This window comes from Marmota monax, unplaced genomic scaffold (genome assembly GCF_021218885.2).
Source record: "Marmota monax isolate L192 unplaced genomic scaffold, Marmota_monax_Labrador192_F-V1.1 WCK01_AAM20220418_F8-fsc00051, whole genome shotgun sequence".
In the NCBI taxonomy this organism is placed as follows: Eukaryota; Metazoa; Chordata; class Mammalia; order Rodentia; family Sciuridae; genus Marmota; species Marmota monax.
In genome coordinates this window covers 13,898,935-13,967,615 of record NW_026695202.1, presented here as the reverse complement: position 1 = coordinate 13,967,615, position 68,681 = coordinate 13,898,935, and the positions used below count along the sequence as shown (strand labels likewise).

At 53.5% G+C, this 68,681-nt stretch overlaps 2 protein-coding genes and 3 long non-coding RNA genes across 23 annotated transcripts in view; 2 read left to right on the top strand and 3 right to left on the bottom strand.

The window, feature by feature from the left end:
- Positions 1-18,932: 18,932 nt before the first annotated feature.
- On the top strand, positions 18,933-43,199 carry A4galt (alpha 1,4-galactosyltransferase (P blood group)). 18 transcript variants are annotated; one of them, XM_046429368.2, is made up of 6 exons: positions 19,017-19,034; positions 19,154-19,250; positions 34,702-34,802; positions 35,664-37,149; positions 40,083-40,222; positions 41,469-43,199. In XM_046429368.2, the coding sequence occupies exons 4-6, from the start codon at positions 36,870-36,872 to the stop codon at positions 42,573-42,575; spliced, it is 1,527 nt and encodes a 508-aa protein (XP_046285324.1). In that variant the 5' UTR covers positions 19,017-19,034; positions 19,154-19,250; positions 34,702-34,802; positions 35,664-36,869; the 3' UTR covers positions 42,576-43,199. The 18 variants fall into 18 exon arrangements, 17 of the variants coding, with proteins under 17 accessions (XP_046285329.1, XP_046285323.1, XP_046285336.1 ...); XM_058574202.1 differs by lacking the exon at positions 19,017-19,034 and adding an exon at positions 23,818-23,981 and having other exon boundaries at positions 19,155-19,250; positions 37,043-37,149; XR_009225389.1 differs by lacking the exons at positions 19,017-19,034; positions 19,154-19,250; positions 35,664-37,149 and adding exons at positions 21,299-22,109; positions 23,818-23,981 and having other exon boundaries at positions 41,469-42,978; positions 43,133-43,199.
- LOC124082875 (uncharacterized) lies at positions 34,688-38,228 on the bottom strand. Its single transcript, XR_006848530.2, has 2 exons — positions 38,020-38,228; positions 34,688-37,405 (listed from the first exon to the last, which is right to left on the bottom strand). It is a non-coding gene; the product is annotated as an uncharacterized LOC124082875 (long non-coding RNA).
- A 1,139-nt stretch (positions 43,200-44,338) lies between the features above and the next one.
- LOC131423618 (uncharacterized) lies at positions 44,339-53,527 on the top strand. The gene is made up of 2 exons (XM_058574206.1): positions 44,339-45,334; positions 45,492-53,527. Exon 2 carries the CDS (start codon positions 50,191-50,193, stop codon positions 51,097-51,099), a length of 909 nt encoding a protein of 302 aa, XP_058430189.1. The 5' UTR covers positions 44,339-45,334; positions 45,492-50,190; the 3' UTR covers positions 51,100-53,527.
- A 2,504-nt stretch (positions 53,528-56,031) lies between these two features.
- Positions 56,032-57,809, bottom strand: LOC124083138 (uncharacterized). Its single transcript, XR_009225405.1, has 3 exons — positions 57,361-57,809; positions 56,442-56,571; positions 56,032-56,234 (listed from the first exon to the last, which is right to left on the bottom strand). It is a non-coding gene; the product is annotated as an uncharacterized LOC124083138 (long non-coding RNA).
- Positions 57,810-68,397: 10,588 nt separating this feature from the next.
- LOC124082920 (uncharacterized) overlaps positions 68,398-68,681 on the bottom strand; it is a 3,456-nt gene continuing 3,172 nt past the window's right edge. The window contains exon 2 of one of the 2 annotated variants that reach the window (XR_009225422.1): positions 68,398-68,681. This exon is cut by the window's right edge and continues 116 nt beyond it. This is a non-coding gene — a long non-coding RNA (uncharacterized LOC124082920). The other variant, XR_006848539.2, reaches the window with a different exon arrangement.

Here is a 68,681-nt window from a genome sequence, read left to right as displayed (position 1 = left end):
GAGGAGGCCAGTCTCTAGCCACAGTGATTCCCTTGCAAGAAGATGACCAGATTGGGCAGAAAGAGCGTGGGGGCGTTGGAGGCCCAGGTTTGGTTTGGAACCTTCCAAATTCCACAAGACAATCAGAGAATGCAAATGGGGTTTCTGAGGCTTGCCACCAATTCAGTGCTCAAGGACACTCCCGTGCCTGCTCTCAAGGTACATTACTAAAACTGGACCAGTACGGAGAGGGCCATTAAGTAAAAGATGTGGCTTACTGACTTAGGACAGGCACCTAGTGCACGTCTGGAATCCCAAGAGGATCACAGGTTCACGGGCAGCCTCAGTAACTCAGCGAGACTCTAAGCAATTTAGCAAGACTGTTTTCAGAATCAAAAGTAAAAAGGATTGGCTCAGTAGAAAGCACCACTGGGTTCAGTCCCCAGGCTAAAAAAGAAAAAAAATGACTTAAAACAAACAACACTAGCAATTGCCTCCCCCCCCCCTCTGGCCCCTTGTCCCTCCCCCCCCTCTGGCCCCTTGTTCCTCCCCCCCCCTCTGGCCCCTTGTCCCTCCCCCCCCCCTTTCTCTTGCTAACTTCTCAGAAGTGTGGCCTGTGTGCTGTCCCCCATTCCTCACGGAGTCTCTCCTTGCTGCCCACTGAAACTGCCCCCTCGAGGACACCCAAAGAGCTGGAGGGGATGGAACCCAGGGGTGATTTAGCAGGGGCCACATCCCAGCCCTTTTTATTTATTTTTTGAGGATATATAAATATTTGATCTGATTTAAACATTATACAGCATACACATTTTATAAGACATCACATGGGACCCCCTGTACAATCTGTTGTGTGTGTGTGAGTGTGTGTGTGTGAGTGTGTGTGTGTGTGTGTGTGTGGTGCTGGGGGATGGGACCCAGGGCCTCGCACAAGCTAGGCAAGTGCTCTATCACTGAGCCACATCCCCAGCCCCTACTATGTACAATTTTGATGTTTTTATGTATCAGTTAAAAATAAATTTAGGGCTGGGGGTGTGGCTCAAGTGGTAGCGTGCTCACCTGGCACGTGTGAAGCACTGGGTTCGATTCTCAGCACCACATAAAAATAAAAGATATTGTGTCTACCTAAAACTAAAAAAATAAGTATTTAAAAATAAATAAATAAATTCAACTCAAAAAAGTACTTGTAAATGGTCAAACTGATTCTGTGGAGCAGATTTATTTTTTATTTAGAGACAGGGTCTTGCTAAGTTGCTTAGGGCCTTGCTATTTTGATGAGGTCGGCCTCGAGCTTGTGATCCTCCTGCCTCAGCCTCTGGAGTTGCTGAGATTTCAGCCTCCACCTTCCTACACCTTGGCAGTATCTGATGCTGTTTTCCCCACCCCACCCCCCTGTCCTGGCCTCTCCCCTCCTCCCTCCTAGGACAGTCACATCCACCCAAGTCCTAGCCACTTGCCCAGCCTCCCCAAGGCCCTCCAGGTCCCCCAGGAGTCAGCTGTATTGGCACCCCAATACAAACCAAGCTCACTGTTCACCGAACATCTGCTTGTCCCCTCCGCCCCTTGTGCCCGTCAGCCCCAGCTGGCCACAGACCAACATCTGCCCTGCAGAGCCGCCTCACCCTCCAGAACCTGATCGATTTCAGCCCAGAGAGGGAGGCCCAAGGGGGAGGGGCGCCACCGGGAACCACTGCCCGTGTCCTCACCTGTGGGCAGAGACTGTCCCCCGACTCACCTGTGTCTCATGTTGACCCAAGGCTTCGTCATTTCACACAGTGGCCTAGGCGGGTGGGCTCCTCTTTCTTTGAGACCATGAAAGACCTAAGCAATCTCAATCTACTTGGGACCTCATTTCGTTCTGAAACTTAACCTCTGACCTACTGCAGTCCTAAAGGAAAATACTACAGAAAAGCTCTGTGGAAACCGCAGATGGTGATCACCTAAGATCGGCCAAGATACTGAGATATCTGAAATTCCAGATGGCCCCCACCTAGGTGTGGTGACCCGTATCTAAACTAGAAGCCTGCAGTTTGGCACGTACCCCCTTGCGACATCCTCACGATTTAAACCAATCAATTTTAAGTGCGTCAACCCCTTGAACTAACCAATAATTCTTTCCAGATTCTTTCCCGCCACTTGATACGCTAGTCACATTTTAGTTGTTATTTGATTTTCCCGCGGTGTGTGATGACTTGCTAAGAGATGCTATGATGTATGTGGGGTCCCTGCTTCCCCAAAGAGTGTATAAAACTGCCCCAAACCCTGGGCTCAGGGCCTCTGGGCGTCACCAGTTGCTGTGTGTGCGGGAGGACCCAGCTAGCTTGCAATAAATGCCTCTTTGCTGCTTACGTCGATCCTGGTCTCTGGTGGTCTTTTGGGGGTCCCGAATTCGAGCATAACAACCAGACAGGGATAAGATTCAGACAGGCACCTGTGAGGCCCTTCTGGGGACATCTCCTCCACCCTTCCTTCCCGCACACGGAGGACCTAGTGTCTCCCAGGCCCTGGGCCTGAACTGAACGTAGACTACACTCAGGAGCCCCTCTGGTCACTGGGGCCAGAGAGGACAAAGCTGGCTGTGCCTGGATCATGTGACCAAGTCCTTTCGGAGGGTGGGAAGGGGGAGACAGGGCGGAGCCCAGACCAAACCCAAGTTTCAGCCTCCTACTCCAGCGCCCCCCTGGGCCAGCCTCTGACTTCTGCTTACCTTCTGGGGACAGAAGTGTTCTTGGCTGAGAAGGCTCAGGAGCCTGGGGCCCTTGGGGCCGAGGACAGAATAGGCGTCAGGCCTGGGGTCTCCATTCTTGGGGTGGGATCCTCCACCAGGCAGCAGCCAGGATGGGGTGAGCCCTCTCCTGATCCCCACTCACAATGAGCCAGCAGGAAGCCAGAAGCCTCTGTGCCCTTTTCCAGTTTTCCTGGTCCAGGAGCCGAGGGTGGGGTTATGATGAGGTCGAAGCCCAGCTGTGCCCAGTGCCCGCTGCTGGCCCGGGGCAAACCAGAAAGCCCTACCCACTGGCTCTCAAAGTGGGTCCTGGACCAGCTGTATTGGCACCCCCTGGGCCTGTGGGGAATGCAGGTTCTCAGGTCCACCCGACCTGCTGAGCCACACGCTCTTCGGGGCCCAGCTGCCTGGTCTCCACAGAGCAGGTCCTCGGGAGTCCAGAGCCTCCCGCCAGGAGAGCGGAGGACCATTCAGGAAGACAGATGCCGCTGTGGGCTGGGGGTATGGCTCAGTGGCAGAGCACTTGCCTGGCACATGCGAGGCCCTGGGTTCGATCCTCAGCACCACATACAAATAAATAAACAAAATAAAGGAATTGTGTCCATCTACAACTAAAAATAAATAAATACCAGGCCCTCTGTCCCCAAGCCTGGGATCTAACCAAAGTCTCTGCAGCAGCCAGAACTGCCACCCCACCCCACCCCCAACAGCAGTGCTTGGCAGGTGGCAAAGTCCCTCCTCTGACCTGCTGTTACGGCCTCAGCCTCTCCCAGGGGCTCCTGCAGGGCCAGCAGCTTGCAGTTTTGCTGGGGGGTCAACTACCGAGTCGTAACCAAGACCTGCTGAGAGAAGGGGCAGCAGGTGGACTTAGTGGTGTGTCCCACGTCTGCTGGGCTGACCTTGAGGAGGTCAGCAAACTCTCTGACTCTTCTGTAAAGTGGGACCCTAATCCCTCTCACACGGCTGGTGGGGAGATGGAGATTGTGTGTTGAACCACCTCCTCCTCTTTCCCCCTAAACCCTGACAAAAAGACACGAGAGGGATGCTCTATAAAGGACAAATCCTAAAAGAAAGAAAGAACAAACAGGAGAGGAAGACATTTTAGAAGTTGGGCTGCAACTGGAAAAGAGGACACTCACCAAAGCCCATCCAGGGAGGATGACGCCCGGCCAGCGAGGGCACAGCCTGGCCAACGCGGGCACAGCCCGGCCAGCGCGGGCACAGCCCCGGAGCTGCAGCGCTCAGAGAGGCCCAGGCACCTTGGAAGACTAGATGGTGGCCCAGCGTCTGCTGGAAGCGCACTGGACCCAGATGGAGGAGTTGGCAAAGCATCCAGATCCCACGGCTGGAGCGGCCAGACTGCACGCCAAGTCAAAGCGGAGCAAACCCAAACCAGAGCCATCTGCCCGAAGCCATCCCAGGCCATCCCAGGCTGCCGCTGAAGTGCCCAACCAGGGGACATGATCTTGGAGGAGGGCCACCTCTGGAGCAGATTGTCCCTCAGGCCATTGCTCTCTTGAAACCAGGGCAAGAACCGGGCACAGGGACAAATGACCTACCTGGGCAGAGGGCTGCCACTGAGAAGCAGAGAAGCTTTGTGACCTAGACCTTGAGATGCCAGGGCGGGGTCCCAGCCAGAGGGGAGGGAACCGGCTGGGGCTCCGTGGTGAGAGCTCGCCTGGCACCAGTGAGGCCCTGGCCTCAGTCCTCAGCACCACTGAAAACCAAATAAGTAAAATAAAGGTCAAATTCTTTAAAAAAAAATACCATGCATTAAAAAAAAAGGGAAGGACCAAGAATCGAGCTGTCCCTGTTTCTTAAATGTTTGCAGAATTTAAAAAAATTCTTTAATATTTTTCTTTTCGAATAAGTTTTACCTTTTACTCGTTCTTTTTAATTATAAATGACAGTAGCGTGTATTTTTTAATATTTATTTTTTAATTGTAGTTGGACACGATACCTTTATCTTACTTATCATTTTTAGGTGGTGCTGAGGATAGAACCAGGGCCTCACAGGTGCTAGGCGAGCGCCCTCCCGCTGAGCCCCAGCCCCCCCCAGCATCATGAATTTTGACGTCTCACCCATACACGGAGTATGACTGTCCATTCTTGTGATGGCACACGACGTGGAGTTACACTGGCAGTGTGGTCACACACCAACACGGGAAAGTGACGTCCAGTTCATTCTACTGTCTTTCCCTCTCCCATCTCCCTCCCTTCCCACCACTCCCCCTGTCCAATCTGGTGAACCCCGACTCCTCCCTGCCCCCAGGTTTGCAGAATTCCGAAGACACACAGGATAAAAGGCCAGGAGACCAGCAGCACCTCTAAGGAGCAGAGAGGAGACTTGGGTCCTAGAGGAATGGAAACTGGGTGGTGGGGGGAGGAGAGACCTCGACTTCCTGCTGGTGCAGACCTCTAGCCAACAGCTCCGTAGGAGGCTGAGGCAGGAGGACTGCAGATTCAAGGCCAGCCTGGGCAACTTAGCAAGACCCTGTCTCAAAATAAAAATAAAAAGGGCTGGGGATGTAGCTCAGGCATATGCTAGGTAAAGTGTCCCTGAGTTCAATTCCCAGTACCAAATAATAATGATAATGATAATAATAGCATACATTTATTTATTTGTTTGTTTGTTTGTTTATTATATGTGGTGCTGAGGATGGAACCCAGTGCCTCACACGTGCTAGACAAGCACTCTACCACTGAGCCACAACCCCAGCCCCATTAAATTTAAAATTATGCAAGTTGTATTCATTAGCAAAGCCTTTGCCTACCCAAACAATGACAACAAAAATCACAAACCCCAATCTCAGAGGCTTAAACTTTCTACTTCATTTTCTCTTTTTTTTTTTTTGCCTCACTTAACAAGAGTTGTGGGGGGCTGGGGATGTGGCTGAAGCTGTAGCACGCTCGCCTGGCATGCATGCGGCCCGGGTTCGATCCTCAGCACCACATACAAACAAAGATGTTGTGTCTGCCGAAAACTAAAAAAAAAATTTTTAAAAAAATTCTCTCTCCTCTCTCTCTCTCTCTCTCTCTCTCTCTCTCTCTCTTTAAAAAAAAAAAACAAGAGTTGTGGAAGTGGGCAGTGGTGTGAGAGCCAACTACTTGAGGTTCTCTTGGCCTTTCTGAATGCTTGATACCTCATGGTTACAAAATGGCAGCCCAGTCAGCCACCACATCCTTAGTCTTCCTACAGGATGAAGGGGGAGAGACAGAACTTGCTCGGGGAAGATAATCTTCTTAGAAGCCTCACAGAAGACCTCTACCTATGTCAGCTGGCCACATCACTCCCCAGTTAGAAGATCGTGAAAGAAGAGAGAATTAGAAATGGGTGTTGAGCAAGCTGCTCAACAGGGTCCACCACAGAGGGTAAATATAAAGCTGGACATCTGGGAGTATTGGCCCCCCGGGGAGCAATAAGCAAGAAGGTCCCAACTGCAGAGGACTGACTGGTGTTTTGAATCATGGCACATAGGACTGAGTGACTTTAAACAATGTACATGTTTGACTTAGATAAGAATGAAAATTAAATTTCATAAAAGAACACGTACATTATGTCCTAGGGAAAAAATGATGGAACATTAACGTCTTAGCAAATGTACTGAACTTTTTTAAAAAAATTATTTGAACATCCAGGCGAAAAGATAAAGTCATCCGTAAAAGAATTTTCCACAGCAGCATTCAGTGTTGGACTGGGCTTAGCCCGTCCTCAGGGAGAGAGAGCAGGACCCAGAGTTTTATTTGTTTATTTACTCTTTTGGGTACTAGGGATGGAACCCAGCTTCACCACTGAGCCCCATCCCCGGCCCTTTTCAGTTTTGCTTCTGAGGCAGGGTTCCGCTAAGTTGCAGAGGCTGACCTTGACCTTGGGAGCCTCCTGCCTCAGCCTCCCAGGTTACTGGGATCATAGACACAAGCTGCTGTGCTTGGTTGACCCCAAAGTTTTATAACTACCCTGGTTTCCCAGTCTTGTCTGCAGACAAGGATTTCCAAGGACACTGGAATGCAGGGAGGATGGCACCGGGGACCTTTCTCGAAGGCACAACCAGAGGATGAGCTTCAACACCCAAGACACAAATGGCGGACCTGTGTCCATGGAGGACTCTCGCTGAAAGAACGTGGAAGCCGCAGGTGAGAATGTAAGTGCTCTAAACTGGGCCCAGGGGAGAAGAGGGGGCCGCCCGCGTGGCCAGAGCAGGAGTCCTGGACCCGCAGCCAGCCATCTCGGGCCTTCCCATCACCCCCGCCCTGCGCGAGGGCTTCCATCACGCAGATTCTGTTCTTCTCGAGCACTGGGAACTGGGGGGGCAGGTTGAGCAGGAAGAGCAAAAATGGAAAGTGACACAATCCATTAGCTGGGATTGAATCGTGAACACACCTTCCTTCCAGACGCCACCCAGACTTACGTACCCATGACAGGAAGGCTCAGAAGTGCTCCTAGGGGACGGGACGAGGGACAGGTGACGTTCTCTGAGCAGGAAAAGACGCGCAATACCACCAGATGGAGGGTAGTTTGCCAGGGCTGCCGTGACCAAGTGCCACCCAGTGGCTTCACATCCAGACGTATGTCCTCCGTTCTGGAAGCCACGTCTAAAATGTGCCCATCAGCAGGGTCTGTGTCTCCCCAGGTCCCCTCCTGGGCTCCTGCATTCTGTGTCCTCCAGGGTCCCCCTCTGTGTGTGTCTGTGTCCTGATCTCTTCTTGCAGAAGGTCAGTGGCACTGGAGTGGGACCTGCCCATGTGACCTCATTTACTTTTTTTTTTTTTAATTAAAGGCAAACAGCTTTATTAGAGCTGATGGAGGAACTTTCATCGTGACATCAAGGTTAACTCACTACCCAGATGTTATACTGCTAGATTTATGAACCTAATAACATAGCTTCAAAATATAAGTTTTAAGTGACAACCCAAATGGGAAAACGACCTATCTACAAGCCCAGGGGGTGTATTCATTTTCTACTGCTGCTGTATTAGTAGCTTAAAATAACTCACTTATTTATTGATTTGTTTGTTGGGTTTCTTGTTTGTTTGATACAAGGGATTGAACCCAGGGACACTTATACCTCTGAGCTACACCTCCAGCCTTTTTTATTTCAAGACAGGGTCTTGCTAAGTTGCTTAGGGTCTCACTAAGTTCCTAAGGCAGACCTCAAACTGGCAATCCTCCTGCCTCAGCCTCCTGAGTTGCTGGGATTACAGGTGTGTACCACCACACCTGGCTGATTTTTTTGGGGGGGTGGGATACCAGGGATTGAACCCAGGGATACTTAGCTGTCACCAGCTGGATGGGCTGGTGAAATTCACTGGGTTCAAAGGAGCTAGCTGAAGCAATAACTGAGAAAACGGTGAAGAAACCACACAACACAGGAACATGAGTTTCTAAGGTCGAGGGAGGAACTGCTCAGTGACCCCAAGGGTCAGCTTCATGCTTGGCAGTGCCGGGAAAGAGAGCACATGCACCCGGACCCTTTTTATTTTATAAGGGACACACACAAGGGAGGCTCCATGGAACGTTCTTCACCAAATAAGGCAGGGAATAGGGTTTCGAAGGTGGAGCCTTGGTTCCTGATCTCTTGTGGTCAGCAGATTGATTGACATCTGGCAAGTCACACCCATCTCAGGTGTCGTGTGGGATCACAGGCAGAGTGAGAGGAGAGGCATATTTGAGTGGCACAGCCCAATCAGCACACAACGCCAGACCAGTCCCCTCATACGCTCAAATGCACATAGTTCACACCCACAGCCCATGGATGGCTCCAGACATTCTGCCACCCAGCCACGTCCCCAGCCCTATTTTGTGTTTTATTAGAGACAGGGCCTCACTGAGTTGCTCGCCGTTGCTGAGGCTGGCTTTGAACTCGGATCCTCCTGCCTGAGCCTCTGAAGCCACTGGGATTGCAGGCGTGGCCACCGCACTCCAGCCCTGCTGATTTGTTTCTCAAGTAACTGTGAAGCTAGGGCAGCCCAGAAGATGTTTCTCAAACAGCTGTCCCAGGCAGGACGCCTGGCCCCTCTCTCCAGCTCGGCTGAGGCTGTAGCAGGGGTTCACTGGATATCTGACTGTGTCCCTTGTGGCTGTGAAAGGTCCGTGTGTTTTCTTTTTCCCAACCTTCTCTTCCCTGCTCTTCCTTCCCCTGACCTTCTCCTTCCTGATCTCACCTCCCTGATCGCAGTTTCTCTGAATCTCCTCTATTAAAGGCCCCTGTTCCTGCTGATGGGCAGAATCATAGCCATTTTTTTTTTAGTTGTAGATGAACACAATATCTTTATTTTTATTTATTATTTTTTATGTGGTGCTGAGGGTTGAACCCAGGGCCTCATGCGTGGGAGGTAAGCGCTCTGCCACTGAGCCACAACCCCAGCCCCAGAATCATAGCCTCTGGGACAGGAATCCTCTGTGCTTCTCCTTTGCTAGCAAAGCAATAAACCTACTGTTATGCTCGAATTCGGGACCCCCAAAAGACCACCAGAGACCAAGATCGATGTAAGCAGCAAAGAGGTGTTTATTGGGAGCTAGCTCGGTCCTCTGCGCACACACAGCAACTGGTGACGCTGAGAGGCCCCGAATCCAGGGTTTGCAGCAGTTTTATACACTCTTTGGGGAAGGCAGGGACCCCCACATACATCATAGCATCTTTTAGCAAATCATCACACACCACGGGAAAATCATAAAACAACTCTAAAACATGATTAGCACATTCACTGGTGGGATGATTGGGGAGGGGTGATTGGTTACAAGAGGGGGATTCATTTGAACTGATTGGTTTAAGCCAAGAGGGGTGTTCGTGCTGAACTACACGGTTTCCCAACACCATAAACTACTGGGAGGGTCATCTGGCATCCCAGGTATTTCCCTGTCTCATGCTGATTGGTGGCTGCTAGGGGGTTACTCTGGGTCCCCACCTGGCCTGACTGAGTCAGGGACACCTGATGCAGCAGATCTCTCCTGTTATTTGTAGATAAACATCTTAGCAGGGTGGGAATGTGCCTAGGAGTGCTCTTTGGGTCTTTCCAAGGACAAAGGTCATGTCCCTTCCTTGAACAGGCTTTGCTCTGAGGTGGAAGCTGGTTTTTCACTACTTTTTCCTTTTTCTCAAAACTGTGTCCTTGTTATTGGATGGGCATCGGGGACAAGGACTGAGCTTCCAGCAACAGATCCTCTATTCGGGTCCCCCAGGCTGAGACCCCGATGTAGGCTGGAGCTGCGTCTCGTCTTATGCATCTCTTGCTTAGGATGCTCTCCCAAGCTTACTGATTATTGGAAAAACTGGATTCTTTGAAGTGGCAGGATGGAAGCCCGCGGTTCCCAGAGGTCACCTGCCATCCCCTCTGCACCACAGGCCAGTTTGCTTAGTCACAGGAGAGAGACCCACATTCTGAATCTCTCGTCCTGGGTCACCTCTTTAAAGGCAAACTCAGTTCCATGCGGAGGCACTGGAAGTCACACCTTCATCACAGGAATTTTGGAAGGACACAATTCAGATCACAAGAGAGTGACATAGAGCCAGGTGTGGGGGTGGTGTGTGTCTGTAATCCCAGCGACTGGGGAGACAGAGACAGGAGAACCCCAAGTTCTAGACTAGCCTCAGCAATTCAGCAAGACTCTGTCAAAATAAAAAATACTAAAAAGGTCTGGGGGTGTAGCTCAGTGGTAAAGCACCCTGGGTTCAACCCCTAGTACTGGGGGAAAGAGTGAAATAGAGGCTGGGGGTGTAACTCAGTTGTAGAGCACCTGTCTAGCATGTGTGAAGCCCTGGATGCAATCTCTTTAGTCTGTTTTTAAAAAAGCCTGTGCAGTGGTACCTGTAATCCCAGCAACTCGGGAGGTTGAGGCAGGAGGATTGCAAGTTGGAGGCCAGCCAGTAATTTATTTAGCAAAGTCCTAAGCAATTTAATGAGACCCTGTCTCCAAGTAAAAAATAAAAAGGGGGCTAGGGGCAGGGCTGGGGATATAGCTCAGTTAGTAGAGTGCTTGCCTTGCATGCACAAGGCCCTGGGTTCGATCCCCAGCACCACCAAAACAAAAAAAAGGCAGAGGCTGGGAATGTGGCTGGGTGGTTAGGTGCCCAGAACCCACCCCACCCCCTACCCTACCCCCCAACACACACATACAGCATTGGGTAGAGTTCACCTGTGAACCCATCTGGGCTTGGTGCTTTCTGTCTGAGAAATCCCTGGGGATATGTGTTCTACAATCTTGATTAAATCTCCAGCTGCTTTTGTGACCTTCAGAGTTTCTGCCCTTTTCCCCTCCCCTTCGTGGAGACAGGAAGGCTGGAGGGGGCTGGAGCTGGCTGTCTCCCCTCCCCAGGCCAGAAAAGGCTTTTGTAAAGTGCTCTCCCTCAAGGCCTGCCCTTTGTTACAGGGGCCAGGACTGGACACTCCAAACATTCCAAAATGCTGGGCTTTCCTTCCCCCTGTCCACAGCTCAAAGGGTTTCTTTACAGTGAGAAGGGGGGGGGGGGGGTCTTGAGGTCAAGTGCACAGGAGTGGGGGCCTAGGCCTTTAACCCTTCAGCCTCCGCAAGTGCAGGTCAAGCGCCCCCCTCTCTGTCCCCTTTCTTGGCCAGTGGTCTTTCCTGCGGCCTCCATCACTAAATGGTCTGGGAAGACTTGTTTCTCCGTGTATTGGGTCTTTTCCTGGTTAGGAGAAGGGTGACGACTTCCCTGCTCTTGCATTGCAGCCTGGAGTTCTCAAGAGAGCCCCCCGGGGTTCACACCTGACAACTGCCCTGGTGCCCTAGGCTCTGTCCCTGTGTCCCTTACTATAAACCGATGACCTGCACTAGTGTGACGCCAGCCAGGTCTGACCTGAGAATTCCAGCCCCCGTGTGGCTTGCTTTTGGCCTCCACCTGCATGTCCCGTAAGTGCCTCAACAAACCCAAGTGTCCAACTTGAATACCTCACGCCCCCTTCATTCAACTCACTGCCCAGCCCAGGCCCCTCTCTCCAGTGCCAGCCTCCAAGTGCCCAGGCCAGAATTTTCTGCTCCCTTCCAGACACTTCCCTGCCCTTAGCAACAGCCCCACCCAGTTTTTTGGAGCCTGAGCTGAGAGTCCACCCACAGCCACCCTCTTCTTCCTCCCAGGTCCCTCAGCCACCCCCGGGGACTCCCTTGTTCACGTCTTCACCGGCTCGCAGACCTCCACCTCCCAGCCAGGGCTGGCCAACCTCTGCACCCTCTTCTGCTCCCCCAAAGCGGCGTGCTCCCTTTCTAGCACAGACCTCTGCTCTCTCCTGTGGGGCTCAGGCAGCCAGAAAACCTTCCAGGTGAAGGCCCACCTGTCCACAGCAGTCCCCCCGGGCAGGCCCAGCTTAGATCCATCTCCCCAGAGCCTGCCCTGGTCTCCCAGGCCAGTGAGATGCAGAGAAGCTGGACTCACCCGGAAGAAGCATTTGCTGATCTCTGAGGTGTAATATTCCCCACACGGCCAGCTTCATGCCACTAACACCACGTCACCACGCATGAGTTGCAAGAGGCGCAGGCCCGGCTCTTGTGGCTAGGTTAGCTCCTGCACCTAATGGACGGAGGGCCCAGCCTCCTGGGCTCAGCCTGTGTCTCTGCACCTTGTGTTCATCTGCATCATCATGGACTGAGAGGTTTGTTTGTTTTGTACCAGGGATTGAACTCAGGGGCACTATATAGAATTTTATTTAGAGACAGGGTCTCACTGAGTTACTAAGCACCTCGCTTTTGCTGCGGATGGCTCTGAACTCCCGATCCTCCTGCCTCAGCCTCTGGAGCCATTGGGATTACAGGCGTGCACCACCAACCCCGGCTCAACAGCAGGTTTGCTAGTGAATCTTGGTTGTCAATTGATTGGATGGAGACACCGAGGAAATTAGTAAAACACACTCTAGGTGTGTCTATGAGGGTGTTTCCAGAGAACTTTGGCATCTGGGACAGTCACCTGGGCGGGGAGACCGGCCCTGAATGTGGTCAGCACCATGCAATAGGTGTGGGGTGGGGGGCGAGAAACAAGGCGGGACGAGGAAGCCACCAGCGCATGCAGTGGGTGGGTCTTTGGCTGCGCCTCTGTCCGTAGGACTGATGGTAGGACTGACGGTCAGACGCCAGCTTCTTCAGCCCTGCCAAGTGGACTGCACAGGCGACTCTCCAGGGGCTCCCAGCCTTTCCGTCTCCAGCTGGGGCTGCAGCATTAATCCCTCTTGTTCTGAGGCTTCCAGGCTCTTGGACTGAGCAACTGTTCCCTGGCTCTCCAGCCTGCAGATGGCCGTTGTGGGACCTCCCAGCCTCTGATGGCATGAGTCATTGCAATCAATCCTCTTATAATTATGTAATGCTATTGGTTCCAGAGAACACTGGCCATTTCAACAGGGAATGTGAATGAAGTCAAATCCAACTCTGACAGCCCAAGGAAGGAGCCAGGGAAGGAAGGAGTGCCTCTGAGCCACCCTGTGCCCTCCTGCCTGCATGGCCCTAGTGACCCACCCTTCAGGAGACTCAAATAGCCGGCAAGGTGGCACATGCCTGTCATTCCAGCAGCTTGGGAGGCTGAGATAGGAGGATCTCAAAGCCAGCCTCAGCAACCGTGAGGTGCTAAGCACTTCAGTGAGACCCTGTCTCTAAATAAAATACAAAACAGGGCTGGGGGTGTGGCTCAGTGGTCGAGTGCCCCTGAGTTCAATCCCTGGTACCAAAAAAAAAAAAAAAAAAAGCACCCTACATTTATGTGAGAATTACTCGGATATGAAAACTGTGAAGTCCTACTGAGAAGTTAGGGTCAGAGCAGTGGGCCAGGGTGGTCTAGGGCAGAGGACCAGCAGGCGGGGCAGGCTGGGAAGATTGCGTCCTCTTGGTTGGGATGAATCTGTGACTAGGGCCGAGGTCGGGGTCCTTCACTTCCTTGATGGACTTCTGATGGACTTCCCTGTCCTCCTATGTCTTCCAAGTTGACCTGAGGTCTCTGGTTGGATGTGTGACCCTTGGTCCGCGGCTGGAAACAGAGCGTGTCCCTTCTGGGGTAACACGTGGCTAGTTACTCATTTTTTTAACCTTCTCTTGAATTCTTGTCCTTCACAATCGGGGTTGACTGTGCTCACACTGAAAGGCGCCTCTTCCTCTGGCCATCGTGTGGCCAGCGGTGCCGTGAGCCTGTGCTGCTGTTCTGTGGTCCAGTTTCTGCCTAGAGTTCCAGCCACCAGCCCCGTCTATTCTCTTGGTTTACACAGAGAAAGCAAAACATCTCTTTGTTCCCCATCATAAAAAAGAACGCACAGACCAACATGTCCCAGTCTGTTAAGCTCAATAAAAATTCAAATGTTTATCTCTTTATATTACAACATTTTTAATGCTTCACATTAATTTTCCTTTATCATTAGAGATACAGCTTTTCACAGAATTAGTTCATTCAAATGAGAAGGAATTACTGTAATTAATCTTCTCTTTTGCAATGTTGGGGATCAACCCCAGGGCCTCCCACATGCTAGGCAAATGCTCTACCACTGAGCTACATCCCCAGCCCCCAATCTACTGTTTTAAATAAAACTCCCTTCCTTTTAAATGTTTACCATCGCTGGGCCTGGTGGCACACACCTGGAATCCAGCGACACAGGAGGCTAAGGCAGGAGGATTGCAAATTCAAGGCCAGCCTCAGCAACTTAGCAAGACCCTCAGCAAACGAATGAGACCCTATCTCAAAATAAGAAACATAAAATATCCTTTGGGGAAGGGAAGGGAAGGGAAGGGAAGGGAACCGAAGACAGAGGCTAGAGACGGAGTCCCCTGCCCTGCCAACTGAGATAAGGATGTTGCAATCTGCCTTCTGACCCCTGCTCAAGAGCCTAGGAAATACCCAGTGGAGATAGCCTGAATTTGATGGAAAGACACTTTTTTTTTTTTTTGGTCTGTTTGTCTGTTTTCAGATGAACCCAGGGCCTTATAATGTAAGGCAAGTGCTCTGCCCCTGGCAAGTGACCTCTCTGAGCTGCATCCAAGTGACTTCTGCCATGCCAACGGTCAGGAGTTTCTTTCTCATGTGGGTCTTAGATCTGCTTTTGGAACTCAGATTCTGTGGGTCTGCAGAGAACGTGCCTCCCCCAGGACATCCCTGCAGACGCAAGTGTTGGGGGCCTAGCTGAGGGCCTTCAGGGGAGGCCATGCCCACCTCCCGAGCCTGCCCCATCCGGGTCACCGCCAGTACTTCCTCCATCCTTCACTGTGGGTGGACCGAGCACAGATGGCCCTGTGCTTTCCTAGAGGGAGGCACCGAGGGTTAGAGAACGTCAGCGCTCGCCCACCCACCACGCCACAGAGACAGACCACTTGAGCCCACGCAGCCTCCCCTTCTTTCATGATGGTCTCCGGGCCATTCTGAGATCCAGCCCTGAGGTCCACCTTCCCTTCCTCTCAAAGTCCTCCTGGGGACCAAGGGGACCTGCGTGGGCACTGGGATGGCAGCCGATGGGGCAGTGGGCAAAAAGGGTGCTCAGGGTGGGAGGAGAGTCCAGGGCCGCCTAGGCCAGGCCGTGACCTGGGCGACAGTTTACAGATGGACACAGGCCCAGAGGGTCCCCTCCACCCCCCCTGCTCCCCAACTGTGAGGCCAGCTCAAACCGGAAGGGATCTGGCCTCAGGCTGCTGGGACCTTGGGGTCAAACTTCAGTTCTGGTCTCCTCACCTTTTACTTGCTCTCTGACTCTGGGCAGTTCCCCTCCTGGCGCTGGCTGTCAGGCTATAAAGTGGGAGTGCCTGAGAGGGCTGTGGGAAGGACTGGCTGCTGGGAGGTCGCTTGCCTCAGAGGCTCCAGAGGCCACTCCTTCCTAGGCTCTTCCTCCTCACTGCTTGTGCCCAGGGCAAGTCTCTGCTAGGTGCTGGCTGGCCGGGCTCTCCAGCTCTTTCTGACTCCCCAGGGGAGGAGGCCTCCACCCTGACACCTGGGGGCTGGTGAGCTTTGTACAGGGGTTTCACTTCCTGTGGCTCTTTCTTCTTAGTGACAACGGGGTTCCTTTTCAGGTAACAGTACACAGTTTCCTTTGAAAATACAGTTATTGGAATTAAAAAGCCAATGTAAAGAAAAATCATTAAGGGGCTGGGTGGTGGCTCAGCAGCAGAGCGCTCACCGAGCATGTGCGAGGCGCTGGGTTCGATCCTCAGCACCACATAAAAGTAAGTAAACAAAACAAAGGCATGCTGTCCATCTACACCTAAAAAACGATATTAAAAAAAGAAAAATCATTAAGGATTTTACATGTGGCTGGGGATCTCCCACAGCAGTAGAGCATATGCCTAGCATGAGTGAGGGCTTGAGTCCCATCCCAGGAGAAAGAGAGAGAGAGATCTTTTTATAAGAGATAAAAGGGTCCAAGATCCTTTATTCTGTTTGCAGAATTAACTGCCCTGGCATCGCACTATTCTAGGAAGGGAAACAGTCATGAACAAGACAAGGGCACCCTCTGCCCTAATAGCTCATGTTCTAGGGCAGGGGACCAGCAGGACAAGGAGTGCGTAAGAGACATGGAAAGCATGTTCAGTTTGCAAGAGGAAAACAGTGGAGATTGTCAGCAGTAGGTGATGTCTTTGTCCTCTCCAGCTACTGTAACAAGATAACACAGATTGGGTGGCTTATAAATAACAGAGATTCATCCTCCACAGTTCTGGAAGCTTAGAAGTCTAAGGTCAACACATCAGAGATCCAGTCTGGGGAGGACCTGCTCTCTCATAGATGGCATCTAGCTGTGTCCTCACAGAGTGGAGGAGGAAGGGATCTCAGGCTTATTTATTTATTTTTAGTACCAGGGGCACTCTACCTTTACATCCCCAGCCCATTAAAAATTTTTATTTTGAGACAGAGTCTTGCTAAATTGCCCAGACTGGCCTTGAACTTGTGATCCTCCTGCCTCATCCTTCCAAGTGGAGTCTCTGGGGTTGCAGGCGAGTGCCACCAAGGCAGCCTCAGATCTCTTTTATAAAGGCTGTAATCCCATTCCTCAGGCCCCATCCCCGAACCACCTCCCAGTACTGTCATATGAATTCAGTGGGTGTGTGGGTGGTGGTAGGGGACAGTCATTCAGACAAGAGCAGATAGTCTTCAAAGCCACAGGACTGGTGACACCATCAGGATAAAGAGCTTTAAGGGGACAGAAGATCAAGAGCAGAGCATAGGCCCTCACAGCCTTTAGAGGTTGGGAGGGGAGCCAGCCATGAGGATGGGGAGGTGACCAGGAAGGATGAAGAAGTACTGGGCAGGTGAAGTGTCCAGGAAGCCAAGAGGAAGCGCTGTAAACGGAGGGGGTAGGCTGTGACAAACACGTCTGGAGGGCCCAGTAGGAGAAGGCCTGAGGCTCAGGCATTGGATTCGGGAACACAGACAACAGCTCAAGAATGCAGTTGAGGGCTGTGCCTGGGGCTCGGTGGCAGAGCAAGGGGGAGGCCCTGGGTTCAATCCTTAGTACTGAATAAAAATGAATAAGTAAAATACAGGCATGCTGTCCATCTACAACTACAAAATAGAATTTTAATAATAATAAAACAGAATGCAGTTTTGTGGATGGGGAGGGGGACAAGAGCCACTGGGGGAGTTTTCAGGGAGAATGGGAGGAGAGTTGTGGTCAATTCTTTGAGGACCTCTTTTTTTTTTTTTTTTTTTTAGTACCAAGGATTAAACCCAGGGGTGCTCAACCACTGGGCCACATCTGCAGCCCCCTTTATTTTCTATTTTGAGACAGGATCTCCAGAAGCTGTTTAGGGCCTCACTAAATTACAGAGGCTAGCCTTGAACTCACGATCCTCCTGCCTCACCCTTACCAGTCGCCCGGATGACAGGCATGCACCACCACACCTGGCCCTCCTTCCTGGCCCTTCTTGGTCAGCCACATGGGAAGGAGAAAAGGCAGGCACCAGTTCCTGAGCACGGGGAGGGGTAATAAGGGGAGATTAGTTTTCCTGTTTGACAATGGGATCAATGTCAAATTGGGATTTGACACAATGGGATCAGCCTGACCTAACTTTCTAATCAGCCCATAACAGTTTCGCCTGGGGTGGGGGTGATTCTGGGCGGTGGTGTCAGGCTGACAGACCTGGGTTCCCACCGTGATGCTGCTCGTGGACTGCGGGACATTCATCGGTGTTCAACCACAGCGCCTGGATGGGAAGGATTCAGGGAGAGGGGAGAGAGGCAGAAACATTGACTTGAGGATTGGACCAACAATGCAAAGGGCCATCAGGGCCAGAGGCCTGGAGATGTCTGCCTGGTCTCAGGAGGGAGGGGGAGTGGGTGCCACTCAGAGGTGGGGGTGGGAGCTGGTGGGATTGTCAAAGCGCATTTAGTGGGCACTTACTGTGTGCCAGCTCTCACAGCTGCAATGGGTTGTTTCCATTTTCTCAGCTGCCTGGGAGAGACTGGGCGGGGAGGAAGTAAAGACCACAGGATTGCGCATCCAACCCAGGAGGAAGCAAGTGGGGAGAGGAGCTTTCGAGAAAATAGCTGAAAATCAGTGAAACACTGGGATGAAGTCCCTTCCCCCACCCCCACTCCCCGTTTTGTTAAGGCCCAATCCTAAAATTCCAAATAAAACTCTGGGTCTTTTTGAAGAAAAGACAAAGGATTTCTTCTGGTCAGGGCCAGGGGAGCAGAAAGCAGACAGTTCTGCAGCCCAAGACACTGAATGCAGGTGGAGGGGCCATTCAACACAGAAATCCAACCAAGAAGGGGTGGGAGAGGCACGTACAACCATAAGTCATAAAGCGGAAAGTACCAACCAACAGAACATTTTTAGAATTCACACTTCTAGTATCTACTCAGACAGCTCCATAGTTTAAAGACGTTGTGGTCAGGGTGCAAGTGGGTGGGGGTGCCAGCTTCTGTGCGAGTGGGTTCTTACAGGAAGGGGGCCAATCCCAGGGCAGGGTGAGCTGTCTGAGCACAATGGGATCAGCCTGACCTAACTTTCTAATCAGTTTCACCTGGAGTGGGGGGTGATGGATTCTGGGTGGTGGTGTCAGGTTGACAGACCTGGGCTCCCACGGTGATGCCGCTCGCGGACTGCGGGACATTCAAGTTACTGAACGCTCTGAGCCTCAGGCCTCCCATCTGTTAAATGGGGAAAGGGGTTATAAACCCTTAGGTTGGCTCCGTACCTGTTGGGCGCAGGCCCGACCCTAAGGAGCGGTTAGGAGGTGCTGGCCCGGAGCCGGCAGCGGGCGTGAACCGACCCTGCAGCTGGGCACCCGACTGCCGGGCGGGGCGGGGCGGCGCTGACCCCGCCCAGGGCCGGGGGCGGGGCGGCGCTGGCGCCCGCGGGGTTCCCGGCACTGCCCCGAGCAGCCTCTGGGGCCGGTGCGGGCTGCTCGCCTCCGCTGGAGCCGGAGGTACGAGGGGCCAGCGGGCGGGGTCCCGGGCTTGGTCCGGGCCGGGGCGGCTGCGAGGCGCGGGAGGGCTCGGCCGCCGCCCTGGCCACCTGTTCTAGAGGCGACGTTTGTGCGCGCAGACACCCCGCGTGGAGGTCCCGGCCACCTCCTTCACCCAACTGCGCCCGAAGTTGAGCGCCGCGGCGGGACCCCGAGCCCTGGTGGCGAGCGGAGAAGGTAGCAGCCCCCGGGAGCCCTCGCCCAGCCAGTTCCGCCGTGGGATGGGGCGCCCGGGGCGCGGAGCCCCGTCCGGAGCCGCTCACCCCGCCCTGCGCTGCGACCTTGGGCGCGCCGGGTCGGGGGTGCCGAGTGGTCTGGGGAGGCCGCGGCGGGGTGCGACCGCCGGAGGGCGAGGGAGCGGCCGGCTGCGGGGAGAGCTGCGGGGACGGCGGCGGCGCCCGCCCTGGGATGCAGAGGCTCGGGACGTGCGCGGGGAGGACCCTCCGGGTGGAGGAACCGCCTGGGTAAGGGCTGGGACCCCGGAAAGCCGCGGAGCGCCCTCCTAGGCATCCGCAGAGGCCCTCCGGGCGTCCGCTCGCCCCTCCACGTCTCCAGCTGGGAACACCGAGGTCCCAGCGGAGCCCTGGTGGGCTGGGACGAGCTGCGCTGGAAGATCCGGTCCCCGGGTCCGCGCCGCCTCACCGCTGGGCTGGACCTCCATGCCTCGGCTTCCTTTTCTGTCACTCGCGGGTAGAAGTTTCCACCTCCTTGGCAGATTCAGCTGAGTCTTTGGCTCTGAGAGGGTTAAAGAGCGCGTCCCCTGCACCCACTGACACGGCCCTTTTGCCCTCCCCTCCCCCCAACTCTGAGTGGTTCACTGTTCCCTGCCCTCCCTTCGGGGTCACTGAGAACCATTTATCCTCTCATTCATCAAATGCCCCAGCACCTGGCCTGTACCTCAGGCCTTCCTGTTCTCTCCTCCAGCCGCTGAAGGGTTTCTGCTTTGCCACCTTCCAAAGAACGAGGAAGCCACCCTGCCCAGGGACACAGAGCAGGGCCAAGAGTGGGCCAGGACTTCTACCCACCGTGCTGCCCCCCACCTCCAGCTCTTCAAACATGATGGGGGTCCCTACCCCTGACTTCCACCCTGTGCTTCCACAGCTGAAATCCCCGAAAGGAAAGTCCTCAAAGCAAAGAACAAAACAACAGGAAACAAGGGGAGAGGGGAGCTGTCCTTCTCCCAGGTGTCCTCCTTGTGCCCCAGGTGTGTGTCTGCACGGCTGCTAGGACAGCCCAGCATTAGAAGACAACCTCTGAAGTGCAGATTCTTCTCTTAAAAAAATGTGTTTTGCTTCCTTGTACCAGTTGCTCTCTGCAGCTGTCTAGGAGGCTAATAGGAGTTTTCCCCTTGTGGGTTGGGTCAGGGCTGGTGAGTGACAAGGTTCACAGAACCACTAGAGGTGGCTTGTGTGGAACATCAGGAGATTATGATCCACCTCACCAGCCCCAGCCAGCAACTCCTAAACACCCCTGGCCATCCAGACCTCCAAGGTCCCAGCATGGAGGATGGCAGCAGGTAGATGACTTCACCAGCAGCGCACCTCCCAAGCTCTGGAACACACTCCACCCCAGTCTCCCCACCGCCTCCCTCTCAGGTACTTCCTAAATGTGCTCACAACTCCTGCTGATTACCCTGCATTTTGTTCCTCTCACTTGGATCTTCCCCTCCTCACCTCCAAGGAGGAAGGAAGCTTCTGGAGGGAAGGGACCTTGTCCAAATCCTGGTGTCCAAGTGCTCAGGCTGGTACCTAGTAGGTGCTCACTAAATGTTGCTTGAATGAATTAACTGAACAAAGTAGGGAGGAAAAATTCCACATTTGCATCATTTGGAGCTAACTATTGTTAAAATTGCTCCTTTTTTGCCAGGTTTTTTTTTTTATATATTTGTTTTTTAGTTGTAGTTGGACTCAATATCTTTATTTTATTTATTTATTTTTATGTGGTGCTGAGGATTGAACCCAGGGCCTCGCACTTGCTAGGTGAGTGCTCTACTGCTAAACCATAACCCCAGCCCTTGCCAGAATTTTAAAAAACACCCTTTTCCATATTTGAATATCTTGTCTTACAGTTGTTTTAATAGGATAATTTCCTGAGCGTTTCTCACCTGTCATTTTTGTATTTTTCAATTCTTACATCTTGTTACATCATATTTATTTGATGGATTGCCTTTGATATTTAGGTTTTTCAATAAATATTTGGCTTTTTAAACACTTCATTGAATTTATGCATGTACTTTTCATGGAAAGGAATTCACCTGCTAGTCTGTGATCTGAATGAATTCTACAATGGCTGTGCCTCCAGCCAGCTGGCTCCACAGGGGGCCTGTGCCCATGTGCGATTCCTGGGACTGCGGGTGAGTGTTCTCACCATTTCCTAGAAATGGCATTTGTAGGTCAGTGGTCTGAGAACCTGGGGTCTTCCTGTGTTGCTTATCGATTTGCTTGAGCTCATCAGTGAGGTTTTTGCCCTGTCTGGTCTCCTGTGGTGAAGGGCTTTTCGCAGTGTGTGCTGGGGTGGAGTTTTTAATTTTTGTTTTGCTCTATCTGTGTGTGCGCTTTTGTGAGGCTGACTTGGCTGCATTAGCAGCGAGTGGGAAAGAGAGCGAGCAGAAGCCTTGGAAAAGGATGGGCAGGTCTGTAAATGGAGGTCCCAGGGGATGCCCCAGAGGCACCTAAGGACCAGAGGCCAGGAGGGGGCTGAGCGGGCACTTGATGAGCAGGCTTTGGTCTCCTTAGAGGGGGTCTCAGTGCAGTCTCAGCCCCCTTGGTGCCAGCTGCCAGCGCTGAGCGGGGCCTTCCATGAGCCTCATCCCCTGAGCCCTCTTCCTTGGGAGGCAGCAGGTGTAAACATCCCTGTTGACAGGCTCCAGAGGGACGGGAAGTGCCCTGCGCCCCGCCCGAGTCAGTCAATGAGTGGCAGGGCTGGGTTCAAAGTTTGCCCTGCGGACCGCAAGCCGTGCACTCTCAGCGCATGGATTCCTCCGCGACCCTCCATGTCTGGTGGGTTTTGGGGGAGTGGTGCCACTCTGCTGTTCTGGTATGTGGTGAGCAACCTCTCCTCTCCTCTCTGCCTCCTTTGTCTCCCTCTGGGCAGATGTCAGTGGGTCCAGGAGCTTCTCGCCGTGTGGAGTCGGCAGCAGGACCCAGGGAGCGCCCTTCCTTTCCGTGCCAGTACCCGCATGCCCTCCCCTGTACCCACACTCACCCACCATGAGCCCATTCCAGCAGGAGCATCACGGCCTCCCGGGGTCACATCTAGGCAAAGTCTAAGCCCGCGGATGGAGCCGGACTTGAGTGGAGGAGCGCAGGCGTAGGACGGAGCCAACGGGCGCGCGCCCCATGGGCAAAGCCTCTATTCGCTGCTTCTGGCAGATCTCTAGGGCTGCCCTCGGGTTGGGGGCATCTATGAACCATCTGAGCCCCACTAAGGGCCAGGCACTGTTAGCCTCCGTGGTGCTAAACTCTTCCCTCCACTTGGCTCTTTATCACAATGACACTGAACCCTCTCCCCAGGGGAACCAAGCTGGGCGGACCCCTTTCACCTGGCAAAGGGCCTTTGAACCCAGCTGCGGGGCTTCCCAGCTGTGCCTCGGCTTCTTCAGCTTTTTTTTTTTTAATTTTTAAATTGTTTAATTGGGCCGGGCCTGGTGGCACACACCTGCAACCCTAGCTACTGGGGAGGCTGAGGCAGAAGGATTGCAAGCTCAAGGACAGCCTGGGAAACTTAGTGAGACCCTGTCCGGAAATACAGATAAAAAGGGCTGGGGATGTGGCTCAGTTGTGTAGTGTCTTTAGGTTCAGTCCGCAGTACGGAAAAAGAAATGTCTAATTGACTCACGATGTCTGTACATATGATGGATGGTGATGTCATTCAGCACCTGTATACAGTGTGTAATGATCAAATCAGAGCAATTAGCGTTGGCATCGCTTCAAACATTTATGCTTTCTGTGGGTTGGGAATCTTTGGACTCTTCTAGTCCTTGTGAAATGTCACGAACTGTTCTAGACCAGGGCTATACTACTGTGCTGTAAACACCACGGGCATTCCCCTCTCTAACTTATTTTGGTCCTGGTTATCTACTTCCATCCCCTCCCCCTTCCCTTTCCTAGCCTCGAGTGACCTCTGTTCTTCCCACTTCTATGAGATGGACTGTCAGCTTCCACAAATGAGTGAGCACTTACGGTATTTGTCTTTCTAAACCTGGCTTACTTCACTTCCCATCATGTCCTCCAGTTGGTCATGTGGCTGCAGACCTGGACCCTTGCTCCCGCTGTCGTTTAGCAGAAGATTGTGAAGAATGGGAGTATCCAGTCACCATGATGCTGGGTGGCAGTCTCTTTAGCTGCCTGTTATTTTATTATTATTATTATTATTATTATTATTATTATTATTATTATTATTGTTTTGGTACTGGGGGTTGAGCCCAGGGGTGTTTAACCCTTAAGCCACATCCCCCGCCCTTTATGTTTTTTATTTTGAGACAGGGTCTTGGTGAACTGCTTAGGGCCTAAGTTGCCAAGGTTGGCTTTGAAATTATGATCCTCCTGCCTCAGCCTCCTGAGCTGCTGGTATTACAGGCTTGTGCCACTGCACCTAGCTTCACACCTATTTTTAACCTTTAATACAGTAAGAAAAGGAGAAGGTGAAGCAATACATGAACGTTTTTTCAAGTAGAGCAAACTCGGGACTCTCCTAATTCAGGCTGAAAATTTTAGGTGCGCTTTGCATGGCATTTCCCCACCAGGTGTGCGTTTGTCTGATGAAGATCTTTGCCTGCTGCTTGCTTCTCTACGATCTCTGGGCAGAGCAAGGGACAGAAGACTCATCTATGTGGCCACCAGAGCACTGTGTTATGCACCTGGCCGTGTGCCTGGGTCCAGAGGGAATGGATAGGAGCCCAGATTCATGGTAACTATTTCTCCCTTATCTAGCATAAAAGTCAGTGAGAGTGATTTCATCTTGCCCCTAGGAAGCCAACCACAACCGCCTAATCTTTTTTGGTGGTACTGGGGATTGAACCCAGGAACCCTCTACCTCTGAGCTACTTCCCCAGACCCTTTTATTTTTAATGTTTGTTTTAGATGTTGATGGACTTTTATTCATTTATTTATATGTTGTGTTGGAGAATCGAACCCAGTGCGTCACAAGTTAGGCAAGCACCCTATCACTGAGCCACAACCCCACCCCTTCCCCCAGACGCTTTTTAAAAATATATTTTTTATTTTGAGAGAGGGTCTTGTTAAGTTGCCCAGGCTGGCCTTGACGTTGCAATCCTCCTGCCTCAGCCTCCCTAGTAGTTGGGATTAAAGGAATGCACAACCTCACTGCCTAAGCCTGATCTAAAGTCCAGCCTCCCATGTAGATCCTGGGGTGACCTGAGGAGGATGGGATAGCCTTAAGGAAACAAGAAAGGTACTCTTGAGACTGGTGAATACTCAGGTACTTCAAGAGAGAGAGTAAAAGGCATGTGACCTTATTTTGTACCCTTAGATGGTAAGGCAGGATATATTAATAACATTTTCTAACAGCTAAAATTTGCATTTGGACATGATTTATAGTTTGCAAATAGCTTGCTCTGGTTTAGTTATCATATTTGATCCTGGTTTTGTGGACAGGATAAGGATTATTTACTCATTTGTTCAAAGTATGTGCCTTAGCACATATTATGTGCTAGGGTCAGGGTGGGAGGTGAGAGCAAGGACCTAACAGTGAGTCAAAGCAGCCTTGGGGCCCTGACATTACTCTCTACGGTATCAGCTTGTCATTGTTTATTGACTCAGCTTCTCAAGAAAGCCCTTGAGTTTTCTAATCTTTCACAATTGCAAACAAATTTGTGACCTTGTACAAATGTCACCCTTGTGTTGTAAGTTCCCAGCGTGGGAGGGCTCACTGCTGGAGGAAATGCCTGTGTAATTTTGGTGGAGGGTCAGCTGCCCTCTCTGCTGAGTGGTACCATGTGGCCTGCCCACCACATGATGATGGCTTCTTGCCCTTGGCCTTGCCAGAAGAATGTGTTGGCAAGTGCTGGGTTTTTTGCCCATCAGATAGGTGAGAGATGCTATCTCAGCCTTTCCATTTGCATCTCTCTGACTTATAAAGATCCTTGGTCTTGCTCACTTGTTTAAGAGTCGCATTTTGCATGTCTGTGATTTGTCCTTTGCCCATTTTCTTTTCAGGGGTTGGTCTTTTTCTCTTGGATTTCTGGGAACTCTTTGTTCATTAGGAAAATCAGCGCTCTGTGCTCCAGGTGCACCTGTCCCTGAGTCCTGCCGGAGCTCTGGAGGCGTCTCACTGAACGGCAGTTGTTTGGGGTCTGGGGAGTGTAGAGAGACTTGTTTCCAGGGGTCATGTCCATTCATCTTTTCTTTTATGGCTTCTGAATTTATGGCCAAATTAACAAAACGTTCCCAACCCCAAAGTTATCAACAAGTTTCTCTCATGTTTTGTTCTATACTTTTATGGGTTTAATGTTTACATTTGGAGTTGATCCTGGGGCAGGTTCTGAGGTGTGAGCCGGGCTATCCCAGTGGCCCAGGACCTCATGTTCAAAGGCCCATTTTATCCTTCTGGTCTGAGAGCTGCTTCCTTTGTACCTGAATGCGCCCTATCGCTTCTGTGAGTTCTCCTGCTTCGTTGGTCTGTGTTCTGATCATATGCCAAGGCTGTGTGGCTTAAGTCATTGAAACTTTATAGGGTGTTTTCATACCACCAGGGCCGGCCGCTCCTTCCTCCTCAGAGTCTCTGTAGATTCTTGCCTGTTTATTTTTCTATATCAACTTTATACTCAATTGTCTAACTTCACAATCACATATGATTTATAAATTGGCTCAGAAAATTGGCTCAGAGCTGAGCCTTCTGTCCAGAAGTACAGTTTGTCTTTCCCTTTGTTCAAGTTTACTTTTTAAGAATTTTCTCACATAGATTTCAAACACCTTTTGTTGACTTTTTTCTTTTTTGTACCTGGGATTGAACCCAGTGGCACTTAACTACTGAATCACATCCCCAGCCCTTTAAAATTTTTATTTTGAGACAAGGCCTCAGTAAGTTGGCTTTGAACTTGTGATCCTCCTGCCTCCACTTCCCAAGTCTCTGAGATTACAGGCACTGCGCCCCAGGCAAGAACAGAGCAGCTTTAACTATTTCTCTTCCAGCGTTTGCCTCTGATTTCTCCCTGTTGTCAAGTGGCTTTGGTGAGTGCATTCAGCACAGTGGTCAGGGGTGGAGTCTTGCTTTTTCCTGACCCCAGACTGATCTCAAGCCCCTGAGTGTGAATCTGGCTTCTGACCTTTGTGTTGTTCTGTGTAACTTTGTTAAGGAAATGTTCATTAATTTCTAAGTTAACAAAAGCAAATGTTGTTGATTTTATTCAAAATATCTTTAAAGTCACTGGGGCTAGCCAGATGATTTTTCTACTTAGATCTATTAGGCTGATTAATTATGTTAATGAGTTCCTAATACCAAACCATCCTGGAATAAACCCCGTTTGGATTGGATGTTTTTTTTCTTCTCATATGACATGCTGCTGAATTCTGTTTGCTTGGTTTATGCTTGTTTATCTGCAGTGCTTGGGATTGAACCCAGGAGTCTCCTCCATGCTAGGCAAGTGCTCTACTCCCGAGCTGCATCCCCAGGCCAGTTTGCTTACATTTTATTTAGGATCTTTATTATAACATTCATTTTAAAAATTGAAAAATAGAGTATTTGGTCCAGTCTTTGTCAGGTTTTGGTATCCCTACTGTACTTAGAATTTTTTAGAAAAAAATTTCCTTCCTATATTTTATTACAGAGCAGTTTAAATTTTCTGTGTTATTTAAGAGTCTGGAGAATTCCTCCTAAAAATGTGTTGCTCAAGGCTGGATCTGGAGCTCGGTGGCAGAGTATTTGCTTTGCACGTGTGAGGCCCAAGTTTGATCCTTGGCACCACATAAAAATAAATAAATAAATAAATAAATAAAAGGTATTTTATCCATCTACATCTACAAAAAAAATTTTTTTAAATGTCTTGCTCAGTTGGCCTGGTGGTAGGTGCCTTCAATCCCAGGGATTCAGGAGGCAAAGGCAGAGGATCAATGGTACAAGGCCAGTGTTTTGGTGGGCAAAAGCAGGACGTCTGCAGTGGAGGGGAGAGATAAAGCACGTCCATGAGCTTCTGCCCTTTTCAGTGCTTTATTTACTCAAATCACTCGACACAATTTCACTCTATAGGTTCTTAATCAAGGAATGACTATCCTTAATCCTGTGCACTGCAATAGACACAATTCAAAGCAAACAATTCTAAGTTAACGCTAAGCACTGCAAACACACTTCACCATGACAGACCTGTACACACCTTCCCTCCGCGTGCTGAGCTCAAGTGCCAGGTTTAAAGCCTGAAGAAGTCTAGCAGATGCACCCTCACTCAGACCGCAGCGAGACCGCAGCGACCAGGGTGGGAACCGACAGAGGGTTCTCCTGGGGTGGAGCTGACGGCTGGCTGAGGAGGTGGTCATAAGGAGAAGTCCTTGTCTCACCAGAGTTGGAGGCTGCTGCAGAGTTTGAGGGTGGCGAGGACGATGCAGAGGATCAGGCAGATGAGAAGAGCTGGGATGTCAGCCCAGGTCGTCCTCAGGCTCTCAGGCTTGTGGGCATCAGTGACGGCTGGCCGAATGTCTCTTCATTTGCTCCATCATTTATGCTAAATTTTGGGGCTTCTGACCCCCCTTTCAATCCCTATCAGCTGTTACTGGGTTTCTCATTGAGGTCTTTTGTTCTGAGGTCAAGCCATCTGGTCTGGTGGTCTCTGCCCTGATCTCTCACCTTTAGCCTTTATCAATGTGAAGGCAAATGGCAAGTGACTTATTTTACCAGGCTACGATGATGACCCTATTGGAGGGCTCCATAGGCGTGCCTGGTGGGGACTGCACTTTTATTTCAAAATGGAGTTACTTAAGCTAAAGCCCTTCTTAGGTTAAGGTCATCCTTACAGCGAGCCTCTAACAATTAAGCAAGACCCTGTCTCAAAAAAATTAAAAGGGCTGGAGATGTGGCTCAGTGGTAGAGCAGCCCTGGGTTCAATCCCCAGTGCCCAAAAAACAAATAAATTAATTTAAAAAAATGTTTTGCCCTGATGCTTTTCTTTAGTAATGGTGGCTCTTCTACAATTTATTATTTTTTTTTTGGGGGGGGGGGTGGGACCAGGGATTGAAATCAGGGGCACTCCACCACTGAGCCACATCCTTAGCCCTGATTTGTACTTTATGTAGAGACAGAGTCTCACTGAATTGCTCAGCACCTCGACTTTGCTGACACTGTGATCCTCCTGCCTCAGCCTCCCCAGCTGCTGGCATTACAGGCTCGTGCCACCACGCCCAGCGCAGTTGTATTTTTTTCTTAACAATTTTATTTCTTAAATAGACCTCAGCCTGTTTAGACTCTCTTTGGAGATCAGTTTTGATGTATTTATTTCATTTGTCTAGAAATTATTTTATTCAGGTTTTACATTTTATTTGGAAAGTACTATTTTTTTAATTTAAATATCTTTTTTTTTTTAAGTTGGACACAATACCTTGATTTTATTTATTTATTTTTACATGGTGCTGAGGATCGAACCAGGGCCTCACATGTGCTAGGCAAGCACCATACCATTGAGCCACAACCCCAGCCCTTAGAAAGTACTATTTTATTTTTTTAAAAATTCACTGCTCTTTGGTTATTTTTTCATTTGGCATTTCTTTCTTTCTTTTTAAAAATATTTATTTATTGAAGTACTTGGGATTTAACACAGGGGGATTCCACCACTGAGCTACATTTCCACCCCTTTTTATTTTTTTATTTTGGAGGGGGGTGGTCTTGCTGTTGCCCAGGCTGGCTTTGAACTTGTGAACCTCTTGCCTCAGCCTCTAGAGTCACTGAAATTATAGGTGTGCACTACCAAGCCCAGCTTATTTCTGCTTTAATCCTTATTAATTATTTCTGTTTATTTTATGGTTCTTTTCCTAACATTTTTAGGCTGCACTTCATTTATTTATCTTTATCCTTTCTGTTTGATTTACATGTATTGGATACAAAATATCCTTCTGATTATTATTCTTGTAGTTGTAGCCTATAGATTTGGTTACATAGTTTGTACTGTTTCTTTTTTGCTACCATGAATTGAACTCAGGGGTGCTTAACCACTGAGCTTTGCCTTTTAATGTTTTGTTTCGTTGTTTTTGAGACAGGGTCTCACTAAGTTGCTTAGGGTCTTGCTAAATTGCTGAGGCTGGCCTTGAACTTGCAATCCTCCTGTCTCAGTCTCCTGAATCGCTGGGATTACAGGTGTGCACCACTGTGCCTGGCTACATAGTATTTTGAGTATTCTTAATTTATAGGCATACTACAAATTCAGTTTGTATTTTCTTTGTGATCTAAAAGTTACCCCAAGGTATTTAAAAAAAATTTTTTTTTCCTGATTTTTAAACTAATTATACTCTTGTGATTATATGTTTTTTAAAACATATTTTTGGATGTTATTGAGATTTTTCTTTGTGGACTGGTATGTAGCCAATTGTCATGAATGATCCCTTATCTCAAATCTTGAAAAGAAAGTACATTCTCTATTATTGGGATAGAGGATTTGAAATATTGTGGTATCTCAGTGATTGTTTTAATGAGGTCTTCTGAATTCTCATTTAGGTTTGTTCTCTTTAATGTTTCTTGGACTGTGAGAAGTGAGGTGAACATTCCCCTCGTGTGCTTTAATCTGTTTATCTTGGTGTCCCTGGACTTGCTTCTTCAAAATTGCTGCAGAAACCAGAGTGTGAGATGAGACTCACTCTGGGTTTGCCAGTTTCCCTTTGGGTTCTTGTCTGTAAACTTGAAGAATGAAATCCATGAGTAATAACAGAAGGCAAGAGTGAACTGAGTGGGTTTTATTTAAGAGAGAGGGAACTCCCCCAGGGCGGGACACTGTCCCCTAAGCCGAAAACCCATTTTGGTGTGTTAACCTCGGAGAGCATTTGCATTTGAGCATTGATTATGTGAAACAGGTATTGGGAAAGTATCTGGGCATTGGCTGTGTCCCAGAGACTTTGAGTTTTAATCCTGCCTATAACTAACTCCCTTTGGGGTTCACCCCCACCTTCCATTTCCTAAAGGAGTTGCTAGAATGTTCTCACCAGTGAGCCTCCTGTTCTTTACATTTGAGACCTTAATTGGGACCATTACCCTGACTGCCTGGCCCTTTGACTATGAATTATACCATTAGCATTATAGATTGTCTTCTATGGCTCATTAAGTCATGTTTGTCTTGAACAGAGCATGATGCCAGTTTGTTGGTTTGTTTTTGGATTGAAGGGGTTGGGGTGGCTTAACCACTGAGCCACGTCCCCAGCCCTTTTGTGTATTTTATTTAAAAACAGGTTTTCACAGAGTTGCTTAGGCCTCACTAAGTTGCTGAGGCTGTCTTTGAAGTCATGACCCTCCTGCCTCAGCCTCCCAAGCTGCTGGGATTACAGGCATGTGTCACCAACCCAACCCAGTTTGTTTTTGTCTACACACCTTTGCTCCTGCTCTTACTTTGAACCATTCTAAATCACTTCATTTGAATGCAGCATCAAATTGGGTTTTGCTTGGGATCTAATCTAAACATCTTGGACACTGAGGCAGGAGGATCACAAGTCCAAGGCCAACCTGGGTGATTTAGGGAGACCCTGTCTCAAAACATAAAAAGGGCTGGGGGTGTAGCTCAGTGATAACGGGCCCTAGGTTCGATTCCCAGCACCACCCCCCCCCCCCCCCAAAAACAAAAAAGCAAGAAACACACTTTTTCTTCTTAAATACAGGCGAGTTCATCCTCTATATTTATTGGCAGCTGTCTTTGGTCTCTCCAGCATTTTGTTTTAGTGGTGACTGTTATGTTTGTATCTGGGTCTGTACTGATCCCAGCTCCCTCTTTCAACATGTCCGTGTTTTTCTTTTGTGACTAACACTTGTGTCTCTTGCTGCCCGCTGCCTTTCTCTTGTCGGGTCTCATTTTAGCTGCTCGGTTGAGAGGTTCTGTAGCGGTGGGTGTTTCTACACTCACCCCTTTGGGAGCTGTGTCCGGCAGCCTTCAGGACGGCACCCTTGCCCACGCATGCAATGCCGGGGGCAGGAGAGTATCTGCAGCTTGGGCAGTAGTCCTGGGGCCGGGAGGGAGCCACAGCTGATTACCCAGGCACTTGCTGCTGTGGGAGGTGGCGGTGGATGCCCCCACCTGAGCCAAAGTCATTCAGAGGAATCAGGCTTCAGCTTAGGGGACAGTGTCCGTCCAGCCTCCTGGAGGCCCAGCACTCTGGGGAAGAAAAAGAATATTTCTTTCTAAATAAAAATTCTAGGGGCTGGGGTTTTGGCTCAGCGGTAGAGCACTGGCCTCGAATATGCGAGGTCCTGGGTTCAACTCTCAGCACCACATAAAAGGAAATAAATAAAATAAAGGTATTGTATCCAACTACCACTAAAAAATAAACATTAAAAAAAAATTCTATGTGGGGCTGGGGCTGTAGCACAGCGGTAGAGCGCTTACCTAGCACATGCGAGGTGCTGGGTTCGATCCTCAGCACCACATAAAATAAAATAAAGGTATTGTGCCCAACTATAACTAAAAATTTTTTTTTAAAAAATTCTATGTTGTAAGCCGAAGCGTCCTGGTGTGATTAGCAGCATTTTCAACTTTTTAGTGTCACATAACTTAACAATGCATCTTATAAACACTGGTGTATCAAATTCAATAAGGTGGCATCACCCCTCACTGTGGTCATCTTTGCATCTTAAAGGTGCCTAAACGTCCACTGGTGGCTTTTTTCAGCTTTCATTTCTACATTGACTATGTAATGTCCTCCTTCTATTCTGTCATCCTCATTGCTACTGTCCCCCACTTTCTTGATCTGGAGTGAAATACACCCAGTGCTTTTGCCAAAGCTTGTCCCTCTGTTTTCCTCAGGGCTCGTGTGAGTGATGTGGTCTGAGTGGCCCAGGCCCCCCGCATCTCCAAACTGTGGGCACTCAACCCTCCGGGCCGGGAACAGAATGGCCGAATCTCTGGCTCAGACTTCTTTTCCTTGGGGACCTGGAGGACCTGCCCCTGGCTCTCTGTCCAGCAGCCTGAGGCAGACCCCTTCTCTTGGTGTCATGATGACTCCATCTTTTTGTCTCGTATCTTTAAAGTCCAGTGATTGTGCTACACCGTTGGGGATGTGCCACTTGGCGTCCCTGTTTTTGCTAGTACATGGTGTCCTTCTTTGACTCATAAAATCGGATTTTCCTGAGTTATAATTGTGAACGTTGATTCTGTCAGTTGCTCCGGGGTCTCCAGTTGTGCGTGTGTTGCGTCTCTTGGACAGAGTTCCTGGATCCATCTTGTTATTATTATTTTTTCCTTCTTGGATTCTTTTATGTCTGATTACCTGTTTGATTTTGTCCATACCTCCCTGCCCCCTGCGTTCTTTTCTTTTTTGAGATGGGGTCTCGGTGCTGCTCAGACTAGCCTCAAACTCCTGGCTGGAGCGATCCTCCTCTCTGAGCCTCCCAAGTAGCCAGGACTGCAGACAGGCGCTGCTGCTCAGATCATGGAGTCAGTTCTCCCGTGTCCTCCCTGCAGTCTGGTCTAGGAGATGGCTTGGTCTTCTGCATTTTTTTTTCCCCTTGAGATCTATCAGTTCTCACTAGGGTCCTCATCAGATACCTTTCAATTTGCCCGACTCATCTCCAGCACTTGTATCATGACTTTCTGTTCTTTCCTTGGGGCTGGGATTACTTTTTAAAGGGTTTTTTGGTTTTGAAGCAGCTTCTCCCTGCGTTGCCCAGCCGTATTCCTACTAGAAACAAGTCTTCACACCCCGCATTTTCTGTCTGAGCTACCCACAGAGCAAGCCCTCTGTGCTTGATTTTGTGGTTGGAGCTCCTTAAAGGCTTTGGAGCAAGCACACTTTGTAACCACTGCTCTGAAACAGCCCTGTTACAAGTTGTCACTTCCACGAGTTGCCACTCTTTTTTTTTTTTTTTTTTTGATATTTTTTTAGATGTTGATGAACCTTTATTTATTTATTAAATGTGGTGCTGAGACTCGAACCCAGTGCCTCACACATGCTAGGCAAGCGCTTTGCTGCTGAGCCCACCCCAGCCCCCACTCTTACTTCTTAAGTAGAAATAGTCTATTCATGCCCTAAAAGATTGTGGGTGGGCAGGTGGGTTGGAAACAGGACGGCGGACCCTCCAAGTGGCCTTTGGAAACTCTGGGTGTTGATTTTCCCACCCAGGAGGACCAGTGCTGTGAGACCAGAACCTACCCCTTATCTCTATAGAGAAAAAAACACTAAGCCCCAGGGACAGAGATAGGCCTGAGGTCACATTGCCAGTTAGTAGCAGGACCACTGTCGGAGCACCTGGATTGGGATTCTGGAGGCTGTGATCTTTCCTGGTCTCCGGACTTTCTGAGATCCTTGTGTTTCTGGAAGCCTGGGTCCCTGCTCAGTGACTTATCCCATGAACAATGCTTGCCCTTGCCAAGAGGAAGGGAAATGTGGGTGGAACCCGTCTAGAAGGGCAGCAGGGGGAGGTCCAGAGGGACAGGGAGCCCTGGGGAGAGAAGAACAGGAGGGCACTGGGGTAGAGTGCGAAGGTCTTGAGTGAGGGCTGGTTGACAGAGTCAGCGGAAGTTTCCATCATTTACTTTTCTGTTGTGGTTGTTACTGGGGATTGAACCCCGGGGCACTCTGCCACTGTGCCACGTCCCCAGCCCTTTTTATTTTTGAGACAGGGTCTCACAGAATTGCTTAGGGTCTTGCTAAGTTGCTGAGGCTGACCTTGAACTTGCGATCCACCTGCCTCAGCCTCCCAAGTCACTGGGGTTACAGGTGTGCAGCTCCACACACGGCTCCATCGTTTGTTTTTTTAATTTTTATTTATTTATTTTTTTAGTTGTAGATGGACACAATACCTTTATTTATTTATTTTATCTGGTGCTGAGACTTTGAACCCTGCCTCCCACGTGCTAGGCAAGTGCTCTGCCACGGAGCTGCAGCCCAGCCTCCATCATTTATTTTTGAGCCTCCTCTCCCCTGGACTTGGGGAAGGTTCTGAGAAGGGCCCATCTGTGCTGTCTCCCTCCAGCTCCTGTGTGTGCTCGTGAGCATGTGTGCTCTCTCAGGGTCTCGCTCCACCCAGGGCCCCTCTCCCATATGTGTTGGCCCAGACTTCCAGTCCCCACTCCCATGGGAGCAGGTAAAGGGGACACAGTGGTCAGGCAGAGCCGGTCTCCACTTGCACAGGTGAGGGATGGAGGCCATGAGCCAGTCCCCCACCGCCTCTGAGCTGGGTCCTGTGGGCAGAGTCATGGCTGGAGGTGTGGGGTGCGCGCAGCTCCGACGGCTGGTCACTCAGTGCTGACCTGAGAGCCAGGTTCTAGGCCTGCCGCCACCAGTTCTCTGTGGAGGCAGACACTGCCGCTCCCGCCCGCAGCCTCCTCAGTGGCAGGTTAGACCAGGTCGTCTCTGGTTTGGTGTAGCCTTGGCTACAGTGAGCCCCCGAGAGCTTCCGCGCCACCCCCGTCCAGCGCAGGCGCTGAACTAAGGTCGCTCGTTGAATTAGGGGTGATGCAAAATAAACGCAGACACAGATTACCTTTACACAGGCTCCAGGACGGCTTTCCCCGGCCCTCGGCCTCAAGCTCCCCAAAAGGCAGAGCAAGAGAAAGTCACTGGAGGCCGACGAGAGAGGGAAGCACATTCGGAGGTGAGCTTTTATTTGGGGGGGACACTGTTCTTAGAAAGTTCTGTCCATAAAGGACGACAAGGGACAGGTGAATGTGACTCAACCCCAGGGGTAGCCTCCACTGAAGACCGCCTTGCTCTCCGAGCTGGGACCTGAAGTGTAGTGATTGGCCAGCGCCTTGTGCTTCAGGTCAGGAAGGCGTGGTCCCCAGAGTGCCCCCACACTTCTGCCTTGTGTTTGTGAAATCCCAGGTCCTCCCCGACCCACGTGTCCCCAGCAGCCCAGGCTCTTACTAAGCTCTGTACGAGCAGAGGCCTGGCGTGGGCTTGTGCCCACCTGGGCACTGACACGCTCACCTGGGCACTGACACGCTCACCTGGGCACTGTTTACCAGGCAGCTCGCAAAGCCTCCTGGGGCTCTGCGAGGACACTGTGATTGTCCGCATTTGGCAGGGGTCGTTGGTCAGTACCCGCTAGCAGCTGGCTCTGCTGGACTCAAAGCCAGGCTGAGTCCAAGCCCGGAGCCTGGGGTGCTGCCTCGCAGATAATGTTTTAAAGTGTCCTGGTTGTTTTCTGTGGTAAAATATATAAATACTTTTTCTTGGTAAAAAGAAATCACACTTTATGGGCCAACGAAAGTGGCCCTTGACCACTCTTTTAACTCAAGCGTCCAGTTCCTGGAACGTGGCCCCTGGAGGAGACCCTGTCCTTGCTATTCCTGTGTGTGTAAAATTACTCACGATTGTGAGAGTGGGAATCCAGTGCACATTGGCTCAAACTGAGGAGGAGAATGTTCTACTGACAGGACGAGCCAGGAGCGATCTGGCTTCGGGTCCAGTGGGGCTCAGGTGCAGACAAGCCACCCGGTCTCTTTCTCTCCAGCTGTTGGCAACGCTTGACGTGGGGCCAGCTGCACCCTGGCAGGTCCCTGATTCTGGCTCACAGCTCAGTGACCCCATGAGAATGCACGTGCCTCTGCTTGGCCTGGCCTGGGTGATGTCCCTCCCTGACCCCGTCACTGTGGCCAAGGGAATGCAGTCATCAGCCAGACCTGAACTGAGTGTCCATCCTGGAAGCCCGCAGTGGGGTCAGTGTCGGGCGTGGAACCGGGTGTTGTCAACAGAGAAGGAAGGATGGACGCGGCGGGAAAACCTAGACCAGCCTGTCTGCTGGAGGACACTGGCACGTCACCTCGGACCCTTTCTGCTGCCATGGAGGGCGCCCACCTTGCTGTGTCCCCAGAGGGCTGCCCTGTCAGTGGAGATCAAGGCCACATGGTCCCAAGGGGGTGGGGCCCTGGAAGCAAGGACGGCAGAGAAGGTGGTTTAGGAGCCTGAGCCTCCCTTGCCCTCACCCTGCCCGGGTCCTCCCTGGACCCCGCACCTGAGCTCAGGGCCTGGCTGAGACCCTCCCCAGACTGAATCCCACAGTAGCCGGCGGCCTGGGCCTGGGTACACCCTCTCCACGGATGAGGAACTCGAGGCTCAGGGAGGTGACCTGTCCTGCTGGCATGTGGCAGGGCTGGGAGGGGAACCCAGGAGTGTCAGCAGGGTCCTTGTCCCCCAGGCTGCCCACACCAAGTCCTGATCTGAAGGGAAACTGTGAAGCATGTGGCCTGGGGACTCTGGGTGACTATGGGGTCGGATCGTGTGCTCTGTCCAATCTGGAGAATTGGGGGTCCTGATAAAGAGGGAGGGGCCAGGCCAGGCTCCATGCTGCTGGCCTTGGGCGTAAGAGGGCCACAGGGTCATGCTCCCTGAATGTCCCTCCCTCCCGGCCCCTTGATAGATCTGCACAAAGAAACCGCCTGGTCATCCTGTCAGAGAAAAGGCTTCCAATGCGTGGCCCTCACTGCCGTCTCTTGAGGGGCTGCTCTGAGTGCTCCTATGGGGCCACCTCGGCCCAGGTCTCCCTCTGCCTGTCCTGCGCCCTCACCCTCACAGTCCCAGGACACTCAGTCCCCATACATGGCTCCCCTGGTCTCAGTCTGCTTCCACCCCACGAAGTGACCAGAAGTAGGGGGCGGAGGGTGGCCACTCAGGCCAAGTGGCCAAGGAGGGCCCCCCTGAGAAGGGGCCCCGTGAAGCCATGACTGTAAGACATCGGTGCATGGAGAGGGACGCAGCCCTGGGCTCCAGGGTCAGGCCCTGGGTCCTCACCCCCACTGTGCCTCTGATCCTTTGTGACGTGAGGAAGTCGCTCTCTGCCGCAGCCTCGGCTTCTCCACCTGGGACTTGCCAACAGACCTTCTCCCTTCTCAGGGTGGTTCCAGGGCGGAGCGTGGTGGGACCAACAGAGCTTCAGAAACAGTCCGGGTGTCCTGACCCACCTGCGAGTGTGACCTCGGTGGGAAGCCGTCTTTGCGGAGGTGATTAAGGGTCCTGAGATGAGAGACTCGTCCTGATTACCCACCTGGGCTGTGAGTCTGATGGCGAGTGTCGAAAGAGACCGAGGGGACGCTGGACAAGGGGGTGAGAAGGCGGCAGAGCCGGCGCAGGGCAGCCTCAGGCCTCGCCATGCCCGGAGCCAACAGGGGCCAAAAGAGGCAGGAAGGGTCCTTCTGGGGCCTGAGGAGAGAACGCCGTCCTGCTGATACCTTGACGCTGGACTCCTGCCCTCTGGAACTGTGAGAGAATGTCAGTGTTAACCACCAAGTCTGTGGCCATCTGTTGGGCGGCCACAGGAGGTTGACACGAGCCTGACTAAGAACTGGCCGCCCTCTCTCCTCTCCCTTCGCTGGATGGAGACTGGGCGGGGGGATTCGCGTCCCTCCAGAAGGTTATGAAAGTGCAGACGCTGCCCGCAGGGAGCAGAGGGAGCTGTGGAGGCCCCCGACCGAGGCCCAAGGCCCTGCTCTTCCCTTGCCTGAGTCCCCTTCCCTCTCCATGTCCCCATCAGGACATCTGGCTCTCCAAGGGCCCAGCGCTGGCACTTGGGGAGCCACTCAGCGTGGAGGCGGGGTTCGTGGGGCTTGCTGTGGACGGGTCTGACCATCCCCATGACTCTGCTTTTGGGCCACGGTCAGCCAGGGCTGGCCTGAGCTAGGCTGGACATGGGAGCCCAGAGAGGGCCAGAGGGGCTCTTCCTGGGGAAGCAGACGTGGATGCAGGCCCTGAGAAGGGCTGACCGCCAGCTTAGAAAGCTTCTCCCTGTGCTGGGGCCTGGCCCCGGTGTCCACACTCCCTGTGGTGGGTCCAGGCCTCTCCACCACCTCGCTCTGCTCACCCTTGGCTCTTACCTGAGATGAATCATGGGAGTGGGGGTCCTCCCAACAGGGAGCCGCGGAAGGGCCCAAAGTGACAAGGTTAACTCGCTCGCTGGCCACAGGGCCGGAAGCCTGGAGGCAGGAGGAGGTGGCAGGGGTGTTCCAGGCCCGGTTGACAAGGACCAGGACTTGTGCCACAGCTGCAAAGCCCATTTAGGGGACCAAGAGCATGCTTTGAGCCTGAGGTCACTCGGGTATTGGGCTGTGGCCAACTTGGCCCCATACACAGCTTCTATTCCTGGGTCATGGGCTCCGGCACCATATATGGTGCCACCCAAGCCTGGCACCCCCAGCCATGGTCAGGCGAGGGTGCGGGCAGCATTTCCTGTCCCCGTGTCAGACCTAGCCCCCGCCCACCCCGCGGTGGACTCAGATCCTTCTGGCACAAGGGTCCCAAGCAGCCAGGCCTTGCTTGAGGCTTCCTGGCTGTCCGTCTACCTGTCTGTCCCACCTAGCAGTGTGGCTCACATTAGGTTAAAAATGCTCAGGACCAAACTAGCCTCCCTCCCTGCGGGAACAAGACGGGGAAGTGGGCTCTGTCTCCAGGACCTGTGGGGTCCCAGCGGTTCTCTGGGCCCTGGCGCCGCTCTTCTCACGGCTCCCTGTTCACTCGCCCCCTGGTCCACCCTGTCCATCGACTCGCTCTCCATGGAACCCGGGCCTCGGCGTGCTCCATGGGTGCTGCGCCCCGAGCTGCGCCCCAGCCTTCCCGCTCAGCCCTTGTGGAGTCTACCTCGAGAGCCAGGCACAGTCCTGGACCCAACACACCTGCCCCATGGAGCCCTGTTCCAAGCACAGGGGCGAAACAAGGAAGAGGGGGGACGCGAGTCAGGATGTGCGCCCGGAGGGTCGGCTGCAGCAGGGCTCTCAGATGGCGGCCTTGGAATTTTAGGGTGGGTCTCCGTGAGGAGATGAGTTGGGGGTGAAGGTCTGAGAAGAGCCGTGAGAACACTTGTGGGGAGAGCATTTTGAGCAGGGAAGTGGCAGGTGCCAGGGCCCCATGGTGGTAGCTACGTAAGACCTGAGTCAGAGCTGGAGGCCCCGTGTGGCTAGAGCAGAGGTGGGACTGGGGGGGGGGCACGCCAGGGCCTGGTGGTGGGCCTCCAGCAGTGGGGCCTGACTCTGGCTTCTTTCTTTTTTGGTGCTGGGGATTGAACTCGGGGTCACTCGACCACTGAGCCACATCCCAGCCCTATTTTGTTACTTTTTTTTTTTTTTAATTTTTTTTAGTTGTAGTTGGACAAAATACTTTATTTATTTTTCTGTGGTGCTGAGGATTGAACCCAGTGCGTCACACGTGCAAGGCGGGTGCTCTACCGCTGAGCCACATCCCCGGCCCTGTTTTGTATTTTATTAGCGACAGGGTCTCACTGAGTTGCTTAGCGCCTCACCATTGCTGAAGCTGGCTTTGAACTCTTGATCCTCCTACCTCAGCCTCCCAAGCCACTGGGATTACAGGAGTGCGCCACAGTGCCGGGCTGACTCTGGCTTCTTGAGATGAGCTCTGGCTGTCTTGCCTAGGCTGATCTTGAACTCTTGAGCTCAAGTGATCCTCTGCCCTTGGCCCCTGCGCCCAGCTCTGACTTCTAAAGCATCTCTCTGGCTGCCAGGTGTGAGCCAGTCAATGAGAGAGCGAGATGATGAGCCAGTGAACTACTGACTTTCTTTGTGCATACTGTGTGCTGGCGCCCTGCTGGGCACTGGGGAGAGAGGGTCCCCCACACTCCACTCTTGTGCCGTGAGTCTTGTGGAGCTGCAGACCCGCCTCTGCCTCCTCCATCCAACACACTCTGCCTTCTCACCCTGGTGCTCCGTCCAAATGTCTTTTCCCCTGGGGAGTCATTGATCCTATTGTCCCATCTGTTTCCAAATGTCCCCCACCAGGCCCAGAGCTCCTGCAGGGGAGCCTCTGTCCAATTCCTTCCTGCTCCCAGGCCCAGCACAGGGCCTGACCCTGCAAGCGTTCCCTGCAGGGCTGAGCAAGGGAACAGACAGCCTGCAGCCCGCCTCACTCTGTCTCTTGCCATCTTTTGCAGATGAACGTGCAGGCGTCAAGAGTGTGTGGAAAGGCCACGGTCCCGTTGTCGGAGAAGGCCAGCTGCTGAGCCGGGCATGTCTCCAGGAGGCCTGCAGACTGCACAGATCCCGGCCTCTCTGCAGTGGGCTGCCCAGGCTGGTCAGTTGCAATCAGAGAAGTGGTCGAGCTTCCCTGCCCTCCACCCCAGGGAGTCCAGTCTATTGCTCAAGCCCCAAGCTCCCAGCACCACCCTCAAGCAGTGGGGCAGCCACTTGAAGTTTCCAGTTGTCCTGGGAGGGAGCTGATTCCCAGCTCCTGTTAGCATCCAGCCTGAGCCGTCTCTCTACCCCTTTGTGCCCATGTTTCTTAGCCCTTAAAGAAAAATGATGCAGGTGTTCCTGGGACTTTCCAAGGGTTGTAAACGTGGTGTGGAATAAGGAGGTCAGTTGCTGTTAGTAGTGAATATGGAACAGGGCACTGTGTCCAAGTGCCTCTGACACACTGGGCGCCTTCCTGTGCCCCCTCCAGGCAGGTGGTGCAGCTGTGAGCTCATGGTCCCCAGCCTTGCCACTTGTGGCTCTGGGACTCCAGGTGAGGTTTGGAGAGTCTCGAGCCTCCCTTTCCTCATCTGGAAGTCGGAGATGAGCATGGCCCCCACATGGAAGAAGTCGCTTGGCCTGTAGGGGAAGATTCGTGTCTACTGAATGAATAAAAGAATGTGACTCTCCAGTGGCCTCCAGTGCTCCTGTCCTGCAGATGGGAGACCAAGGCTCCGAGTTCAATGACTTGCCCAGGTCTCACTGCCAGCTCAGGCAGGGTTGGGTGCCCTGTGCCTCCCAGGTGCTCACCCCGCCCTGCCCTGGGGAACAGGGCTCAAGCCTGTCTTGTTCTCCCAGCCACTTGTTTCAGCAACTGGCCATATGAAGGTCACCAGGGAAGACTGGGGGTCCAGAGGCAGTAGTACCAGTAAAGGTTACAGGCTGTCGCCTGAGCTGCCATCTTCACGCTCAGCATCCGCGAGGCCTGTGGGGATCTGCCCTGGTCATGCATCTAAGGGCAGCCTGAGCTGGCTCTCACAGGACAGGCTGCCCACCCCAGCAGGCCCAGGGAGACAGGCCTCACCAGGCAGAGGCCTGTGTGTCGGGTAGCAAGGCTGTCACTTCCGAGAGTCCTTGCATGGCTGCACACCATAGGTGACACCATCCTCCGGGGTCACGGGTTTGTTACAGAGAGCAAGTCTGTGGCCCACTGCTCCCAACCCAGGTGAGCAGCCGGCTGGTTGGGATCCGCCCGGACGCTGGGCTTGGAAACTGGCCTTGCTCGGGCTGAGGGCCGCAGGAGGCCTTTCTCTAGCGGGTTGGGGATGCGCGTGGCCTGCCTGAATGACGGTGCTCATCTCTTGCAGACCAGCCAGTTCCCACGGGAGGCTCCTTGTGTGATCGGGGAGACCATGCCCAAGCCCTCCGACTGCCCGCTGCGGCTACTCCGGGGCACCCCCAGGCAGCGGGTCTGCACCCTGTTCATCATCGGCTTCAAGTTCACGTTTTTTGTCTCTGTCATGATCTACTGGCATGTTGTGGGAGAGGCCAAGGACCAAGGGCAGCTCTATAGCCTGCCTGTGGACATCCCCTGCCCCCCACTCACGCCCCCAGCCCCGTCCTCCAGCACCCCCCCTCCAGGCAACATCTTCTTCCTGGAGACCTCAGACCGGACCAACCCCAACTTCCTGTTCATGTGCTCCGTGGAGTCGGCCGCCAGGACCCACCCCGAGTCCCAGGTGGTGGTCCTGATGAAGGGGCTTCCCGGTGGCCAGGCGCCCCTGCCCCGGCACCTGGGCCTCTCGCTTCTGGGCTGCTTCCCCAACGTGCAGCTGCTCCCGCTGGACCTGGAGGAGCTGTTCCGGGACACGCCGCTGGCAGCCTGGTACCGGGCCGTGCGGCGGCGCTGGGAGCCCTACCTGCTGCCCGTGCTCTCCGACGCCTCCAGGATCGCGCTGCTCTGGAAGTTTGGCGGCATCTACCTGGACACGGACTTCATCGTCCTCAAGAACCTAAGGAACCTGACCAACGTGCTGGGCACCCAGTCCCGCTACGTCCTCAACGGGGCCTTCCTGGCCTTCGAGCGGCAGCACGAGTTCCTGGCTCTGTGCATGCGGGACTTCGTGGCCCACTACAACGGCTGGATATGGGGCCACCAGGGGCCCCAGCTGCTCACGCGGGTCTTCAAGAAGTGGTGCTCCATCCGTAGCCTGGGGGAGAGCCACACTTGCCGCGGGGTCACCGCCCTGCCCCGGGAGGCCTTCTACCCCGTCCCCTGGCAGAGCTGGAAGAGGTACTTTGAGGAGGTCAGGCCCGAGGAGCTGACCCGGCTGCTCAATGCCACCTACGCTGTCCACGTGTGGAACAAGAAGAGCCAGGGCACGCGCTTCGAGGCCACGTCCAGGGCACTGCTGGCCCAGCTCCACGCCCGCTACTGCCCCTCGACGCACGAGATCATGAAGATGTACTGGTGAGGAGCCGGCCTGGCGCCTCTCCTGGAGGTGGGCGGGCAGGAGAGGGAGGTCCGGGCAGCCACAGCCGGGCGTGGGGCAGGCTGAGGCCTGAGCACGGTCCACAGGCCCCGCGGCTGCTCCAGGCTGGGGTAACCCTGGTGGGAACCCCCTCGGCCGGCGCCCTGGCTCGGGTCAGAGGCCCACAGAGCATTCCAGAACCATCGGGAGTGCCCGTCCAGACACGTGGCAGGAAGAGTGCACCTCCCACCTGGAACGGCAAAGCAACTTCCTGGGTGACACCCGGAGCCCAGCCAGTGGGGGCTGAGGGCCCCTGAGGGGAGCTCCGAGAAACCTGAGCAGAGGGGACAAGGAAGGAGGGACGAGCTCCCGGGCAGAGCAGAGGTGGCCGCAGTCGAGAGCGCAGGTGCAGATCCAGGCATGGGAGGTTTCTTTGGGGAGGACTGAGGGGGCAGCGCTGGGCTGGGGGCTCCATCCTCTCACCCAGGGTTGTTGCTCAGGTGGCCTGTGCCAGCTGCCCACTTCATGGGCACAGGGCTGAGGAAGTTCTTTTGATTCAGGGGAAGAATTTGAAAGACCCCCCATAAACTCAGGAGAATAATTATAATAAACGTGGCTCGACGTCCAGCGCCTCGTGGTCCTTGTGCCTTCACGCATTCAGCCCGGGACGCCACGGGGGTCATGCAGCTGCCGACAGTGGCCTCCAGGTCAGCCCCCGGGTGATGGGGGGTCACTGAGCTTCGGGTGGGAGGAGTCCTTTTCCCCCTCAGTTTCCCAGGCACACAAACAGTCTAGGTTGGGTCCCCGAGCCCCTCCCATTTCCACCCCATAATAAGCCTGAATCTGTTTTAAGTTAAATGGGGCTAAATGAGGATACCAGACCCCCTGGTGGGAGTCACAGCGAGGAACCTATGAGGGTCTATGGGGCCCACAGGACTCTCCGTGGAGCCTGGGAGTGCCATAGTGTCCTGCTGGGTGGCCTAGGTCTGAGCCAGAGGAGGACTCTGCAGGGCCAGGCCCCAGCTGGCTCACACTGGGCTTGGCCTCTGAGGGCTGGGCGTTCCTTCCAGGCAGGAGAAGCACCCCCAGGAGGCCTGGGGTGCTGCCAGCAGCCCTGGGACAGTGGGCTGCTCTTCAGTGGTGGGAGGGGAGGCCTTCTGGGGCCTCTGGACTCCACCTGCCCATTGGGGGGTGACACCTTGAGGAGCCAGCTGCCAGCTGTAGGGATTCAGGAGCAGGAGATTTATTTATTTATCTATCTTACGAGGACAATGGATTCTAAGCCAATTATTTCTCCAACTACAATATCGTTTTACCTAACTTTTAATAATGTTTTAGAATTACCACTTTTACTTTAATACTACAAGTCATTCGTGTGACCATATATTGGACGGGTGAGATGGTCTCTTAGGGTCTAGCATTGCTCTTCCACAGCTCCCTGTGGGCCACAGAGCAGTAGTAGCTCCTGAGCCCGGCATCGAAGGCCCCAAGACCAGGCCCCGCCTCCCTCCCAGGCCATACCCAACTTAATTTTGCTATCCTCACTTCACCCTAGGAAAGTGTGTGGGTGCTCGATGCTTGAGCCATGTGGCTTGCGATGCCCCCCTCAGCCACCTTCACCAACCAGTGCCTGTTTCTCCCCACAGTGCGAGATCTCCTCCAGGAAGCCTCCCGAGTACCCCTCCTCCAGCCCCACAGCTCATCATCCATGATTGTTGGGTTCTTGGCCTGTCCCCACCAAGATCTTGAAGGGGAGGGTCTGCTGGGGTCATTCCAGGAGGTGGGCTCAGGATCATATTGTGGGGGCAAGGCATTCATGCAGCTATGTGGGCGCTGTCTGTCCCTGCAGAGCTGAGGACCCAGAAGGGACAGCCCTGGACTGTCTCTACCCAGAGAGTGCCACTAAGAGATCCTTGGCCCCTGACCCTGACCCAGAAAGGCAGCCGCAACCCCATCTGTAGGACTGCAGGTGGCCAAGAGTGTGCAGGCCTTCCCAGAGGGCCGTGTCCTGGAAATAGGATCCAGGAGGCAGCCTTGGCCCCAGACCCTCCTCGCATCCTGCCAGGCAGGGCCCCGTCCAAGGCTGGGAGGGAGAACTCTCGATGCTCTGGCAGCCACCTCTGAGAAACCGGGCAGCACAGGGGCAGGGGAGGAGGCTGCTTTTCTCCCTTCCACGTTCTGGTGAGGCTGCTCCATCCAGGAGCCTGGATGGTGGGGGCGCCACCCTGCCCCGCCTGCCCCATGCCAGGCCTCTGGATGCAGCTGCTGTAAGGATTGAGGTGGGATCCAGCAGAGTACGCGGAGGGGAGGGTGGGGCTGAGGAATAGGAGAAAGGCTGGTTGCCCTCCAGGCTGGGAGGAGCCCAGCACCCTCACCCCAGCCCGCCAGAGGCCCCCACCCATCATTATGCTGTATTCTTGCACCTCATCTAGGCTGGGAGGAACTCCGGGCTGCTGTCCAAAGGAGGGCAGGGGACCCAGAGATCCTCTTTGCCTCCCTCCTTGTCTCTGAGCCCTGGCCAGGGCTCTGCCTGGCTTCTCTTTTGCACGGAGAAGCTGGGTGGTGCCCGCCTCCTAACAGGGTTGTGACTATCAAATGAACCAAGTGGCGTGGAACCAAGTGAATGACCCGTGAAGACAATGGATTCTAAGTCAAGTCATTTCTCCAATCTTCTTACCTATCTTTTCATAACTTATTAGTTATTACAAGTGTTATCTTTGCCCCCCACTTACCATGTGGGGAAACCGAGACTAAGAAACTAGGTGGCAGGGCTGGGGATGTGGCTCAAGCGGTAGCGTGCTCGCCTGGCATGCGTGCGGCCCGGGTTCGATCCTCAGCACCACATACAAACAAAGATATTGTGTCCGCCGAAAACTAAAATAAATAAATAAATATTTAAAAAAAAAAGAAAGAAACCAGGTGGCAGTGTCAGGATTCGAACCCAGGCCTTGGCTTTCTGCGCTCAGGGCAGCAAGAAGGCTGGCTGGGGATGAGTCCAGAGCCAGCCTGGGGTAGGGGCATAACTCCTCACTACCTCCCCGCGCCAAGTCCCACGGCCCAGAGTCCGGTGTCCTCCCTGAGCCCCCACAGCAGCCTGAGGGGTCTGACCCCTGTCCTTCCTGGGCCTGATTCCTCCAGCCCCATCCCAGCTCGCCTTGCCTGATGCCCTGGCAGCCTCGGCCGCTGCCTCTGGGGAAGGAGCTGGAACATTAGCTCTACACTGAGTTCTGGGAGAGAAGAGGGGGGACAGGCTCAGTGGAACGGCCCTGGGGACGGCCTCAGACCCTTTGCTAGTTTCTCGGCTTGTTTCCGGGACTGTGTTTTCAGAGGTCTTTGTCCAAGACTGAGGAGGACGATGCGGACCTTCCCTCTGTTGGGGGCACTGAGCGGCCGGCAGGGGCTCGAGCAGCCAGGCTGTCAGTGAGCCTTGCAGGCTGGCCGACCCGGGGAGGACAGAAGTCGGTTTCCCAGCAGGATGAGGACAGGGGAGATCATTTCCTCCCACTGGCGAATCAATATTCAACTTCTTGATTAAATATTAAATTGGAAGGTCCCCTCTCTGAGTGCCCAAGAGAGGCTGAGAGTGGGCGAGCGTGGGCCCTGCCCCTGAAAGTCTGGCTTCGTGGTTCACTTGTCCGGACCTGGGCCAGCCCGACACAAGGCATGCTGGGAATTCTGCTGTGAGGTTGAAGGTCAGGAAGGGGCCGGGCTGGGGGCCCTGACTCAGGAGTGACCCGAGCTTCTGCAGCGGGGTGAGAAGGGGTAGAGTGCTCACCTCCAGGGTAGCCATGACAGGAGGAAGCCAGGGAGGTCCGTACGGAGTGAAGGCAAATGGTCCTGAAGTCTGTCCTCACGGAAATCAAGTGTTCCCACTTATGTAGGTTAAAGTACAGCAAAAAGACCCCAAATCAAAAGGCTTAAATAATGTAGAATAATGCCTCATAGCGCAGTCCCAGGGGCAGTGCTCCAAGGTCAGTGGGGCCCTCGGCCACCCCCACATGTGGTTTGCAAAGTGCTCTGGTGGCTGCTGCTTCCCAGCTAATGGGGAGGAGGGGAGAGTGTCCAAGGCTAATGGGCCAATGTCTATTTTGAGATGGCCTCACTACGGTGCCCGGGCTGCTCTCAAACCCTGCTCTCAGTGGTCTTTCTCCCGCACCTTCTGAGTAGCTGGGATCCCAGGCCTGGGCCACCACCCCTGGCTTCAAGACAAACGTCTTTAGCGAGGTACTCTGGAGGCTTTACCTGTCACTTCTATTAACGTTCTCCTGGCAGCAGGTACTGGGGATGGTGCCCAGCGCCGCACACATGCTGGGCAAGCACTCTGCCGCTGAGCCACGGCCCCAGTCCTTTTTATCTTTTGGGACGGGGCCTCATGATCCTCCTGCCTCAGCCTCCCTAGTAGCTGGAATCACAGGTCTGGGCCACCAGGCCCAGCTGGTTGTCATTTCTTGATCGGATGCTGGTGATGCGTGTTTCTTGGTGGGAATCCACTGCTCTCGCACATAGGGTCTAGGGTCTGTGCATTTCCATAACATATACATGACGACAGCACAGTGGCCTGTCATCCTAGGTACTCAAGAGGCTGGGGCAGGAGGATCGCAAGTTCAAGGCAACCAAGTGATGAAACCTGTCTCAAAAAGAAAAGATAGAGCCGTAGCTCAGTGGTAGAGTAGCCCTGGGCTTGATTCCCAGTCCTGCAAAAATAAATGCGTGAATAGATAAATAAATAACATAAACATGGAACAAGAACAAGAAGGTAGTGAGGCGGGAGGTGGCTGCCAGGGGCCGTGGTCTAGGCCTGAATGTGGGGACGTTGGGTGCAGCCTGGCTCCTGGCCAAGGCCTGGAGGGGAAGATGGGTATCAGCTGAGATTAAATGCCAGGGCCTCCCTGGAGCTTGGGCCAGCAGGGTCGGGACTGCAGAGTCAGGTGACACCGCAGAGAGGCCCTGGCTGGGTGAGGAGGCGGAGGCCAGGGGCCCCTTTTAGGGGGCTGCCTGCCCCCAGGAGTGGTCCTGGGGAAGGGGCAGCAGGTGTGGAGAGTCCGGAAGCCTGCAGGCCCGAACGCAACCAGGGCGGGATGGAGGAACTCCGGAGCCGTGGCAGAGTGAAAGCTGAGCCTCTCAGAGCGCCAGGTCGCACTGCCAGCTCCTCCTCCCCGGGGCCACACCACCAGTTGATGACAGTGGAGACTTGGCTGGTCACCGTACCCTCAGAGCAGGAGGGCCTGGGCCCAGGAGATGCACACAGACCGAGGGCCACCTGCACAGTGTGGGCAGAGCTGGGCCTCAGAGCAGCAGCTTTGTCTATCTGGGGCCCAAGATGCTCTTTTCCCTCCCTCAGTGCCCCCAAGGGACAGAAGACCCCACTTGCCTCTGCCATCAGAACATCACTCCTTGTAGAGCCTCAGGTGGGTCCCCTCTTGGCCCCAGCCCAGCCCACGGTTGGATGGGATGTGGTTGCCTGCTGAGGGGAGAATCCATGAACTGAGTCCCCGTGGGCCCGGGGACCTACACGCCCTTCTTTCCCATGAACCTCAGGCCTTCTGCGCCACTCAGGACCCTCCAATGTTGCCCTGCGGCCTCCGTGCGCCAGGGCAGGGGACGGATGGAGGGGACAGGAAATAAACAACAACAGTGTGGAGAGGGGCCGGGCAGGCCTCCGGGAAATTCACCTCAAAACTTCCCTGAGACGCTCAGAGTTAGTTGGGGGTGTGCGATCCCTGCTCCATAGAGACCCCAAGAAGGGGTCCTGGGGTCCCTGCAGCATCGCAGGCAGAACAGTGTTCTAGGGCCCAGAAGCCTGGTCACAAACTCCCGGTGAGACTAGTTACATCTAATACGAGTCTCAGCTGCTTCCTCTACAAAGTGGGAGCAGGGAACCCAGCAGTCTCTTGTCCTGAGGTCCCCGAATAGATGAGGCTTTTCAGGGGCTAGTACTGGAAAGTGACCACAGAGATTTTTTTTTTTTTGTACCAGGGATTGAACTCAGGGGCACTTAACCACTGAGTCACATCCCCAGCCCTTTTTATTATTTATTTTGAGACAAGGTCTCGCTAAGTTGCTGAGGCTGGCTTTGAACTTCAATCCTCCTTCCTCAGCCTCCTGAGCTGCTGGGATTGTAGGCCCACGCCCAGCACAACCACAGATTTCTAAGAGACCTGGATGGGACCAAGGGCTCTACCTAGCCACCTTGTCGGGGAGCCTGTTTCAGTGCCTGGGAGGAAAGTTCCAGATGCAGCCTGGGCTCCACAGCAGGGCATCCATATCAGGAGGCCACATCTCAAAGTCCAAAAGCAATAGAGGCCCACATGGTGTCCCCATGTGGCAAGTGCCATCCAAGGGCAGGTGTTTGCCATGTGCCGACTCCCCCAACCCTCTGAGTGGGTAGCACGATTGTCACTTTGCCAAGAGGAAATGAGTGCTCAAAGAGGGCAAGTGGGTCCCTTCATACAGCCTCGTTCATGTGCTCCTGCCCCTGCTGCCTGGCACAGCTCCGTCCAGAGCACAGAAACGGCGGCCACCGGCCTGACACGGTGGTCCTTTTCCAGTCAGCCCAGGGTCCTTCAGGCACAGAAAGTCAGTGTCCCCACAGGCTGTAAGAGTCCCAAGGACGTGCCAGGCTCTGGAATAGCCAGGATCTGCGTTTCCCAAAGCTCCCCCCCCACCCTCACCTGCAGGAGAACTCAAGGGCGACGGGGTCTCCGCCTCACCGAGGAGAACACAGTGTCCTGGGGACTAGTTAGTGGCCACCTCACAAATGGGAGGGGTGCAGACAGGGGGGGCACAGGCCCAGCGTCCTTCCACCTGCAAACACATCCGCCGTCCAAGTGTTATAGTTGAAGCTTCGTCCCAGGGTTTCATCAACTGACTTCCAGACCACGCACGTATGATCGAATCAAGCCTCTACTGAAGCACACCGGTGGCGACTGACCGGAACATAAAGCTGTTCCCCTGATCAGCCCCGAACAATTGCAAGGGCGCTCCTTATAAGCCTGAAAACTGCAAAAAGGATGTTGGGGGGTCCAGCCAATGCAAGCCAGCCAGGTACAGAAGCGGGAGAGGGCAGTCAGGCAGAGGGAAGCCTAACCAATCACAGTGATCCCAGTCACCCCAGTTACAGAGGTTGCCCTAGTTACAGAAACGATGCCCCCTTAGGTAGTTCCGTGTTCTTAAAGGTTTCTAAAGTAAAAGGGAAAGGACATCTTGCCCCAGTCATGACCCTTCTACTTGGCCTGGTTGTTCTACAGGATGGAGTCATAAAACAAAATGGGGTCACCTTTGCTCCTGCTATCACACCAGCAACCAGCCCAAGGTGTCGCTGCCGGGAGATGGGCCCCCAAGTGTGGGGATGGAGGTCAGTGGAGCCTGGGGTCGAGGCCCTGGCGGTTCCCCTGCTGGCGGCCATGCCCACGCCTGGCCCACCCCATGGCTCTCAGGCCTCCACCCAGACTCTGCCGGCCCTCAAGCAGTGGAGGCTTCCGGATCCCAGAAGCTGGCTCCACCAGAAGCTTCAGTGGACCCCAGGGAAACTCCTCCCCTCACCGGGCGGGGGGGCTGATGCAACATCCATCTGCCCCCACCCCCACAGCGGCTCCCAGGGGTGGAGGGTGTGGGCCACATGGACAGGCCTCCCCCGTCCCCTGGGGAGGGGCGAGGATTGATCTGGCCGCTGTGCTTGCTGCTCACACCTGAGGAGCAGACGCTGCCAATCTGGGTGCTGCTGCCTCGGGAGCCTGGGGGGGCCTCGGTGGAGGGGGTGCCGGCCAGCCAGGGCCAGTCTCTGAAGAGACACGCTGCAGCTGGTACCTGCCAGGGGGAGAGGGATTTGAAGCTGGGACTAAGTCCACTGCCCACTGGAGAGCCGTGGACAGGGCGATGGTTCTGGCAGGACCCTGAGCAGATGAAGAGTCCTCCCTCCTCCTCCAGCCCGGGTCTCCTTCTAGAATGTGCCATCAGTAGAGCAAGACAGGCTTCCCGTGGGCAAAGGAGCAATGTGGTTTGCAGCACCCGCAGCAGGGTGGCCTTGGAGCTGAGGGACAGTGCCACGGTCACGAGCACAGTCCACCCCTCCGGTTCTCCAGCAGCTGCTCTGAGAGGCCCGTGGCACACGCGAGGGCTCCCACCAGCAGCAGCTGCCCTCCCAGGCTTCGATTCACAAGATGGACACTTCCTTAGCGCAGTCACCCTTGTCCCCGAAAAGGGACACAAAGTCCCAGTGATCACTGTACCCATCTCTGAGAGGGCTAATCACCCTCCAAGACTGTCACCTCCCCATGTGACTCCGCAACCTAAAGACCCTGTTTTAAAGTCAACCACCGCCATCAGTGCTTGTTGGAGAATTGATCTGGACAAATCAGCAAGTCGACCCAAAAAGCTGAATGGAAACGCAAGGCATCGAAAGAGAGGGACATCGCGGACAAGGGCCGCACCCTCGCTGGCTTCAGAACTGACGAGGGTCATTGAGACAGAGCGGTGTGGGCTTAAGGACAGACGGCCACCCATGGAACAGAGCACAGCCCAGAAATAAGCCCTTCCAGTCACCGTCAGATGAGTTTTGACAAAGTGACAAGACAGTCCAATGGGGAAAAGGGACTTCTCCACCAGAAGCATGGGAAGCTGCGGCCACCCGCAAAAGAAGGCGGTTGGGTCCCCTCGTCACACCTCGTCCAAAAATTAACTCCAAATAGATCAAGGATTTAAACATAAGAGCTACAGCTATAAAACTCTAAGAAGAAAACAGAATTACTCTTCATGATTTTGGATTTGGCAATGACATCAGAAGCACAAATGGAACTGGGAGGGGTGGCACACACCTGTGATCTCAGGTACTCGGGAGGCTGAGGAAGGAGGATCACAAATTCAAGGCCAGCCTGGGCAACTTAGCCAGACCCTGTCTCAAAATAAAAAGGGCTGGGGATGTGGAGCTCAGTGGTTAAGTGCCCCTGGGTTCAACCCCTACCACCATCAATCAATCAATCAATCAATCAATATGACCCAATTTAAAAACGGGAAATGGTTTTGAAAAGCCTTTCTCCAAAGATATGAGCAATAAACATGTGGGAAGATTTTTTTTTTCTGTACCAGTGATTGAACCCAGAGGGACTTAACCACTGAGCCACATCCTCAGACCTTTTTATTTATTTTTCATATTTATTTATTTAGTTTTCGGCGGACACAACATCTTTGTTTGTATGTGGTGCTGAGGATCGAACCCGGGCCGCACGCATGCCAGGCGAGCGCGCTACCGCTTGAGCCACATCCCCAGCCCACCTTTTTATTTTTTGAGACAGGGTCTTGCTAAGTTGCTTAGGGCCTTGCTAAGTTGCTTAGGCTGGCCTCAAACTTGCGATCCTCCTTCCTCAGCCGCCCAAGTAGCTGGGATTACGGCGTGCCACCAAGCCCAGCCGGAAGGATGTTTGGCATCATTAATCATTAAGGATATGCAACTCGAGGGGTGCAGTGCATAGGAGGCTGAGGCAGGAAAATCATGAGTTCACAGCCAGCCTCAGCAAATGCAAGGCACTAAGCAACTCAGTGAGACCCTGTCTCTAAATAAAATGCAAATAAATAGAGCTGAGAATGTAGCTCAGTGTTTTAGTTCCCCTGAGTTCAATCCATGGGACCCACCTTCCCCCTCCCCCCCAAAAAAAAAGGATATGTGACTCAAAGCCACGAGTGGTGGCGTTTCACACCAGAAAGCCAGACCAGTGACTGCGAGGATGTGAAGAAATTGGAACTCAGGGCATTGCTGGGGAAGGCGAGACGGAGTGACAACTTCAGAAGAACACCCTGGCACTTCCTCAAAAAGTTCAGCCAAGTCACCACATGACCAGCACTTCCCCCCTCAGGTACGTCTGCGGAGAAACGAACACGTCCACGAAAAGTCATGAGGGAGCGTGCATAGGTGGCAGGAGGTGGCAGCCCAAAGGTGGAACCCACGTCAGAATCCGCCTGAGGAGTGTGTCTGTGAGGGCTTCGCGGCGAGGGTGAGCAGGGGGTCCGAGTGGGCCAGGTGGGAGGACACCCTCAGTGTGGGTGGCATCTCATCTGCTGGGGGCCCAGAGAGCAAGTACAGAAGGTGACTGGTGTCTTCCAAGCCCCGGATGGACTCTTCCTGCTCCTTGGACATTGGAATCCCAGGCTCTGTGGCCTGTGGGCTCCGGGACCTGTCCCAGCAGCCCCTTCCTTCTCAGGCTTTTGGCTTCAGACTGGGAATGAAACCTTCGGCTTCCCTGGTTTGGAGGCTCTGAGGCCTTTGGACTTGGACTGAGTGACCCAACCCAGATCCAGGGTCTCCAGCGCAGAGAAGGCCTCTGCAATCCCAGGAGCCAATGCCTCTCAGTAGTCCCCTCTCACATCTCTACACACACCCAGTGCTGGCTCCCCAGGGAGCCCTCAGACAGATGGGCACAGCCGCACAAGGAGCCATCATTCAGCAATATGGAATTTTTGAGATGGGGGTCTCACGTTGTGACCCATGCTGACCTCCAACCCTCGGACTCAAGCAACCCCCTCCTGAGCCACACATGCTGTGTGATTCCACTTACAGGGAAAAGTCTGCGGCTGGCAGAACCAGAGTCAGAGAGCAGACCAGTGGGCTGGGAGGAGGGTACGGGGCTCCTCTGGTGGGCACAGAGCTTCTTTGGGGGGCACCAAAAACGTAATAAAATCAGCATGCTGTGCAGCAGAACTGCACAACCCTACCACCATAATAAATAAATAAAATGACCCGATTTAAAAATGGGAAATGGTTTTGAAAAGCCTTTCTCCAAAGATATGTGCAATAAACATGTGGAAAGATTTTTTTTTTTTCTGTACCAGTGACTGAACCCAGAGGGACTTAACCACAGGGCAAATTTTAGGGCACGTGAATTATGTCTCAGTAATGTTGTTATTGAAAACATACATACATGTGTGTGAATATGTATTTATATGTTGTTTTCTTTCCTTTCCTTGGTGCCATGGATAGGGAGTCCCACGTGGCCAGTGGCAGTCCCAGTTTCCAGCTAAGGGGAACCCAGGTTGGTCCTGGTAGAAACACCAGGAGGGACACCGCTAAGCCAGCAGAACGTGGTCTAGGAACAGGAGACGGCTGTCTGCAGGGTGCCCGGCTGTGGTCACGCGTCCTGGCGGGGGTCTGTTAGGGGATCGGCCGCTCTCTGCTGCGGTGCACTCTCTGTACCCCGTAAGCCAGAGCCCCACCTTGTCGTGTTGCCCCCCACTGAGGTCACAGCTGAGTGGTTGGTGGCGTTGCCAGCATTCTGTTGGGCCGGCTGTTCCCGGTGGAGGGACATTTCAGAGATAATAGCATTCTAAAGGCCACTCTACCCTTGAGGACCCACGCCGGGTGGTGATGGCCACACAGTTGTTCTCTGGGGGCCTGGGGGCGAGGGTGGGGACCAGCTCTAGCTACAGCCTGGTCAAGAGCCTGGGGTGCAACCTCCAGCCAGGCTGAAATGGAAAGTGGGGGCTCAGGCCACGGAGTCAGCGGGCGTGAGGGGGGCGGCGAGGGAGGCCACAGAGATTGGCCCCAGGGAGGCTTAGGGAGACACCGCCTGGCATCTCCAAGCCTGCAAGATCATGGTCAAGATGAAAGCGAGCGTGCCCCACAGTGGGGAGGACCTGACTGAACTTCTAAATAGTGGGGGAGCCTGGGGTGCAGCTCAGGGCTGAAGCTGGCCTGGTGCCTGGGCTCTGGGCGCCGCCTCAGCCCTGCAGAAGCTGGAGGGGGGTACCTTCAGGTTGTGCATATTTTGCCACAATTAAAGAATAACTAGAACAACGCTGGGGACGTGCGAGGCGAGGTCCCAGGAAGTCGCAGCTGTCGTGACTAAGCCGTGTCGCAGATGCCTGTCGGTGCCGACTGGACTCAGAGACAGAAAACCCAGATGGAGAGACGGAAGGGCCTGCCCTGTTGCCTTCGTCATCCGTGTTTTAATAGCAGTCTGGAACTTTCTCACGGCCAGACCTTTCCTGGTCAAGAGAAACCCATGACCACAGGGCAGGGCGGTGTGGAAAACAAGGGTGATGTGGGTCTCCCGGGCTCCATACCCAGCTGAGTCACTTAGGATAACAGAGTGTCCTCCCAGTGCTGGAGGCGGCTCCCAAGGTCACGGCACTGGCAGACCTGGTACCTGCTGGGGGCTCAGCCTCTGCTTCCCAGATGGCACCTTCTGCCAGGGTCCCCACAGGCAGAAGACACAAATAGGCTCCCTCGGCCTCTCTCGGAAGGGCACCAATCCCACTCATGAGGGTGTTGGCTTTTAGCCATCTCCCCAAAGTCCCCTCCTTACGACGGCATGCCAGATCATGTTCCCACACGCAAGCCTCAGGGGGACATTCAAGCCACAGAACACGCTAGCCTCATGTATGACCCGGACAATGATGGCCGCAGCACTGACAGCTCTGAGCTCTCTCTCGGCCAGGCACGAGGGGGACACTTGACAGGTGCTCCACTCCCCTCTGAGGAAGGCGCTCCCCTGACTTGATTTTACTGTTTTTACCAGGGATTGGACCCAGGGGTGCTTAACCACTGAGCCACATCCCCAGATCTACTTTATATTTTACTTAGAGACAGGGTCTTGCTGAGTTGCTTAGGGCCTCACTAAGCTGCTGAGGCTGGCTTTGAACTTGCAGTCCTCCTGCCTCAGCCTCCAGAGCCACTGGGATTAGAGGCATGTGCCACCACACCCGGCTTATTTTTTATTTTGAGACAGAGTCTCTCCAAGTTGCTTAGGTGCTTGCTCACTAAGTTACTTGAATCCCCAAGTCCCTTGAACTTGGGATCCTCCTGCCTCAGCCTCCAAAGTTGCTGGGATTGCAGGCATGCGCCACCGCGCCCGGCCTGTTTTGTAAGGTCTTGAGGTGTCTTCTAAGTCAAGAGGCTTCACTTGCTCAGTGTCTACTTCTTTCCCGTTTGGCCAGTCTGCCTCCTCTAGAGAGGCGTGAAGAGGATCGCCCCACCCAGGAGAGGCTGAGCCTGGGGGTGTGCCCCTGAACCCCGCCAAGCCTCCCTGTGCTCAGGCCTCTGTGCTGGGCCAGGGCTGGCCTGTCACCCTCCTCCGTTTCTGCCTTTGCTTGACCTTGTCCAGGGCCTGGCCTCCAGCCCTGACCCTGCCTTCTCTTCTGTCACATGACCCCATCTCCTATCCCAGGAAAGTCCCCCACTTCCCATCAGACCTCAGAGAAGTCAAATGAACCTCAATATTTCTTCACCAGGAAAAGCTACATCCTAACCAAGCTGACTGGGAAAAACAAGACTTCTAAAAAAAAAAACAGTCGATGAAAATCCCCTAAACGGGCTGGGGATGTGGCTGCATGCGTGCAGCCCAGGTTCGATCCTCAGCACCACATACAAACATGTTGTGTCCGCCGAAAAACTAAAAAAATAAATAAAAATATTGAAAATTCTCTCTCTCTCAAAAAAAAAAAATCCCCTAAATGATTATATTTTGGCAAGGGAAGGAAAAAAAAAAAAAACAGCAGTATTTCACAAACTGGATGTCTGGCCATTGCAAAATCGTCCTCAACTCTCCCAACTTCCCGGAGAGACGGAAAGAAGAATTCGTCCACAGCCACTCCTTATTTCCATTTGGGTCTTCAGTGCAGGCCCAGGTTGGTTTCAAAAGCACAGAAATGAGGTGGAGGGAAACAGCTCACATGCTGAAATAAAGGAGAGAAAACATCTGCATCTAGTCCATCATCCAAACCCTTCAGGGTCCTGCAACCCTTCTCTGTGCCTTGACACTCAGCCTTCATCTCATGGTCCAAAGCTGCTGCTCCAGCTCCTGCCCTTGCACCCTGACTCAGCCAGCAGATCTGACCCAGAGATCACCTGTGCTTTTATCCAACTGGCTAGGCCTTGCTTACCTTAGTCAGGGGCTACCATGCACCCGTCTCTGGCCTGGAGAGGCAGTCCGTGAAACCAGACGACCCAGGTCTGGATCACGTTCAGCTCTGTGACCATGAGTCCTCGAGTCTCTGGCCTCCATTTTCTCTTCTGTGAAATAGGAATAATACAGACTTCTACCTCCCAGCGTGGGCAGGGGAATGGATGAGCAAGGGTGCCAGGCAAATATCAAGCTCTCACATTCTTTATTACTATTCTTTGATGAGTCGATGAATGAACTTAATCGTCAAATTGTAAGGTAGACAGAAAAGTGTAAGATGAACCCCACTCTCCAGGAGTGAAATGGAGTCATTAAAAAGGTTGCTGGGGACACAATAGGTACAATTGTTTCCATTTTACAGACAAGAAAACTGAGGTTCAGGGAGTTAAGTAACCAGCTCAAGGTCAATGTCACCAGTGTCAAAGCAAAAGCCCAGGCCCCAACTCCACCTTCAGCACAGCTCCCTCGTTAGAATTCTGCACTCAGTGAGGTGGTATTTCTGAGGGTACAGGTGGCTCTCACCAGGGAGGAGGTCCTGGTCCCTGCTGTGCAGGACAGCGGGCATGAGACCACCCAGGCTTCCAGTAGCTGGGCTTCTCTGGCAGGATCTGCCTGGGTCTCACCTGCTCAGGTGCCTGGCCTGCCCAGGCCCTGCAGGAAGTCCCCTGGGAAAAGTTGGCCCACCCCACCCCTGCTCGCTGGTCAACTCTGGGCAGGCTGGCTCTCTGCGGGCCAGGAGGGGCCTGGCACTGTGCCTGAGACAAGCAGCTCCTCCCTGCTGGAGGAGCCAAGGAGCCAGAAGTTGCCCCCAGGGGAACCAGGGAGCGCTCTCAGGGTCAAGTGGAAAGCGGGGGTCTGGTGTCTCCTGAAAGGATTTAGAAATGTCCAGGATGTGTCACCTTCTTTGTGCCAGGTCCTATTCTCGGCGCTGACTCCCATGACCTCATCCACCCCAGCAGGTGGGGACTGTTGTCATCCGGGTCGCTCAAGGAAGGGCCCTCCAGGCCCTGGGCATCCTCTGCCCTGCAGACGCCTGCTGGGCCCTCTGCCGTGCTCCGGCCACCTGCGAGGAGGAAATAAACCGGGAAACGCGATGTCCCCCGCCCGCGCAGGCCCACAGCCTCCCGGACGGTCCGCGCCCGCGGCGCGATGCCCGCTCTCCCCGCGGCCTCTCGCCCCCGCCGAGGGGTCATCTGGGGACGCGGCGCCAACGTCCCCCGCAGCCCCCCAGACACACCCTCCCGCGGGGGCCACGGCGGGCCCGTGCTGGGCGCCAGGAAGGGGCCGAGGGTGCGGAACGCGGGGCTCAGGGCTGGGGCCGGGGGCCGAGGCTGCGGGTCGCTGGTGGCCGAGGAGGTTTTGGACGGAGCCACCGCAGAACCCGGAGCCCTTTTCTGGCTCGGGGGCGCCCCCTGGAGGGCAGATCCTTCATCGGGTGGGGCGGCCGCCCAGGACCCCAAGGCCCCGGCTCCTCCGCTCTGTCCCCTTCCACCCTCTCCCCCACCCAACTGGGGGTCTATGAAGACTGTGCGTTGCCACCTCAAGTACCAGGGACAAAGGGAGAGAGCGGAGGGTGTCCACACCGCGGGGGACCGTGGCTTTGCATCCCAGCCCCACCCGCTGCCATCCGCGAGCACTTATGCACTGCGGGGAGCACACACCGGGCACCCGCCTGCCCCGTGACACACTGCAGACATGGACAGGCATGCACGCCCAGGCACACGCACACGCGCACACCGGCACATCGCCGCAGACACTCTGCCCTCTCTGGGTGGGGGACAGCACTGCTCCTCATCTTGCCTCCCCTGATTCATCATCAGACCCCTGGGTATGCTGCAGCATGCCATGTCCCCCAGGCCCCCGGCCTTCCATACCCTTAACAACTCAGTTCAACAGAACCGGGTCTTTATAAGTAGTATCCCTGGCTCCCTGGGATCCCCAGGTGGTGCCCGCCTTCCAAACCAGGCCAATCACATATCACCCCTGGAGGGCCAGGCCCCGGGGGGGGGGGGGCAGAAGATGGGGTGGACTAGCCCAGCTGTGTGAATGGGGGTGACAGTGGGCTTCTGTGACCACTCCCTGACCAAAGCGAGTTGGTTCTGATGGTGGGCTTTTAGGTGAAGTGACAGTCTGGGGGGAAGCTGTCCCCAACCTTGTTTTTGAGTCATTAATCTTCCCCCTCCCTGAGTTGAAATGCCGCTCCGATCTGTCTCTGTGTCTCCACTGTTCTGTGAACCTATTCTGCACTGGACAGACCGGTCCTCTACTCACAGGGCAGCAGTCCTCCCACCTGGACTTCAGCCTGAGCCTCCTGCCGCCTCACTCACACTGGAAGGGATTGTCCTCAACACTCAGACCTGGAGCCCCAGTGGGAGGTGAGCGTCTCACCCCATTGGTGAGCTGGAGAGAGAAACTGGACCCGGGCCTGTCCCCTACCCATCACTCCGACCTGGGGAGCTGGCGACATATGCAGGGCCAGCAGAGCTCTGCCTCCATCCTCTCAGGGTCCCCGTCGGACAGAGAGTGAAGCTGACGGTTTGTGAGTAGGAGAAAGGCCCACATTTAACTAATGCAAGTTTTACAGGGCGCAGGAGCCCTCCTGCAGGGGCAGTGGGAGCCAGCTGTGTGCGGGGTGGACGGAACAGTGGGCTGGGGAGAAGCCACCGAAGGACGCGGGCACTTGGACAATGAGAGCTGCTTTAACAAGTCCCTGGCAGACTTCTTCCAGTCTTAGTTTCTTGTCTTTGGGGACAGCAGGTCTGCTCACGTGGTGTTATAGTTAGATGTGAGGTGTCCCCTAAAAGCTCATGTGTGAAGCAATGCAAGGTTCACCAAGATCCGGCCACGGCGCCTAATCCAATCGGCGAACAGGTTCTGTGACGGGATTAACTGCGCAGGGGACTGGAGGTGGGAGGGGGTGGGCTTGGGGGCGTGGCTTTGGGATACTGTGTCTGATGGGCGGAGTCTCCCTCTCTGCTCTCTGATCATCAAGAGAGCTGCTTCTCTTCAGCTTCACTTCAAGCCCGGAGGAAGGGAGCCTGCTGTCTGTGGATTGAGAACTCTTGAAATAGTGAGCCCCCAAATAAACTTTTTCTCCTCTAAAATTGTTCTTGTTCGGGTCTTTGAGTCACAGCAGTGAAAAACCCGACTAAAAGCCATGGGAATTTCAGCTTCTGCTTCTAAGAAGCAGCATGAAGATCTGAGCTATTTGTCATTGCTCTTTTAAGCTGTTTTTCAACAGGGCTGGGGCGGCAGCTCAGTGGCAGAGCGCTGCCTAGCACATGTGAGGCACTGGGTTCAATCATGAGCACCACATAAAAGAAAACAAACAAAATAAAGGCGCTCTGTCCGTCTACAATTACAAAAAGTAATTAAGAGTCAATGCAACAGAGTGGTGTATTCTAGCTCCTTCCCTCCCATGCAGGGCTACTGTGGCAGGATGGGAAAGTCAGCCCGTCTCTAGGAATTTGTTTGTTTGTTAAGAATACTTTTTTTGTTGTTACAATTGCAGTATTGGGGATTGCACTCAGGGTCTCATGCACGCTAGGCAAATTCTCTACCACTGAGCTACATCACCAGCCATTTTTAAAGTTTTTATTTTTTGAGACAGGGTCTGGCTAAGTTGCCCAGGCTGGCCTTGAACTTTCCATCCTCCTGCCTCAGCCTCTGGGGTAGCTAGGATTACGGGTGGGCCCAGCTTGATAGCACATTCCTTTTTAGTATTGAATAATATCCCATCATATAAATGGGCATTTCATTATCCATTCACCTATTGAAGGACAAGTTGGTGGCTTTCAGTTTGGGGCAATTATGTTAATAAAACTACTGAAAACATCAACATGTGGGGTTTTGTGTGGACCTAAGTTTTCAAGTCAGTGGGGTCCGTACCTGGGGGTGGGATTGCTGGGTCTTGTGGTGCAACCAGGCTTCACTTTGTCGAAAGTGGCCAAACTGTTGGCCACACAGATGTCCTGTTTGTGTCCCCACCAGCAACAGGTAAGGGTTTTCATTGCCCCGTATCTTCAGCAACTTTTGATAGTGCCAGCTTTTTCTTTCTTTCTTTTTTTTGGTGGTGCTGGGAATTGAACCCGGGGCCTTGTGCATACGAGGCAGGCACTCTACCACCTGAGCTATATCTCCAACCCCCTCTTAGGGCTTTGAATTTGGACAAGGGAGAAGGGTATCAAGAGCCCCTTGAACACTGGTGTCCACTACTTCAAGTGTTGCTGTAAAGATCAAGTGACTTGGTTCTTATAAAGTCCAAACAAAACTTGGAGCATATGAGGTGCCTCGGATGGCAGTGGCAGTGACGTGGTGGGTCCTGCGCTACCTGTTTCAACAGCTGGTGGAGTTAGCCTGGCTCATTGCTCGCCCTCTACAGGAATTCTCAAACTTCTAGATGAATCACTTCATTAGTTTTTAAATATGCCATTGGGGTTTTATTAAATCATACCTGATTCAGAAAAAAAAAATGGGTGTTTTTATGACATAGGGTTTCTGATATAAAAATGAAAGCTTTGATTTTTAAAATCCAAGTCTTCCTTGACACCCCTATTCTTCACCTAGAATTCACACAATCTGGGCCGGGGCGTAGCTCGGTGGCAGAGCACTTGCTTAGCACGCACAAGGCCCTGGGTCCAACCCCAGCAGAGCAGAAAAAAAAAAAAAAAAGAATTTATGTGATCCTTGCTAACTTCCTGACATTTTACATTTTTTAAAATAATGCTACTATGAATGAGACCTTTTCTTCACAGACATAGTCTAATCAGTTGCTGTGTATCTGTGCCTTCATATCGGCCATTGATTTTCAAATATTATTTTTCTAGCCTCCTAAGTTTTTCTAATGATCTCTCTTTGCTTTTACAGGTAATAATCCAAAGGCAGAATTTTGCAGATGCATGTCCAACATTTGTCCCCCATATTTAGCTGTCTTGCCTAATGGCATGGGCTGTCCCCAGCCTAGCGATCAGCAGCAGCTGTGGCAGGAGAGTCCTGCCTTGGTCCTGCAGTTGGTGCAAATACCTCTAGGTTTCCCCATGGTGTGTGACACTGGGTTCTGGTGACACGTGTGTATCTCTCCATCTGTATATTTTTCTGATTCTGTATCTATATTGAGGTCCTGGAGATTGAACCCAGGGGTGCTACCTCCCCAGTCCTTTTTTTTTCCTTAAGTTATCAGTGGACTTTAATTATTTATACATGGTGCTGAGAATCAAACCCAGTGCCTCCCACATGCTAGGCAAGCGCCTGCCACTGAGCTACAGCCTCAGCCCCCTAGTTCTTTTTATTTTGATTTTGAGATAGGTTCTCACTAAGTTCCAAGGCTGGGCTCAATCTTGTGACTCTTCCTGAGTCACTGGGATTATAGGTGTGTGCCACCATGTCTGGCTCATGTTTATATTTTTATCATCATTAAAACATAAAATGTATTTCTATTTTAGCTACTTTTTTTCCCCCAGTGCTGGGGATGGTCCCAGGATCTTCTGCATGCTAGGCAAGCAGTCTATAGTTAAGATATATCCCCAATCCCAAGTTGATTCTTAGTTTAATGGAGTCTTTTTCAAAATTAAGAATGGTTGTTAAGTTTTGTTTTGTTTGGGAACCAGGGATTGAACTCAGGGGCACTCGACCACTGAGCTACATCCCCAGCCCTGTTTTGTATTTTATTTAGAGACAGGGTCTCCCTGAGTTGCTTAGCGCCTTGCTTTTGCTGAGGCTCCCTTTGAACTCCTGATCTTCCTGCCTCAGCCTCCAGAGCCGCTGGGATTACAGGTTGTTAAGTTTTATTAAATACTTCCTTAGCATCCATCAAAATAATCACTTGCTGTTTCTCCCATAATCAGCACATTTGGTCAAATTATTAATTTTTCCAGTTTAGAAAACAAGGATCAAAGAGGTCAAATGACTTGCCCACAGTCACACAGTAGGCAGGTGGCAAAGTTTGGCTCCTTTGACTTCATGCCCTTGTTCTTTTTTCTTTTTTCTTCCTCCTTTCTTTTCTTTTTTTTTTTAAGAGAGAGAGAGAAGAGAGAGAATTCTAATATTTATTTTTCAGTCTTTGGCGGACACAACATCTTTGTTTGTATGTGGTGCTGAGGATCGAACCTGGGCTGCACGCATGCCAGGCGAGCGCGCTACCGCTTGAGCCACATCCCCAGCCCTCTTCCTCTTTTCTTTAGGTCCTGAGGACCTTTCTTTAGGTCCTGCCTCTCGGGTACTAGACAAGAGCTCTACCACTGAGCGACATGCGCAGCCTATTTTTAAATTTTATTTTGAGATAGTGCCTTCATCTGTTGCTGAGACTGGCCTTAAACCTGTGATCCCGGTCTCCGAGCTCTGGGGTCACAGGCATGCACCGCTGCACCTGGCAGAGCCTATGCTCTTTTTCCTGTCCCCTTGTAGCTCCTGGGAATCCCCAAACCCTTGGTCCCCTTCAAGCCCTCTTCAACCCTTGCCCAAAGACCTAGGAGCAGCTTAAAGCCACAGGAGACAAGCCCAGAGCCAGTGGGGGGCACTGGGCAGGCCAGGTGGTCACATGCCCCACCATTGGAGCAGCCGGATGGGTCAGGTCAGCCCAGCTCTGCCCACGACACACCCGTATCCTGTGCCTCCGGCAGGTTGCAAAACACCTCCATAAAACCCGAAGAACAGAGTTCAGTGAACTTCTGGATCATTGGTCACAGGCTGGGCCCAACAGGTGTGCAGCAGGACAGCTGGGAGTCTGGCTCTGCTCCACAATGCGGAGATCTCAGCCCACCCGGGGCCTGCCGAGCTTCAGCGGCAGCCTGATGCTCACCCTAGACCCCCCAGAGTGCTGATCTCACAGGCACCATCAGGAGTTACCCTGACCCCCTGGCCTGTGGGGACGTACTATCAGGACTGAGTTCCTCCTGACGACTCAACAGACCAGACCAGAGTGGGGTCAAGGGCCTCCTAATAAACGGAGCCTTGAAGGAGTCGGTTTTCCAGAAACCAGAAGATTCACAGCAACTGAACAGAAGGGCCCAGATCACCTGAGCTGGTGACCGGAAGTCCCTTCTGTTTTCACTCTGTGAGGAAAGGCACTTGGAAATGGCCAGTCCACCCTTTGATTCCTTCTCTCTGCTTGCTTCAGCCCGTCCTGCCCACAGAGCCCCCTCCCTGCTCAGCGTCGGGTCTGTTTGGCAACATGAGAAGCTACCCCACTTACAAGTCGCTCATAAAGGCCATTTAGATCTTTCGACGAATCGCGAGGAGAATCTGGCCTTGGCGCCATTGACCCACCTGTGGCCTGCAATTGAAATTCCTCTGGGGCACCGTCCGGTTCATTCAAGGAGCCTCAACAGAAATCCCATGGCCCCCAAAGCCCGCGATACTCACCCAACTGCTCCAGCAGCTGCTTCTGTTGTCACCAGAGCCCTGGACCCCGACACACTCAGGGGGACATCTGCTTGCCTCCCAGCCCTACCTCATGCCTTGGGGCTGGATGGTTCCAGGGGGACAGGGAGAGACAACAGGATGCAGAAGGCTGGGAGAGATCCCCTGGCCGCCCCTTGGTCCTTCTGTGGGGTCTGCAGCTGGATCTAGGAACCCAGCGGACGGATGTAGGCGCCAATTAACAAAAGCACCCGTGTGTGTGTGTGAGTGTGTGTGTGTGCGTGTGTGTGTGTGGGGGGGGTACTGGGGATGTAACCCAGAAGCATGGAACCACATCCAGCTCTCTTTTTATGTTTTATTTAGAGAGAGGATCTCGCTAAATTGCTTGGGGCCTTGCTGAGATGCTGAGGCTGGCTTTGAACTTGTGATGCTACTGCCTCAGCCTCCTCAGCCACTGGGATCACAGGCATGAGGCTGGTAGCACTGAACTTTTATCAATTCCACATGCACATGGAGATCTTCACATGAGAGTGAAGCCCCCCAAAATGATGAAAACATGATACTTTTTACATTTTTGGACAAAAACTAATAAAATCATGAAGGAATGATAGGGCAGATGGATACCTGGACTTGAGTAGTAAATTTTAGGGGTGGCATTAAGATGTGTAGGAGGGGGTGGGGGGTGGCGGCTTGTGGGAGGTAAAGGGTTGCTCAAGAGCCTCTTTTTTAAAAAAATATTTTTTTGTGTTAAGGAACCTTATTTATTTATTTATTTATTTATTTATTTATTTATTTATATGTGTGCTGAGAATCGAGCCCAGTGCCTCACACATGCTAGGCAAGTACTCTACCACTGAGCCACCACCCCAGCCTGCTCCAGGAGAGCCTCTTTGTGCAGGGTTAGTGCCTCCCAGTCCCTGGGCTCTGGGCGCCAGGGCTCTTCTCCCGTCGTGGTATATGAGGGACATAGCTCCAGAGAGAATCCTGTGCCCTCTGCAGGTAGGAAATGATGGGCCAGGGGCTCTTTCTGAAGTTACAGTGGCTCAGAGCGGTTTCATCAAAACACCACCCTGGCCCATGTTGAGGTGGCAGGACCCTAACTCTAAGTGCATAGCCCTCAGAGTGCTGGGATTCCTTCACCCTGCAAATATGTCACCCCCAACCCCAAAACAAATGGAAAAGAAAAAAGAAAACAAACAAACCACCTATGACCTGTTTGAAAGTGTTTCAAGTGGAGGGATCAGAGCGGGGCCTGAGCAGCCAAGTGAAGTCGGCCCTGCAGGTGGCCTGGCAAGGGATGGGGATAGTGATGTCATTAGGAGCTAGGGTCCCCTGCCCTTGACTATGATTAGAATTTGAATCTTCTGGATTTCGGAGACCTCTGAGGTCACTGTGTGGCTATGTCCTCCCGTCACCTATTGGCCCTGCCAGTGAAAATAAATGGTGTGGGGAGGAAGCCCAGCTATCTGAAGGATAGAATCCCAGTTTGCACATAACAAAACCAACAAGTCCAGTGAGCTTTCTGGGGCCCCAGATCAGGTGGGGGGTGGAGGAGGATTCAGATGGGTTGATGGAGGCTGCCGCTTGAGGTGCTCGGTCATTCTCAAATCATCCACCTGGGGGCGCTGGTGGCCTTGGGCTGCCCTTGCAGCAGACAGATCAGGGCTGGAGCTGGCTCTGAAGCTGCGGCAGGAGCTTGGCCGAGAACTCCCACCCAGGCAGACTGGACGTCTTCCTGCAGGGCCCACGACCCCTCCTGCTGCCCGGAGCCAAACTCACGCCATCCCCCAGGCTCACTCCTCCTCCACATCCATGCAGGAACCTGGGCAGATGCCAGGTGCCCTCTCTGGCTCCCCTCACCCCCACCCAGCTGCCAGCCCTGAGTCGTGGAGGGTGGAAGGAGGGCAAGGCCTGGGGAGAGGGAGGCTCACACCTCGCAGGCCCAGAACAGGGCTGAGCAGCCTGCACCAGCCATGCTGGCCCCCCTGCCAGCCAGGCCCCAGCCACATTCCCCTCAAGCCTTCCAGAACTCCCCTTGTGTTCTCTCTGCTCTGAACCTGACCATGGCCTCACGGGGCGGCCTGTCCACCCCTCCTCCCTGGTGCCCCAGCCTCCTCTCACCCCTCTCTGAAGTCACCTCGTCTGGGCCTGATTCCCTGGGCTCTCCTTGACTGACGACCGTCCAGGGTGGGCCCAGGAGGCCTCCATGCAGTGCGTGGGGGGAATAGCGCAGGCTCCCCTGGTGGGAGGGGGGCGTCGGGAGAGGACAGAGGGGGCAGGACCTGGCGCTGGGGCCTAGGGTTGGGTCTCTCCTCCCAGCATCCCCAGCATGGCTGAACCCTGGGACTTGCCTTTCTACTAACCAGACTCAGGAAACTGAGCAGGGGCACGGAGCGCAAGTCCCCGGTGTCGGCAGATGGGCACGCCTGGGGGTCCCCTGCCCGGGGGAGCTGGCCGGGTGGCGGAGGCCTTGAACTGTAGGCCCCAGTGCATCCGATTTGGATGCAGGTTCACCAAGCAAGCCCTTCCTTGTCGCTGGTGTGGCCATGTCCCCCTGGGGAGTCCATTTGGTGCTATGTGGACCTGGCATTAACTAGTGCAGACTTCCATGGAGGGAAAGTTCCGGGTAGGTGCAGAAGCCACCTTTCAAGTCTCTCTCCACTCTTGTGGTTAGGCAGGGAGGAAACAACCGTTGGGTGCCCCAGCACCTCATGGGGTGTCCTAGAGGGTGACCGCCTCTGTGACATGGGCTGTGTACCCTTATGTCCAGGGGAGAAGAGGTGTAGGCTGAGTCCGGCCTCCAATTGACAGTGGGACAGTGTCGTCGGCCTGGGATTTAATTACATTATTGGCCTCGTGGGGCTTACCTTATGGTTACTTTTTATTTCTGGCAAGTGACGTGAATTTTCCACTGGTGGCATTTCTTAACACAGGCCTGCCCAGCCCCCTCCGTGGCAAAGGAGACGAGCCCCCAGAGACTCAGGTGTCATTTGCAGATCTACGCTGCCCATAGGGGCCTCACTTGCAACATCTGGGGAGGGGGGCTGTTACCCCAGCCCTGCCTCATGCACAGGGCTGGTGCCTGGGTCCAGGGGGGCAGAAAGCCATCGGCCTGGAGTCTGGCGCCTCCCTCAGTGTCCCTCTTCCTTCTGACCTGGGTCTACTCCCTCTGTCCCCCACGCTGGAGGCTGTCATGAAGCAGAGTTCTTTGGTCTCACTGCGGGGGGTGGGGGGACCAGCAGGTGCCAGTTACAGAAGGCGCTAGGTTGAATGGGAGCGCGGTGCTGAGGGTCCGTGATGCCTTGAACCGTTGGCTTTAACTCGCGTAGGTGACAGATTCTCATGATTCTATTGGTGGGGACCTCAGACCTCTCCTGGGAGCCTGGCAGCGACCTAAGACTGGACGACACCTCTTGCCTACCCCACCCCATGGGACAGTGCCGTCGCCCTCTGGGCTTGACTCTCTAAAGTGGAGATAGAGCCCTCCGTGCCTTCAGAAGACCTGTCGACCTGCAGCCGCCTTTGAAGCATCTGGCCTGTGGGGTTCAAGATTATTTTCACAGAAACCACCGCACTTTTTCTATTTGTTCTCGAGTTTCAGCAGCTTATGTAACAGTTAATTATAGTCAGGGGCACAATGGAGAGACGGGACAGGTGCAAACCGGTCTGGGGACAAACACCCTGGATATCAGCAAGCATAGGTGGGAGGGGTGGCCTGGAAAGGGACAGGCAGGAGCCCAGCTCCCTGTGGGCACAGAGGGTGAGGTGCCAACCAGCAGAGCAGAGCCTGCCTCTGTCCCCTGCAGGAACCCTGGAAATTCCCTCTTGTTCCCGTGCAGAGCAGCTGTCCCCGCGAGGCCAGTTCCCAGCAGACTGGGTCGACAGTGCACCCTCTGGTCCCCTCCCTCCTCCCTCCAGGATGTCCACCCTCCCAGATCGAGGGCCCTCCGTCCTATGGCCAAATCTTCGTGCCACATCTGGCCTTGAAAGCCCTTGGGAACCGATGAGCTGCCCTGAGGCTCGGGGCCCTGCTCTTCCCCTGCAGATCAGAGTTGGGACTAGGATGAAAAGAGAGGGGCCCTCAGGGGCAGAACTGAAGGGACACCAAGAGCAGCGATCCTAATCCAATTAAAGATGGCAGGAATTTTTTTTAAAATAAAAATTTTTAAAAGGGATGGAGGAGTTGGTCAGTGGTAGATGCCTGCCCAGCACGTGGGAGGCCCTGGGTTCAAGTAATAGGCAGCAATAGGAGGCCGTGTGGGGTCAGAATCCCGTCTGTTGCTGAAGGACTGTGGAGTGACGTGGCTGCTTCTTTTTTTGTGGGAGGTACCAGGGATTGAACTCAGGGGCACTCATCACTGAACCACATCCCCAGCCCTGTTTTGTATTTTATTTAGAGACAGGGTCTCCCTGAGCTGCTTAGCTCCTTGCTTTTGCTGAGGCTGGCCTTTGAACTCAGGATCCTCCTGCCTCGGCCTCCTGAGCTGCTGGGATTACAGGCATGTACCACCACACCCGGCTCTTTTTTTTTTTTTTTGTCAGTATTGAGGATTGAACCCAGAGGCACTTTGACACTAAGCTTCATCCCCGGTCATTCTTTATTTTTCATTTTGAGACAGAGTCTCCCTAAGTAGCTGAGGCTGTCTTTGAAGTTGGGATCCTCCTGTCTCAGCCTCCAGGCCACCGTGCCCAGCTTTTGCACCCGGCCAGTTTGGAAAACAGTTTGGTGGTTCCTGGGAAAGGTGGCCACAGAGCGTTTGAGCATTCCTAGGTGTGTGTCCAAGAGAAATGATGACACATGTCAACACCCTTGTTCACAGAAGCACTGTCCATAGCAGCTGCTCAGGAGCAACCCAGCCCCAAG

Coding starts and splice junctions, on each gene's coding strand:
- A4galt (XM_046429365.2), top strand. CDS start 22,044: ATGGATTCCTCCGCGACCCTCCATGTCTGGTGGGTTTTGGGGGAGTGG. Junction 22,110..23,817: donor GGTGCCACTCTGCTGTTCTG/GTATGTGGTGAG, acceptor TTTCCCCACCAG/GTGTGCGTTTGTCTGATGAA. Junction 23,982..34,701: donor GATAGGAGCCCAGATTCATG/GTAACTATTTCT, acceptor ACCTTTACACAG/GCTCCAGGACGGCTTTCCCC.
- LOC131423618 (XM_058574206.1), top strand. CDS start 50,191: ATGGACAGGCCTCCCCCGTCCCCTGGGGAGGGGCGAGGATTGATCTGG.